Source organism: Rhipicephalus sanguineus, chromosome 6 (assembly GCF_013339695.2).
Source record: "Rhipicephalus sanguineus isolate Rsan-2018 chromosome 6, BIME_Rsan_1.4, whole genome shotgun sequence".
NCBI classification, from domain to species: domain Eukaryota; kingdom Metazoa; phylum Arthropoda; class Arachnida; order Ixodida; family Ixodidae; genus Rhipicephalus; species Rhipicephalus sanguineus.
In genome coordinates this window covers 69,487,317-69,559,405 of record NC_051181.1, presented here as the reverse complement: position 1 = coordinate 69,559,405, position 72,089 = coordinate 69,487,317, and the positions used below count along the sequence as shown (strand labels likewise).

Here is a 72,089-nt window from a genome sequence, read left to right as displayed (position 1 = left end):
CATTCCGTCACAACTGCATTTCCGAACGCCCCTGTTATTTTATTTGGTGATTTCAGCTTCCCTGGGACAACATGGTCTGATATAGCACTAACTGCATCAAAACACAACGCTGAAAGTGACTTCTTAAACTGTTGTCTAACATTTGGGCTATCACTACTTATCTCTAAGCCGACACGTCAAGCAGAACACTCATTCAACATATTAGACCTTTTGCTGACGTCTCACCCAGACAAATTTAGTACAGTGTCACATTTATCTGACATCAGTGATCATTGCGTTCTTCACACATCCTTTCAATGCTATCTACCTAATCCCCCAAAAATTAAGCGAACAATAGCATTATACGATAGGGGCAACTACGCGGCTATAAATGATGAACTAGCAGCTTTCTCTCAATCCTTTTTAATCGATTTTTTCTTGCGCCCTGTAGAAACAAACTGGCACCTATTTAAAACCAAACTGCAGCACCTGATAAAAACTTACATTCCCACTGTCACCATAACCATACGGTCAACATCCCCATGGTTCAACACCTCACTAAAACGCCTTAAAAATAAAAAGAAGCGCCAGTTCCGATCCGCTAAGATTTCAGACACTGAGAGCGCATGGGAGAAATACAAGACAACCGAAAAGCTTTTTGATTCACTCGCAGCTAAAGCCAAACGTTCATTCTACTCTTTTACCTTAACTGACATGCTTCGAAAAAATTCTAAACAATTCTGAAAAACGATTAACCCGTCATCCACTGCCCCCTGATCAAACATAACACTACGAGACGAACATAATGTTTTAATCCCTGAGCACTATGCCGCACATGTAATAAATGAAACCTTCTGTTCTGTATTCACCATAGAACCTGACGATGACCTTCCCAGTGCCCTTTCTGTACGCCTCCCGGTTATGTCCAAAATCACATTTCATGCCAGTGGTATTGCAAAAATAATCGATTCATTAAATACGTCTTCATCAATGGGTATAGATGGAATTAACACCAAGATACTGAAGAACACCAAAGTTGTAACAAGTGTGATTTTGTGCAACATTTTTCAGCAGTCACTCTCATCTGGAGTGGTGCCACAAGACTGGAAGGTAGGCAAGGTCATTCCCATCCCAAAGAAAGGTAGCTCGCATTCACCCAAAAACGATCGTCCCATTTCGCTCACAAGTATATGCTCTAAAATAATGGAACACGTAATCTATTCCCACATAATTAACTTCCTCGTACCTCTTCATTTTTAAATAAAAACCAACATGGTTTTCAGAAAGGTGTCTCTTGTGACACACAACTAGCTCTGTTTACTAACGATATTAGCACTAGCGTTGATGTAAATATACCAGTAGACGCACTTTTTTTGGATTTCGAGAAAGAATTTGACGAAGTTCCTCATAAACGCTTGTTTTTAAAACTTTCCAGTCCTAATCTTGACCAGTTAGTTTTTAATTGGATTTGTGACTTTTAACTAACCGCCAGCAGTTCGTTTGCGCCAATAATCTCTCTTCCTCTTTACGTCCTGTTATTTCAGGCGTGCCTCAGGGCACGGTTCTGGGTCCACTGCTTTTGCTAATATATATGAACGACTTGCCAAAAACCTTTCTTCTAACATCAGACTTTTCTCAGATGATTGTGTCGTTTATCGCCCGATTAACAACTCATCAGATGTCCATGAACTGCAATCCGACCTTCATAAAATCGAAATATGGTGTAAGAAATGGTTAATGTCCCTAAACACAAACAAACCATCACTAGTCTCTTTTCATCGCCGACAATACTACCCAGCTCCAAGATACCTTAGTAATAACACGGAAATTTCATCTCCAACTTCATACAAGTATTTAGGTGTTCATTTGTCTTCTGACATAACATGGTCTCTTCACATAACGCACGTCACCAACGAAGCTAAGCGCGCTCTTGGCTGTCTACGTCGAAACCTTCATCTGGCTCCTACCCCTGTGAAACTACTCGCATATCAGACACTAATCAGACCCAAACTTGAATATGCATGCGCTGTTTGGGACCCTCACCAAACTAACAACATTAAAACACTTGAAACTGTGCAAAACCGAGCAGCAAGATTCATCTGATCACATTATTCATACCAGTCAAGCGTAACCGAACTTAAACGTCGCGCTAACCTCGCTATCCTTTCATTACGCCGCCGTATCGCTCGTCTTTGCCTGTTTTTCAAGTTTTATCATGCATCACCTCGTACTCCCGCCATCAAGCCAACCCATCGTCATTCAGACCGCATCAACCACGGGAATGCTGTGTACCCGCCATCTCCTCACGCCACTGCGCACATTTCATCCTTTTTTGCCAAGACAGCACAAGATTGGAATGGCCTGCCTCCTGACGTTGTGCACCACTCCAGTGTCATCACCTTCAAAGCAGCAATTGAGCATCTACTCAATCTATTGTAAAAGCCCACCCCTCATGTAAAACCCCTTCACTGGGGCCTTTGAGGTATTATAAATAAATAAATAAATAAATTCATCGCAGGAAGAGCGTTTCCTTTGTCAATGCGCGCCGTTCACTCTCTCTCTCGCCACACGGCGATCGCTGAGGCGGTGGCGCCCTCTCTAGCACTCAAGCAAATGGACCGTCTCGACGACACGTCGAGCCCCTAAGGTGCTTCGCCCCTAACACAGCTTCACATTGTAAACGCGTATCTTCTAAGATAGAAGTGTAGTGCATTTCATCTGCTGTGAACATAACAGAGTTCATACGGCGATAGCGGCATGAAGTCATTTAATCACCACCAATTTGGCTGAAGCTCCTCAGAGATTTGGGAGATACGTCTAGGTGCTATTGCAGACGGGCTCCAACCTTCTTAATAGGCCCAACAGGAATAGCCTTGTCATTCATGCAGAGTGAAATAAAAAGAAACCGTGCTATGGTGGTCAGCAATTAAGGCCTATTTAAATGTTTAAATTAAAATTCTTCCACTCTGACAGCCCCACATACCATTTAGTACTCGCAGCGAATTCCTCGGGACGCGTTTTGCAGTATAATCATTGTCGAAAAGAAGAAACTTGATTGTTAACGTTACAGATCCGCTCACATAATGGAACAAGCACTGTGTCGCAATATTCTTCGCAGAAAATGTTTCATTGCCAGTCGCTAATGAATATGTCACGTTCATACAAGCTGTTCGGAGGGGTTACCTTATATGAAATCTAATATTATTCTTAATATAAGAGAAAGACAGCCAGCTGTTTTACTGATATTTGCAAGATCACTGCAGCCCTGTAGGGCTGCGGGCGTATTGCCGTTGTTTACTGCGCTAGCGAAATCTTTTGTAAACTGGAAATTCTTCAGGCTTGCATAGATGTTTTTGGTATTATTGACTTAGTATTAAATAGGCGACATAACGCAGAACCTATTTATAAAGTCTATATATTTTGTTTTTCATCTCAATGTTGAAAAGGCCATACTAGGATACTGAAGAGCTTCACATGAGTTACCAATTCTGTATGTGCCGAGGTAACAAGCATGAAGACAAGGGCGGACAAAGAGAGAGAGAGAGGCATATACAGACGGTGCCACTTCCAGCAATGTTTTCCTCCTCCTCCTCAATTTTTATTGCGGGAAAACAAAAACGGATGCTATTTACCCAGACAGCTCGGTCACATTTTATTGCAGCTCCTTTTTGTGATAATGATATTGACACCACACTCACGCAGCAATCACGTGCTTGAACAATATTGTTTGCCTAGATTAATATTCTAGTCCGCTTATCGCGACTCCTGGTGATTGATCACAGTGGACGCGCTAAAATCCGGTAAGACTTGCAATATCGGTGATGAACTGGTAGGCAACCTTCTCTGTCATTCCAAGCAATGTTTATTACGAATATTATTTACACACAACATTATAAATGGGTTACAATACAACACGCAACAGAACAAGAAAAAAGTGCGTACAGTGAAACTGCGAACAAAACGGCTAAAAAGGGTTCATATAGTTAGTATTTAAACGGTAAGACTGTGAAGGTGTATAAGTCTTAAAAGCATGCAGTTGCTTCTCAGGTTAGAAATGTTTCCGCAACTATTTACTATAGCTCCGCAGAGGCGGCTTATGCAAAGCCGTTCTATTGTCCGCACTTAGGTCCTTGAACACAACCTGCTGCAGAAACTCTATTAATTTCTCATCACATCATTTAAGCATTGCTCAGTTTGGCCCAGTTGTTTCTTGCGGCATAACAGGGGGATATAGCAAATTACTCCCTCCTGGCATTCGAGGTACTTGCCCTCACGTTTAATGGTGCAGGCTGGTGCTTTCAGGAGTGAGTGGTTTGTCATTCTGCAGTCTATACCGCTTCAAAGAGGCAGAGCGGACCACATTTACATCAGCTATGGACATTCAGTATTGCATATACCTTCTCCTTTGCTCAAGATCACTGTTGATCCACTAGGCGGGTTCGCAATTTTTTTAATATTGTTTCAGCCACAGAAACCGCTACAGCTTGCGGATAGCCTGCGTGCTCCAGACGCTAGACTCTTTTTCTAAAACTCTCCACTACACAATGGTGAGAGGACTTTCGAAAAACGTTAGTCAATCAGTGGTTGGCAACGCTACGTTTTGCAAGCTTCGAATGACGAGAGCTAAAGTAGCGGTGTGCTTGCGCTAGGCTCGTACTGCCAGCAGACATAGCTGATTGAAAAGAATTCTCGTATATCTAAAAACCTTATGGAGGTCGCGGTGGTGGTGCAGCGGTTACGGTGATCGGCTGCTCAACGGAAGGTTGTGGGTTCGATCCCGACCGCGTGGTCACATTTCAATGGAGGCGAAATTGCTAGAGGCCCGTGCACTGTACGATGCCAGTACACGTGAAAGAACCCCCGGTGGTCTAAATTTCCGGAGCCCTCCACTACGGCGTCCCTCATAATCGTATTGTGGTTTTGGGCCGTAAAAACTGAGATATTAATATTAAACCCTTATGGACGGTCCGCGCAAAAGTCATTGAGTCACTTCAGTGGCTGATAAAATATGTGTAAAAGTTTTCAAAACTTTGCTGAATACAAGGTTGGCGTCACTGGGCTTCTTGTCGGCCAGAGTTCATGGCGCACGGGGTGGCGTCTTTGGGCAAATTCAGAAGCCAGCGCAAAGGATACCGAAGCCATGCGCAAGCGGAGGGATTGGGATATGCTTCCCAAAATATGTCGGGGAAAAATGTGCTGTAGTGGTCGGAAGAGAGAAAGAGCTTGCATGTATAGATAACCAATCAGGCAGTCTTATCTTGGGCAAATTGATCTGCTGGCTTTGAGAAGTTCTATGGAGCCTAGCATTGTGATTAAGGAACGCCAGCCAACCTCGCTGTTAAGATCATCGTTTTCGACGGTAGGTCAGTGACCATGGACTATGCATAAAAGTCCTAATTCACTTACTAGGACTTTTAAAAGCCCTAGTTATCTGCATTTATCGCAACCACGCTCCTTCAACGTAGTAATCTCTGCTATCACGCTTGCCATTATTTACCGCAAATTATTACAAATGCGAAGAATTAGTGTGTAAGCATTAGCATTGCCGACAACTACACATTATATAGGTTGAAAATATTCAGTTTGAGCCAGCAAAGTTTTTAGACCGAATAAAAAATCGGCTGCAAAAGAAGTTCGGTTATAATACTTATTTGAGTCAGCTAAACCGCACGTGCTTGAGGCAGATGTGAAACGGCAGCATCTGTGTTCAATACTCTTCAATTTGCAACCAGGTATATTGAATATTTTTCCAAACACCGACTGTGCCTGTTTCGAAAAAAACGCAAAAGCTCTTGTCGCGTCGCAAAATGAGACCTGCTTTTAAACTCAGATTTGCTGCGCTAGGCTGACTGAAGTAACCATCTTGAACACATACTCCTCTAACGAAAAATCACGTTCCTTCGTTTTGACAACATGCCGCCTAATTCTCATCCCTTCCTAGTTGAATAAAAATCTCTAGCTTTGATGACGGTCTACTTACGGTATTTCTGTAATGCTGAATTCCTACTCTGACTTTCATTGGAAAATGAAGGTGTGTGGGATTGTACGCGCGACGCGTATAATTGAGTGCATTCTAAAACGTGCCCGAGTGCGAGCAATATGTTTAAATGAAGGATTAAGATATGTATTAAAGTCGACGTGTTTCACCGAAGGTGACGTTGCTGTGAACTAATAATTGCGCTCGCCGTTATCGTTCTACTGTGAGTGTTACTTTCATGCATGCGCACAAGTTCACCCAATAGAGATTTCCTTGTCGACCGGCCTGAGTGTTACTTTCTTTAACGTGAAAATTATGTGACAATATCAAATAATCTAGCAGCTAGGCAAGAGCCTTCAAGAAGCATTTATACGCTTTGGCGTTTTATTGTACACGAGCTGTGGCTAATCAGCCAGGCTTTATGGCCGTGACCTCATGAGCAGCGAGCCGTCATTCACCTCCCACCGATGCCTCCAATTCCGAGAATATCACTGGAGCTATTGCCGCGAGCGCGGACACCATCAGCTTCATTAGCGACCATCATAACAGCTGACAATAAGAAGTATGCAGTTTCATTACGAACCAGTTCCTAATTGCAATGTCCAAAATTACCTGCTTGCCAGGAGCAACTGATAATGTGTGTTCATAGATTCGATACTGAATAAATATTTCAGTATTGCAATGAAAATTTATTAGAATGAAAAAAAAAGTCAAAGTTTGTACTAAGCCGCGCCAGGCGTGCAACAGCGAAATTGGGCAACTGTGGCGACTAATCTGGTTGCTTTGAAGCCACTAGGTCGTTGTTAGGCTATAGCTTGGGGATGATAGATTGTTTCTACGTTGATTCTCTGCGCAGAGAGGTTCTAGTTAACCCACAGACAGTAACAGACCCGACACGGGTGCCAAAACTCCATAGAGGGAAACAACCTCGGAAACCAAGCGTTCGACCTCTCATAGATCTACGGGCACGTCGTCGTCGGCGTAAGCCTTCCAACGCTTCTGAGTCTTCTGGCAGCCTTTGTTGACTTTCTCGTTACCTGGATTTCTCTGTTTGTACGTACTCGGGGTCTTCGGCTCAACGCTGTCGCTTTTCAGCCATTTGTTGCTGCCGTGTTGTTTCCTTCTCCAATTTTAGCGGGCCAGTGATGAGTTGCAGGATTTGTCCAATTTCTGTGGCACATACACGTCTATTTATTTATTTATTTAAAGGTGCCTTACATGCCTTATTTGGAGCTTTGAGTAAGGGGGCGCCACAGAACAAACGAAAACAAAAGAAAACCGATACATGAGTGCGACAAAAGTCTTCAATAATAATGTGCTGGCAAGGCGGTGAAGCAAATAGAATTAAATGGCGAAGCAGTACTAAGAATACCCAGAAAAGAATGAAAAAATAATACTCATGGTTTCGAAACAAACGGCGCATTGGTCGCGTAAACAAAAAAAAAGAGCAGTATAAAATGCACGTTCCTTGAGCAGACATACAAACAACAAATCATAAAGTACAAAAGGCTGCTCGCGGAGCAGTGCTAAAATTAGGAGAAATACAACAGAGATACTGAGAAACATTCAGTAAAAAAAAGAAAGAAGGGAAATACAGTTTCATGGTAGCACACAACTTAGCATATTCCTCTCAAGAGGTAAAGAAAGGGGAGTAAAAAAATTCGGCAGATCCCACGCGACGTGTTTCTGTGTGTGCAGTAGCTGTGTGCGGATCGTGGGCTTTTCAAGCACGTCCACAACACTGGGGTTTAAAGGGGGACTTATGGTGCGACGTAACGTCAGTCCTCGTGTTACGGCAAATACGTTAGAGCACATACGTCAGTATTACCGAAACAAAATGCACATTACGGTGCAATGATGTGAGGCCATACGTAACATTCGTTTATGCATTCCTCCGGAGTCGAGCGATGCTTGAATATAGCCTGCTTAATCATAGGAATACAAATGAAATGTTTACTGGACTGCTATAAAGCAGAGCCAACACGGGGACCACAGACGTCAAACCGACATGACGCCTGCGTGGTAGGAGTAGATATGTAGTGTTTATTGTCTTCTTATAAAATTAGATAGCCAGCACCATCACAACGGACGTTGCATCAACATTACGCCTGCACAGGGTATTTATCCAAAGCACTTTGTAGACCTGCCGTGGCTCTGTAGTAGTATACCTGGCTGCCACGCAGAATGCTTGGGTTCGATTCATGCTGGTATCTGATTTTAGGGGCGAAGCTCTCTAAAGCGGCACCCGTTCTTCCCCGTCGTACTGCGTAATCAGTCTTAACGCTAGTACCAGATCTTGACCTCCAAGGTGGTGCCGGTGGTAGATTTCTGCTGTGCGTTGTTGAACAATAAAAAATTCGCAGCGTGCGCGTTAACTAAAAGCCGACTTCTTCTGTCTCTCGTTCCCCATTAGCAGCCATTGGCATGTTCCAGTTGGAAACCTTAGTAGAAGTGTAAGTGTTAGCTAAAAGCCGACTTCTTCTGTCTCTCATTCCCCATTAGCAGCCATTGTTTACCTCCAAGGTAGTGCCTGCTGAGATTTCTCCTGTGCGTGATTAAACAATAAAAATTCACAGCGTACATGTAAAATTAAAGTGAGCTGCAAGTCGCCATGACTCTCATCGACCCTTTAGTATAAACCGGCCCGATCTCACGTCGTTGATGATGTACTGGTCGTGAAGCTGCGCGACGCAGCCGCCAAGATCATGCCGTACGAGAGCTTCGCCCCACTCATCATCATTCACCCCGTGGATAAGTTTCCTCTTTGCATTCGTCGGGTGAACGCTGCCGATGTCGGTTTTCCTTAACGCTCTCGCATTTAAGTTGCCAATGTCTGTGCTCGCCGTTCCTGGGTAGATATAAACTGTCAATCACCTGTGGCGCAGACCCGCACACCAAGGCCCGTGGTAAACGGGTATGTGCCACACGTGTCTGGAGGAAAGGGTTTGCCGACGCACGCCATAGCATTTTCACGTTATTCATGTGATCACCAGACAGTCATATTCGACAAATCCTCTTACCCTCCCATGCAGATTTTGGTCTACACTAACTTTAGAAGGCGATCATGAGAGCGCCCAGACGTAGGCGACTAGATATATTGATAGATACATACTTAGGTAGAAATGTTCAAACTGCCTAGGGATCGCTAAGAAATGCTTCGCATTTAAAAAGAAAATAAAGAAAGATATTTTCATGGTAGCACTCAACTTGGCACATTCCTCACAAGAGGGAAAGAAAGGGGGGGAAATAAGAAAAGTTTGCATTACACGTTACAACGGAATGTATACCTTGATGAATGTGAACATTTCTTACGATCAGACCTGTAAGATTGATCAGGAGTTCCCTAAATTTATCATTATGGGCTTCCGCAACAGAACTGTTAGGCAGCGGATTCCATAAGCGAATAGCTCGTGGAAAAGCCGACAAGTTAAATACGTCAATGTTCCCATAGATTCGTTTATAACTGAAGTCGTTGTGAAGATGTCGTGATGTGCACGACGCGCGTACCAATGTCAAGTTTGATGGCTTCATTTGGTAAACATATCTATGGAACACAGACAAGGACATCTCAAATACTCTAGGGATGCTTCGCATCGATGATTCATAAATATAAAGACACGTTTGCAACTACGTTATATTAGCTAATTTTCCTAGGCAGACAAAATAGCAACATAAATGCGACCATCCCTCATAAAAACTTTTTTTCCTTGCCTTAGAGTAGCTGATGCCCTGCTATGGAAGTTAAAAAAAAAATGCTTGACACGTCTTTTGATGGTATGCAGCTCAGTAATTACCTCTGTCACCGTGCCTAATGTCCGTCTCTTTTAGAGGACTCGTACATTTCAGTGCATATATGTAATTAACTTGTCTAAGCTAGCCTCAACCGCCAAGGAAAGTACTTCCCTCAATCAGATAGACTTTATTACGAAAGGAGACACTGAGTGTCTAAGAAGGTGGTATCTCAGGCAGAACCAATCATTGTGGACATTGTTTATGGGAGCAGACAAATATTCGGAGCCATAGCATTCCCGGTCGAGCTAGGATAATGCAATTCCGAAAAAGAGAATAAAATACGTTATCCTTTAAACGTTCTATTTAGAAGATGTTACCGTTGCCGAATCAAATCTATGTGAGGTATCATTTAATTGATTGTTCTGACACTGGTACAGTGTCCGTATAATGTACTTTTATTCCGTATTTCGTTTGCCCTGTTACGTCACGCTTGAGGCACCACCCATGCCCGAAGCCGGGACGTTTTTCGAATTTGGCCAATGAAATGCGCTCGTAGCCGCTCATAGCTTGTTGAGCAAGACAAGTGCGCCAGTTGGCGTTTTTTACCTAGGAATTCTGCGGAAACCCCTGGTATTGTTTAGGTATTTTCAGGGGGGAAATTTAGCGGCTTTAGTGGCTTTCTGGCTGAGGGCCGCAAAGGGGCCGTATAACTTATTTATTTCGTCCGCGAGCGTGCTACAAAGCAACAACCGTACGTAAATGAAAATAAATTTGTTTTGTGAGCTTCTAGTGCTAAGGTTAATGAAGCGTATTGCGAAGTAAAAGCAAAACAAACGTGTTTTGAGAGTCGTAGCCACATGTGAGTCGCTTTTGCATCCAATCCAAGCCGCTTAAGGTAGCCGCTGTGATAAAAAGAGCAGATCGTCTCGGCGAGCCGTGTTTTCGGTTCAATCACCAATAATGCTGCGAAAAGAAAGTGATCGCAACTACCAGGGAGTATGTTCGTCGCAGAGGAATATCGGAAGCTGAGAGGAACAAGGAAAACATGGAATTCTAGCCGCAAGGTGAGTAAACAATTCCGAGCATGCCGTTATTGCGTTATGTTTACTTTGCTTTGGTTCTTAAAGGTAGCGAAAAAGAAAAAAAAGTGTTGTGAACTGGGGAAGCCCGTACTTCTATCGTCTAATATCTGGTAAGCAACACCTTTTGATTTCGTGAACAATAGTGCGTGAGCGAGCGTAATTACAGCGTACATGAAAGTGCACATTCAATTCTTTATCCTATGCATTTTACGTGCATTTCAGATGAATGGAACTTGCACGGAATACAATTGTTGCGTAAAACATTTTTGTTATCATGCACGCCACGGTGTTTCATTTGTAATGATATAACGAATAGATTTGATTGTAGCCGGCAAAGAACTGTATGATGTATACTGCATTGGTTTACCGCGTTGCGGCGAGAACTCTGAAGAAAAAAAGGGGGAAAATTTACGGGGCCACCTATCAGGCTGTTCCAGCATCTGCGGGCCTGTTTTTGGTGCGTGTTGCGAGAAGTGCTACGAATGTTTCGCCATGTTCCAAGATTGTTTTGTCACGTAAAGGAGGCTTAATTGTGGGATCTTAACGATGCTACTTGAAGTGCTTGTGGTTGTGATGGGAGAAGTGCGCGAATATCGTGTGTGGTGTGACGGAGCCGACATGGACAGATCGACACGGGAAGAAGCGCAGCGGCAAGACTTGGGCGAAGACGAAGATGACGATGGATTGTGCCACGAGGCCCCGAGTGGAAAAGAGTTGGCGGGTGGAATGACGTAGCTGAAGGTGGGCGCGAGAAGCGTGCGCGTGGAGTTGCGACGGCAGTGTTCGATCGAGCGGAAGGAACGTGGACGCTGGTCGTCAGCGTCACGGTCGGGTGTAGTCCCGAGTGCCTGGCAGAGCTCAAGGGTCGGAGTGGCCTGCTTCGCTTGGCCTCAACTTCGACGGCGAGTCCATGGAGCCAGCCGGGAGCTACCGCAGCCACCAGTAACACCGTCGGGTGTAGGCCCGAGTGTTTGGTTGTGGTCCCTTGCCCACACGTTCGAGTAGAAGACTGCGTGACTTGAGCGTCCACGGTCTTTGTTCCACGCCATCTCCGTCGAGGCATCCACGTCAGCGGTGCCCTGCTCTTCACCGAAATCCAGCGACAACGGCAGCACCGTGCTGACATATCTTCCACGTCTACGTGTCCCGCGTCGGCGCATAGAACTCACCGGTGAGACTGTCTCATTCATGCTAGGACTATACTTGTTCTTGTGTCTTCTTTGGTTTCGTGGGTTGTAAAGTGTCGTCTTATTATTAGTGTTCGATGTTGTGTGTGTTATGTTCGTGAGTTTCTCCATAAAGAAAAAGAAAACGAAAAACAGCCTCGCCTTTTTTCTGGAGAACGTTACTGTCTTCGACGCAACGTACTCTTTTCTCTTGCTCATTTTCAAGAATCCATCACAATGGCGCCCAACGTGGGCGAGGCTGATTTTTGTTTTTTTCTCAAGAGTAACGGTTGACATAACGACCGCGACATGGATTTGAGAGAACAAGTTAGTCTCGGTGAGAAGCTTGGTTTGTCGGGAGACGCGCTGCGATCGTGGATAGAAGAGCAAAATGCACGCGAACGGAATATCCGCGCTGAGGAACGCGATGCCCGGCGTGAGCAGGCCGAGCGCGAGGAACGTGCCAGTGAGGCAGAGTTGACTTTAGTGCGGGAAAAAGCAACTTTCGAGGAAAAAAAAGCAGCTCTCGAGGAGAGAAACTTGCAGCTTCGCATACGTCTGTTAGAGGCACAGAATGCTGCCGATGCTCGCGCACCCGTGGACGTTGAAAGTATCGGTGATATGAACCGAGTGACTCAGCAGCTAATATGTCCCCGTAGCTTTCTACCGCTCTTCGACGAGAAGAGAGACGACTTAGATGCGTATATTCGTCGATTTGAGGTGATCGCAAGAGGACAAGATTGGCCTAAGGACAAGTGGGCCACTGCTCTCAGCATGCTATTGGTGGGTGAAGCGTTGAAAGTATTTGGTCGACTGTCCCCGGAAGGCTCCTTAGATTATGAGAAGGCAAAGGCGGCCCTATTGCAGAGATTTCGATTTACTGCCGATGGATACCGGGAGAAATTCCGCTCCAGCAAGCCGGAGGACCTCGAAACTGGCCAACAATTTGCCGTTCGTCTGCAGGGTTATTTTGACCGGTGGGTCGAAATGTCGGAGACGCCAAAAACCTACGAGGGTATGCGAGACCTCTTAGTCTCAGAGCAGTTTCTGAAAAACTGTCACTTCAAGCTAGCAGTATTTCTAAAGGAGAGAAACTGCAAAACTCTGAAAGAGATGTCCGAGTCATGTGACCACTTCATGGAGGCGCAACAACAGCGTAATCTTGGACAGTTTCGGGAAGTGTTTGGAATCTCGTCTACAGCAGGGGAGAGTAGGCAGGGAAAGGAATCGTCCAAATCTTCTAAGATATCTTTCCTGTGTGACCGCGCCGGACATGACGCTTCTTCATGCCGAGCGAGGACCAAGCAGCCCTTTTGTCACGTTTGTCAGAAAGTCGGCCATCAAGTGAACAGTGACTGTAAGAAGAAGAGCGGGAAAGGCCAAGTTACGTGCGCAGTGGTTCCAGGCAAACGGGAACAAAGGCAAGAGAGGGAAGAGCTTACGACTGACCCGGTGGAGGAGTTCCTCGGCGTTTTTATGGGCGACGAGCAAGAGAAGGGACTCTGCACAACGAAGAAGAGGTCTATGCCAACATCCGCTGGGTGGGTTTTCGGAAAGAAGGTAACCGTACTACGTGACACAGGTAGCAATACTGCGATAGTGCAGCGGAGCTTGGTTCCTGACGGAGCTTTGACAGGAAGATGTGGTACCATCATCCTTGCGGACGGAACGTCCTACGAGCTTCCAGAAGCGTGGATACACCTGTCTTCGCCGTATTTTACAGGGCGTCTACTTGTCAAATGCATGGTACGTCCCCTGTATGAAGTGATTATAGGAAATATACCAGGGGCACGAGCACCTTACGATCCTGACCCGGAATGGACCTATAGGGAGGATCAGGAGCGCAACGCTAAGAAAGGACCCGAAGACTGCGGGGTACTGAGTCCCGTGAGTGTGGCAACAGCGAAAGGCAGAAAATCAAATTGCCAGTATGGGGAAGGAACAAGGTACTCTGCCATCACAAAAGAAGATCTTCGTGCTGCCCAAAGGGACGATCCATCGCTAAAGTCGTGTTTTGAACGAATCGATATGATTGGCCTTACTAAGTGGGGCACTCGAGAAGTGTTCTTTATGAAAGATGGATTACTTTATAGAGAGTGCATGCTTCGCAACGGGAAGAAGATCAAACAGGTTGTCTTACCAGTGTGTTTGCGTGCGTATGTTCTGAAGGAAGCCCATGACAGTCCTCTGGCCGGACATCAAGGAATGAAACGCACGAGCGACCGCTTGCAGGAGGCGTTTTATTGGCCCGGAATGCAGGCAGAAACAAAGCGGTTTGTTCTGTCATGCGACGTCTGCCAAAGGACGGTGCCTAAAGGACGACTAGCTAGGCTTCGCTAGGCCAGATGCCTATTATCGATACGCCCTTTGAGAGGGTGGGGATAGACATAGTAGGACCAATGCGACCATCCTCGTTGAAAGGCAACCGGTACATTTTGGTGCTAACAGATTTTTCGACGAGATATTCCGACGCTGTCGCGATACCATCTATTGATGCACCTACTGATGCAGATGGACTTCTTGAGATGTTTTCAAGGATTGGAATTCCCAAAGAAATACTTACAGACAGAGTCTCCTACTTCACGTCTAGTTTAATGCAGGAAGCCATGAAGGTTTTGTCTGACAAGATGATGACCACAACACCCTATCACCCCATGTGCAATGGTCTAGTGGAGCGCTTCAACGGAAGCCTGAAACAAATACTCCGAAAACTGTGTCATGAAAAACCTAGATCATGGGATCGGTATCTAGCACCCCTGCTTTTTGCATACCGGGAGGTTCCCCAAGCAAGTATGGGTTTCTCACCGCTCGAGCTTATCTATGGCCGATACGTACGAGGACCAATGTCAATAATGAAAGAGCTGTGGACGCAAGACGAAGTGAACCACGAGTTAAGGACAGCTTATCAGTACGTTCTGGATCTACGCGAACGTATTGAAGACACCCTGCACCTGGCCAATAAAAATTTGTTAACATCAAGGGAGTACCAGCGTCGATGCTACAACAAGAAAACAAAGAAGCGTGATCTAAAGGTTGGGGATCAGGCTCTTCTCCTTTTACCGACTACTCAAAACAAGCTTCTGCTCGAATGGAGAGGACCGTTTCCCGTTGTCGGCAAGAAAAACGACGTAGACTTCTTGCTTAACCTGGGAAACAAAGTCAAACGCTTTCACATTAACAGGCTAAAGAAATACTATGAACGTACTATGGTATCGAAGGACATGAACCTTGCTTTTATCGCCATTGAAGACGAAGCTTGTGACGTACAAGTACCATGCTTCAGTAACAAGCAAAATGATAGTTTGGCAAACTCAAACTCGCTGACACCGCCGTTACCGTCGTTGACACCGTACCTCGCTGACACCGACATCAGCCTTTAGCGTATCTACAGAAAGCGAGGTATTTGAACAGCAGAGTACTCCGTTGGAGCCTGTTGTTACAGGAATACACGTTCATTGTTAACTACATCAAAGGAACAGAGAACGTTTGGAGCAGACTACATGAGTCGCATCTAGATACGAGCGATAGTTTCGTTTTGTTGCACATTATGAGGTGTACTTAAAAACTGCAAGTGAAAAAAAATACTGACATGTGAATGTAGTTCTCGGTTGTGTTGTCACCTTGAACTGTACATTGGACGGTGAGATTTATCGTGCACTTAGCTGAAGTTTTGTTATAGGGCACAAAACTTTTAAAAGGGGGACTTGTGTGATGGGAGAAGTGCGCGAATATCGTGTGTGGTGTGACGGAGCCGACATGGACAGATCGACACGGGAAGAAGCGCAGCGGCAAGACTTGGGCGAAGGCGAAGATGACGATGGATTGTGCCACGAGGCCTCGAGTGGAAAAGAGTTGGCGGGTGGAATGACGTAGCTGAAGGTGGGCGCGAGAAGCGTGCGCGTGGAGTTGCGACGGCAGTGTTCGATCGAGCGGAAGGAACGTGGACGCTGGTCGTCAGCGTCACGGTCGGGTGTAGTCCCGAGTGCCTGGCAGAGCTCAAGGGTCGGAGTGGCCTGCTTCGCTTGGCCTCAACTTCGACGGCGAGTCCATGGAGCCAGCCGGGAGCTACCGCAGCCACCAGTAACACCGTCGGGTGTAGGCCCGAGTGTTTGGTTGTGGTCCCTTGCCCACACGTTCGAGTAGAAGACTGCGTGACTTGGGCGTCCACGGTCTTTGTTCCACGCCATCTCCGTCGAGGCATCCACGTCAGCGGTGCCCTGCTCTTCACCGAAATCCAGCGACAACGGCAGCACCGTGCTGACATATCTTCCACGTCTACGTGTCCCGCGTCGGCGCATAGAACTCACCGGTGAGACTGTCTCATTCATGCTAGGACTACACTTGTTCATGTGTCTTCTTTGGTTTCGTGGGTTGTAAAGTGTCGTCTTATTATTAGTGTTCGATGTTGTGTGTGTTATGTTCGTGAGTTTCTCCATAAAGAAAAAGAAAACGGAAAACAGCCTCGCCTTTTTTCTGGAGAACGTTACTGTCTTCGACGCAACGTACTCTTGTCTCTTGCTCATTTTCAAGAATCCATCACAGTGGTGAAGTTAGGAACAAGCGGAGTCAAATCAGGGTCGCATTTTCATGGAACAAAAATAAGTGAAACCAACACTTCAAATCTGTTTGAATTCTTGTGGTTGCGCACTGCTTTAAACGTATAAATAAAAAAAAACATGGTTGGATTTTTTTCTCCAGCTCAATGACAAATTTCGCTGCTTATCCGAATCAAACCGATGGAGCATCTATTTGGTTGCCTGTGCGTTCTTGCATTAGGTGGCCTGTAATACATTATGTCAATTTGTCTAGCTGCAGCATCCGGAGCTTGTCGATGGAGTGAGGGCCATGCATTCGGCTACCTAATGCATAACAGGCACCGTCTAACATCTCCTGACTGCCATTGGGACTGGAGTTCCCCTATCTTCACTGCTGCTGCAGCCACCCCGTCGGCTATGAGCATTACGACTTCTTGTCCTTTTTAACTTGTCTCCATTTTTGTTCCTTGTTTTGCGTTTCTTTACTTGCATATCATCTTTTCGGTGCGACAAGTGTAGTGCATAAGTCTTTTTAAATCGATACTCCACTTTTCTTGCGGCAGTGCGAGCACGTCTTCACAAGTTGATTTGACATGTGATCGTCAGCCTTCTAAAATGATGCACACAACACATATCACTTGGCGTCATTTCATGCGGCAAGCCTGTGCGCATAGCCTTTCTCTCCAGTGAAACTGGCACTGCAAGATTTCGTGGCAGTGCTTGCTCTTCATAAGTTGTTTGGCATGTGCTAGTCAGCTATCTGAAATGATATGCAGACCATGATTGACTGTACACCAAAAGACTGTTGTAGGAATGTGTATGACACAAGTGTTTTTACAAGTTGCACTAAAGGATGATATGCCTGTTTGCCACTCACAGGAGGTACTTGTACACTGAGCGAAATACTCACAAACTCTACTATCTGCGTCCTTTTTGAAACTGCCGTTGACTTTTGTGTGGGTAGCAGCTGTCAATCCTTTTGCAAATTTATGTCCTCGAAAACCAAACATATACCTTTGTTTCAGACATATAAGCCAGTTACATTGCAACACGCATTTTACGTTTATGTAATGTTGACGCTACATCTGTAAGAAGAAACTTCGCTGTTGCTATTCAGGAAAGCATCCCGTCAATTGCACAGGTGTGTTTTGCACACTGTATACATCGCTTTGCCTTGCTGCTTCATGTAATACTATTGCTGTGCAACTGTCCTTTCTTATAAACATTGACAAACTGCCATCTTGTTAGGGATACTATACTGCTCTGTAATATATCTGAAATGCGTAGCTGTGCACATAATTGCCCACGTACCTTGCGATTCGCATACTGTGCACATTTCATGTGTCCCTCTTTTTTTCATGCGGTAGGATCAGACGCAGCAATAAACAGAGACAACATGCGCCGAACTTAAACCAAAATTTGAGGTGTGCAGACATTGTTTACAGTACTCGTCCCTGCCACACGAGACCACAAAGGTGCTCCTTGAAACGCATATAACGCTTTTAGCAACGTAACATGTCCATAGTAGAAAAGCATGCTGATGTTATCTATATTTGCAATGTAGTAGTCAATAATTACCCATGCAGTACGATGTCACATTGTGCTTCCTTCAGCATGATGATTCTTGTAACTTGTGCATGTAATAAATGTCAGTAATGCTTTAAAAACATGACACTGGAGTTTCACAATGTACATTTATTTACAGAAAGTATATGTCGTCTTTGCATTGGGGTGAACACAAATAAATTCATTTTTTACAATGCTCTGTCTTGAAAAGAGTGCGTACCTTTTTTTTCACAAATGACCAGACTTCTGAATAAGCAAAATGTACTTGAAATGCCAGACGATCTGTTTCAGAATCTGTTGGCCCGTTCAAAACAAAAGGAACAGTGTTTTGGATGCGCAACAAAAGAGCACAGTGCCCACAAGGTGTGCATGGAGCAAAATGCAAGCCATGTGTCGCAATACAGAGGCTAGGAGATGAATACTTGGTGTGCACTCCCAGTCATAGAACCGATAAAGGTTGGAGTGTTCTTGATTAGAGGATGATCAGGTAGAAAAACAATACCAAACTCTTGCTTTCCAGTGAACTGGCTATAGCACTCATCTGCCGAGTACAGTGTGCGTTATACTGACAGTTACTAAATGAAAAGTTGCTATGAGCCGCCATATCAAAATGACCCAGCCATGTGTAGTCAAGTTCTGAGAAAGACCTCGTCTACAGCATGGAATGAAACCCTGCAGCAATTTATTATTGCAAGAATATTGAACTTCTAAACGGTTTATTCTACTTGTTAGGCAACTCACCATGATAGCTTAGCAGGTAAGAAGTCGCGCTGCTAAGCTTCATTCAGCACATGGGTTCCATTCCTGCTGACAGCGAACACGTTTCTGTGAGGGTCACATGCAGAGTCACTGCTATACTTATATTGAGATACACGTTAAAGAGCCACAGGTGGTCAAGATAATTTCAGAGTCGTCCACTGCAGCGTGGCTCCCAATCCTATCATGATTTTGGCATGAAAAACCCCGTATATTATCGTTACTTCTTAGGCGCATGCTTCTGAATAAAGTGGCACTTGCCTAGTGCTGTTGTCAGCGGTGCAGTTAGAAAAATAGCGGACTACCATTGCGGACAGCTTGTCCATGAATATATCTGCCCCGAATATGTCTTCCTTGTCTAAGCAGTGGTTGGGGGTCGACAATGTCATGCTCACTGTTGTCATCATCACTAAAATCATAAACATTTCTGTCACCTTCTGCAATGCAAAGGCAAGTGCAACACTGCACATGCTGCAGCGATGTGAGATGCACATTCTAATTCTTAATGGAGGGTACAGCACTGCTGAACGCAGCGAAACAGCTCCTCAATTGCCCAATACAACGCTTCATTACAGACTGCATTGCAGCAAGTGCGGTGTAGCACTTACATTCTTAACACTGTTTCTGAGAGGACAGCATTGGAGAGGTGTCAGGAGCCATGGTCCTGGTTTGTAGCCTCTGTCACCTGCACAAATACAAGTGGTGTGTTGTAAATACTACTTCAATGTAAGGGATTCACAAGGCTGGGCCACGCAAAGATAGCAGTGATAGAATGATCTACATGAGCTAATGCAACACTTCATTGGTCTGACTTACCCGTACTACGCGAAGCATGACTACTGCAAATAGGCTGTCATGACAATGTGAGTCATTTGACGATATTATAGAGTGGATAACCAATAGCTACAAGATGATACACATGCAACGAGCGACATCCTGTCAGTCAATTATCACAGTCACCATGTACCTGCGGTTAATCAAACAGGGCATTAACCATAGCGCGAGCAAATATTCCGTTAGCTCAAACTGTGAATATCCCAACTTTTAAAGACGATAGTCTTTCTTGGGGAACTTAAACGCAGAAATTTTGGTCTGTCTTTCTGTCTGTCCTTCTGTCTGTCCTTCTGTCTGTCTTTCTGTTTGTCGGCACGTCCCTCGATTCAGCCACTCGGCCAAAGTTGAACCACTTGCCCAAGGGCCAGCCATCGTGAACGGCTGACTAGGTTCATACTTGTGTAAATTGTTGATCAAAAAGCAAACATTACGCATATCTGAGGCGCAACATCACTAGGTAAATATTAGGCGGTGTGTTCCTTTAACAGAAAATACATAGATACACAATTTTAAAGACCTTGATGGTATATGCGTTTAACGTTGAGACAGTAACGCGTTTATTAAAAGATTGCCACAGCTGAAGCGATCAGCGGTCCAAGCCGAGCAAGCGCGAGCGCCAACAACAACCGTCTTCGTCTTCTTCTTTCGCAGGCGTTCTTGTCTGCGCCCTACCATGTTACAAATCACTCCCCCGCGGAAAAGGAGCCATCCTGGCGACCTAAGGAACAGGTACAACTGGTGGGTCATAATGCGGCTTCAGTCGATCGACGTGAACAGTCTCGCGGCCGCGACGACGGCGGTCCGTAGATGATTGAACAGGCTCAATCATATAGTTAACTGGGGATGCTTGACGTAGGACGCGGTAGGGGCCTTCGTACTTAGGCAGTAGCTTTGTGGAAAGGCCAGGAGCGGAGGAGGGAACGCGAAGCCACACCAACGTTCCAGGCGAATACGACTGAGGAGGCAGGTTTTCGTCGTGATGGTCCTTCTGGCCCTACTCGCCCTACAATGTTACAACCCTAGTTTCTTAAGGTGCGCTGAAAATGCGACTGCGCTGAAACTTGTCTTCCTCCGTGCCCTCTACACAAGCTCATGTTGTGTTTCGGTTTCGGTTCAGTATTGCATTGTACGAATGACAGGGGGCGCCGCTCTGGCATTCCTGTTTTACCCAGGCGACGTGTAAGTAAGAGAGTTGGTGGAGAGTACTCGTTGAGTGCGAACGTTTCTTCTCCTTCGGCGCATCGCGCCAAACAGCGTGTTCGGGCTGGCCGGCGTCCCCACCGGTCGCGTTTGTCACCGCCGGTCTTCGCCTGCCGCTGCGCCGGGACTACCAGCCCGCAACACAGCACTCGTGTTTCCCGACGTATTGCTAGATGGCGCCCATATCTCACGCAGCGCCTCTTCTATCGTCTTTAGACGACATTTGCAGCGAAGCACGCAGATACGCGGCCATTTTTTGTTCTGCTCACCGAGAGGCCAGAAGGTACGGCCGCGGCAATCCGTGCCCCTTCGAAGCGCTCTAGCAGCCGTGTTGTCCGCCAGACGTGGGCGTCGTAGTCTGACCCCAGACGCAGTGGTTCACGGCAGGATTCCCATATCTGCGTCGCAGATTTGACGAAAGCGTGAACACCTGTGAGCCACATTTCGCTACGCGGACATGCGCTCGACAGGATGGGAAAACCGATACTTACTAGCATGACAATGTGGACATAATGTCCCTTGCGGGGATAGAATGCCGCCTTGTGATGGTCACCCTTCGGTGCGATGATGGAAACATAGCCGTAGGAAACATTCAAGGCCCCCTTTTCATCCGGCGTCCGCGGGAAATGAACCCGCTTGTTACGGATCCCGGCGTGCCGATTACCTGCGCCACCACATCACACACAATCTGCTCACCGCATTTTGCATGATGACAATAGTAACCACGCTTCCAAACGAGGATTGAAAGCTGCCATTCGCGAAAAACAGGCTGAAGGCCACACAACACCCACAGGCTCCACAGACAGCGCAGCAGTCGCGCCCTCGCGCGCCTTCCTCGGCCACTTCATCGCACAACCACCGCACCTTCCTTTCTTCGGGCGAAAGTGAAGCCGAACTATTCCATCGAGTGGCATGTCGAGCGCGTCGTCGGGCCCCCACGATGCTGCCGAGCCACCGAGCGACCACCGCCAACAACACGAAAAAGCCTGTGACAAACACGCTGGCACCGCCATGTTTGCTATTCCGTCGAACGACGGGGCCACTCGCTGGCTGTTCCGCGCTTCGACGGAACCGATTCCATATATTTTAGCGTAATGAGCGCGTACTCGTAAATTGACGTCACCAAAACTTGGGCTTCCGACACGTCACTTGAGTGACAACTGAAACGACGAATCACGGGGAGCTAATGACGGCCGAAACGGAATACGGAACACGGAATAGCAGTTCATTATACGGCCGCAGTAGTACGACTGATAGTTCCTTTGCGTCCTTGTTTTCAAAGAACTGCAAACTTCAAAGAATATTTGCAGGAAAAGCCGGCAAAGTACGTATTCGGAAAGTGGAGTATATTATACAATTCAATCGCTACTTTATTTTAAAAGAACGTGTATAAACTGTAACTGCTGGCACAGCTTACGAGCACGTGAAGCAACCAAGACTACTTCACTTGTCGAGCTGCTCGCTTGTAAACTGTAAGTCTCAGGAAGCGATTACAGCTAAAGTATAGAAAATTCATCTTGCCATCTGGAACAACAGTAATTCATTCTAGTGCGAAACCACTTCAAACTGGGAAGCAGGCCTAATAAGAGCGCTCAAACACAGCAGTTTTAGCATTGTACTCCCGACAAGATACGTTCTTGCTGGCACTGATTGTGTTATGAGCAAGATATTGCATGACAAGTCAATGAGGAAATACCCGTACTAGGAGCCGAGGGTCGCACGTAAATGCACAATTCTAAGCTTGTTCTCAATTTCTAGATGTGAAGCATCTTATAGCGGAGTTCAATCCGGTGGTGGTGGTGGTGGTGGTGTGCGGCGTGACCACCCTTACTCTCCTCTCCACTTCCCCTCACCACATCACATCTCCCCTTCCCTTTCCCTTTCTCTCTCCCCTCCCATTTCCTTTCCCCTCCCCCTCTCCTATCCCCCTCTCATTAACCCCTCTCCACTCCTCCTCTCACCCATCCTCCCTCCCCCTCTCCTCAACTCCCCCTCTCCACATCACCTCTTCCCTTTCCTATCCCCTCCCATTTTCCCACCATTCCCATTTCCCTCTACTTCCCCTCTTCATTTCCCCTCTCCCCTTTCCCCCTCACCACTCCACCTCTGAAACGCGAGCTCTACATGCCGAAACACTGCTTCGCATCGCCTCATGGTCCCCTTTAGCGGGAGATGGTGTGATTTTTCCCTGAATAATCAGGTAACTTACGTTCCCCTTCGAGGCATCTGTGCAAGGCGACCGCGGTTAGGGGCAGAATATACGCGTTTTATATTACAACTACGCGAAAACTATTGTTTAGCGTTCTACGTTACCAAGAACACGGTTATGACCTAATCGAGTACCCTACGTGCACTTTTTTTAACCCAGTGCTAATCTTCGGAGGTACCTCATTTTTGTCTTTACTGGGAGACACGCTAGATTTACGTGGAGCCTGACAGCCCCAATAATTCTAAAAGGAAAAATAGGTTCTCTGTGCGGAAAACGTTTGAGAAAAGAAGACAGATAGGACAGAATGACAGTAATCCCCGTGCTATCTGACTTCCTTTCTTGACCGTTTTGAACGTATTTTGACCAAAGAACGTATTTTTCCTTTCAGAATGCAGTACCAACCACTCCAAGTAGCCACTAGCCACACGTTCACAGAAATTGCTTCGTAAATTTCAAACTTCCACCAGAGGTCACTTGACTAGTGTAAGCAGTGTTCCTTTTTACTGCTATTTGTTATGACGCTAACATTTTTCACTCGAATCGCACTACCCAAAAAATCTTAATTTCCCATTCAAAACAAGTAATATTTGGAAACGCATTTTAGTGTTGATTGCCAACGTGTTTTCTCGCCTCCTTTTCTCCACTTCAGATGTATTTATTAAGGCGAAAACATTAGACGCCTCATCAAAGGAGAAAATTGGCCGTCGGCGGCGTCAACACGAGTGATGTAAAAAAATCGGATCACGTGATCATAGGTGCAGTGCCGTGACGCCAAATGTTTAGCTTATAACTCGCTCATGGGGCCTTCGTTAGAATGCGGATCGATTATTTGGCATCCCCATCATGCCACCTGGACTAACCACATCGAGTTCTTAGGGTATCTAAATAAATAAATACATAAATTGCATGTCATAATAACTTCACATAACCCAGATTTCGTGAATTCATCGCTTGATCAAAGGGAGGCCGATCACCGAGGCAGGGCAAAACCAGGTGAGGAGCAGAAGGCTTGTGGTGCCTCGGATCCTGGAGCCAGTGTGAAACAACTTGATGTGCAGAAAGCTTTCGGAGGGGGGCGGCAAATTGTCCATACCTGGACTGAGAAGAAAAAGTAGATGGCTTTCGCCTTCAAGTCGTCATAGGTGAATACATAAAGGATATTGTGAGTTTTTCAAACTCGCTTTAGAAAGACACCATGGGCTCCTTAAAAAAAAACTCACAAACAAAAACAAACGCTTACAAACAGCATACGCAACCAATTTTCGAATCGACGCTAAAGATGGCAACGTGTGCATACACGGTTTTAGAAATGAATGCGCGATTTAATCCTGACACCCCATCCGCGCATGCCTAGGACGCATGAGTTTTGCTCTCTTTATCAAAAAAATGATTATTGTATTTGAATATCGTGCTATGTTGCAATAAGAAATTGCGTCACACAGCACCGGCAGTTTCGGAATCGCGTGGCATTGAGGTTCTCCGCGCAATCTCTATACGGCCAAACGAGCCTTGCTCTGTGCCCGATTTCGACACTTGCATCCCGTTGGCATGGAAGTGCCGCGTTCTATAAATGGCCTGGCTTGTTCCTACCTTGTTTGAACAAGAGTCATTTACATCTACGTATGAGCAACGCGTATTTGTTAAAGATATATGTTGTAAGACGTCTTTATGGTTTCGTAGAGAGAAAGGGAATCATAATTACCAAAACTCGCAGGGTCCTTGATGTATTCGCCTAACACGAATCGAAAGCGAAAGCCATTCGTTAAGACTTTTACTGCCATAGCAATTATATGGATACTCTCGGTGGGTTCTTGGCGTCACCGTCATGCTCCGTATAAAGTCCAAACAGAGGCGTAGCCAGAAATTTTTTTCGGGGGGGATTCAACCATACTTTATGTATGTTCGTGCGTGCGTTTGTATGTGTGCGTGTATATATACGCAAGCAAAACTGAAAAATTTCGGGGGGGGGGGGGTTTGAACCCCCCCAACCCCCCCCCCCTTGGCTACGCCCCTGAGTCCAAATCCATAACATTGCCGCGCTCATTGTATGTTCTACGCGCTAGTAATATTATGTAAGCGTTGTGGACGCACGCGGCTGCAGCAGAATACCTCGCCACTTCGGTATCTGCAGAAATGGCTGTGCATCTGAGGCCGCCCAATATGCTCATGATGTCCTCCCGATCTCGTCATGATATTATCCGGCGGATCTGCTCATTATGTTCTCCATGATGTTCCCGTAGTGAACTGATAATGCACAGTGGAGCGTTACGAAACTGACGAACGCTCGTCTTCATAACTTCGGCCCGAATTTTATAGCTTCCGTCACGAATATCTAGAGCTGAGAAGACACTGCTTTGCCGCCTGTGGTTTGGAGTGGCCTTCACTAATACCTATTCATTTCGGATCGAAACGGCCAGCCGCCCAACATATAATAACTGTCGCTGCGAGGAAACCATTTCCAATTTCTCTTTGAATGTCCTTGCTTCAAGGCGCCCAAAAAACTTTCAGGATTGTTAGATAAACTTGGTGATCGCCCATTGTCGGAGGATATAGTCTTGGGGCACTTGTCGAAACTGTCCTCAGCACAAAAAGCTTTCACAGTGTTGCTGCGTTTCTTGCGGAAAACTCATCGTAGAGACAGGTTTTAAGCAGTGTTGTGTATTGTATTATTCTCTACTTTTCTTTCTGCTTTTCACCTTTGCTCTTCTTTTTTTCTGTAACGTATTCTCTCTACCGTGTTTAAACCACTTAACCCCTTCCTCAGCACAGGGTAGCCAACCGGTTGAGCACGGGCTAACTGCCTTGTCCATGGGTCTATCACTTTCTCCTTTTACTCCTCCTCTCTGTGCCGCTGCACCAATATCAACACCACCGCTTACTTACAAAACAGCACTCCTGCAGATGGGCTCAGTGAACTTCTCACTAAACGTTATGACGCGAGCAGGCCGTGTGGCGGATGTAGAATAAACAACATCACTATTGCAATGCCACAGGCAGGTACTATTGCAAGGACGATTAATGTCTGTGCTTGTTGTGCAATGATTACGACAAAGCGAAATTATTGAAAGACGTACGTGTTCATATGCCAATGGTGCATTCACCCGTATTATCTAGGACCCGCGCTGATATGGCATTTTTATATAAGGTTTATCTAATAAAAAAGCTATTAGCGACTGCTTAGGTGCAACGAACCGGGTACATGAACTTTTTTCACAGCTGTCCACACGGGTCAAAGAAGACGCAACCTCATGAGTGATATGGCCTGCCGCATCGCTTCCGCTATTTGCTGCAAATTTAACGCTATAGCGTTAGATTGCTCGTGTCGCAGAAATTCCGGTGTCGGCGTCGGCGACGGTGTCGGCGTCGCAACCGACGCTTGTGAGCGAGAAATCGAGAAAGATGCAAATAAAATAAACAATAAAAACCTTCGGTCCCATTCAGGATCGAACCCGGGCCGTTCGCGCGGCAAGCAGATGTCCTACCACAAAGCGACGACGTTACTTGCAGCTGCTTCGGAAAAAAACACTACAGAAATGCCACGTAGTGGAAGGAGTCTCAACGCGTTTTGTGCGGCTGGTGTGACGACGAAAATAAGCCCATTCGGCGATTTGTAGGCGCATTGGCGAGGCCATCAAACTACGTTTTTGGCGCGACGTCATGCTTCGAAAAAGGCGACATAGTGCATCGCCGCTAAAAACACACACGAACTTTCAAACAGCTCTAAAATAGGACAACTATGCCCATCTAGCGTAAAACATATCAAGCCAACGCCTGCTTTCTAGAGGAGGCGTTGATCAAGCAAACAGCAAACGCTAGGTAATGCGCTGCCACCTGTGAGGCATTGTGAGAAATATGTATCGACCCTTGCACAGGAAAATGCTTTAGATCGCGCGCGCGCGCTTGTTTGTCTGTGCGTAATAATACACAATAATAAGTATGCACTTAGTGGTTGAAGTGCGCACTAGGGGCCGGATTTCGCTATCGCGTTCAACTCTTAAAGGCGAAGCTTAAGGGTCCCCCAGTTTTTCCGTCGAAGCGTTTAACCTCGCAAACTGATTAAAGGAGAATGTATTCGAGCAATAGTTTGGTATAGCGCTGTCACTGTAGCCTAGTTAAGCGTTGCGCCTGGTAAATTTGCAGTATTTTTGAATATTTCCCCAGTCATGTTTCATGAGAAAAAGTATGCTCGATATCAAAAAAAAAATTTTGCGAAGATTGGCATTTGCTTTCCTGACATACTACTTCCCATATTTATTTCTATCACATTGGACTATGCTCCCTCCTAACTTTATGCTACCTCCATGCCGGTAATTGGACCTTCATCAACGTGCTCAGCCGCGCAACACTTCAGTTGCTACAGGCAACAACGGCGGTGATGCATTCATGTTCATGCATGAATGAAATGGGCATGAATGGGCACCTGATTGTCATATCAGGCGTGGATGATCACCGATAAGCCCACGATGGCGAGAGCATTAATTATTTAAAAACGGCGCATACGTATACGCATGTGACCGGTGCGCCCGCTTTTCGCATACGACGCGGCCACCGAAACTGTAACAATCTTTTAATGAAAAAAAAAAAATCACCGACGATTACGATACTGCCTAATGCGAATTCTGAGCGCAGCTTCGTGTTGGGGCTAGGCTAACTGCTCTTGAAGTTTTGGCTTTCCACGAGGTATCGACTACGCCATAAATCATTTTTTTTTGTGCATTAGGACAGCACCCACTACGCCATTATTCGTGTTTTGCGGATAAGCGAGGCATCCGCTACACGTCTGTAAGGTATTATGTGCACTCTGTTGATGGTCCATGTGGCTGATGGCGATGCAGAATTATGGCTGAGCACTTTGCAGTGGGTGGGAAGCATTAAACCACACACTCGTTGCGCAATGGGCATTGTGTATGACTGGTTGTTATTTTACCACTCTGCCACGCTATATTACGTAGGCTACCGCCATGAAGAGTGAGTAAGCGCAACTAGACAGGGACGAAGAAAGAAAAAAACAGGCAACGACACAGAGCTATGCTCCCTCCTAACGCTGTGCCCTTGTCTGTTTTCTTTCTTGGTCCTTGTCTAGTCGCGCCTACTCACTCTTCATGGGTGGAAACCAACTGGCCCGCCAACGTGTTTTAGCCAGGTTACCGCCATTCCTCGCCAGACATGATGCGTGCATAGGGTCTTTTTGTGAATGCGTTCGAAGCTCGATCGTGGCTCTCTGGTAGAATACTCGACTGCTACAGAGTAGGATCGGGTTCAAATTCCAGTCGATCCTGGGTACCTTTTTCTCATTTTGCTTTTTCAGGTCTTTCGCTTACTTCATCCATGGCAGGAACGGGTACCTATGAGCTGGGCTCTAAAAGGTGCTGATAGACATGCTACTGTTAGAATCCGCGTTATTCGAGGCACCTTCACTTTAAATAAAGCGTTCTGACGAGCACCCAACTACACCGCGACCACTGAACGCTAATCAAATCATGTTCTTTGGCTAGTTGGTTCATTCGTGAGTAAAATGGTTACGTCGCAGCCCAATTCGGTGAGTTAAGAAAGGAAGGCAGCGTCCGTAATTACATACGATATTCCTTGAACTCTCCGCATTGTGTTGCGTCGCAGCCATTTTGCATAAACACTAATTTCTAATCCGCCTTAATGACGACACTCGCTTTCCAGTGCAGACGTCAATTACCTCAGGCAAAGAATAACGCCACAATGCGAACAGTTCTGGTGTGAGTCTGGCGCATCAACGGCTAATGCGGGAGATCAGCTCAACGGCAGAAAGCGTTGTGAATGCTCAGTGGCTTCAGCAGCTCAGATGCACAGAACTGGCTTCCAAGATAAAAAAAATTGATTTCATAAGCGTTGTCGAAACCTACAAAGTGTCTTATCTGAAATAATTTATAGCATGTGGTGTATATTTGCAAGCGTGTTCTATTCTGCCTCATGAGCGATGCGCCTGTGCCTCACTGATCTGTTTAGTGCCTTCGGTTCTGGATGCAAGAGTTACAAGCTGTGGCAACATTCGCATTTTTCTTCAAGGATTCCTCCGATACTTACTTGCGGGTTTCTTACGCGGATAAATATGCCTTGCGCAAATCTCAAGGAACAGATGCATAAATATGGATATATATTCATCGGAAAAGAACCACTATATCATTGCCGACCACAACAGCGATAGTAACGCTCGTCATAAGAAGACTGCAGGTGGTCAGACGAAAAATCCAGAATTCTTGATAGACAACGGGACCCACAAATGAGCGGAAGAATATGTGCACCGATGTCAAATGTTAACAGAGGAGCCCACTTATGTATATGAATTCAAGCGAAGAATCGGGATGGCTTGGTGCGCATACTGCCAGCATTCTCAACTCCAGACCGGTGACTTACCACTCTCATTTAAAGGCATCACGGACCACTTTTCTAGCGAAAGCTGTTATGAGATCATTTCACCGGCCGTTTTTGGCGCCGTAGTTGTCCGCCGCCGCCGGTGTCCGTAACCAGTCTCGCTCGAAATAAGAAAAAAAAATTAAATAAGAAAAAAATTCCAGGATGGAACGAGGTTCGAACCTGGGCCCTCTGCGTGGGAGCACAGTATTCAACCTCTGTGCCATTCCGGTGCTTGAAACTACCTTGCAGAAAGGTCCTATACAGGCTTCATGTCGGGAAGGAACGACATTAGCATATGCAATATAGCATGGTAGAAGAGTAAAATAAGCACCAATCGTCGCACAATGCGAATTCTGTAACCAGGCATCACACAAAGCGATTTGCGCAACGAGTAGTTTGTTGAATGCTTCCAACCAAGGAGGTTTAAAACTCCTTGCTTCCAACCCATTACAGGGCTCCTCCATAATTCTTCGTCGTCATCAGGCACAGCATTAACAAAGTGCGCATAATGTCTTACCTGCGTTTGGCAGGTACTACGGCACTCTGTAGAATGACGAAAAATGGCACAGTGCCTGCTGCCCTACTGCTAAAAAATTACAATCATTTATAGCGTAGTGGGTTCCTCGCAAGTGCACTTGTATTGGTTGCCAAGGAAGCCCATAAGCGCATGATCCATTTCCTCGGGGTCTCAGTAAAATTACAATGATTTACAGCGTAGTGGGTTCCTCGCAAGTGCACTTGTATTGGTTGCCAAGGAAACCCATAAGCGCATGATCCATTTCCTCGGGGTCTCAGTAAAATTACAATCATTTATAGTGTAGTGGGTTCCTCGCAAGTGCACTTGTATTGGTTGCCAAGGAAGCCCATAAGCGCATGATCCATTTCCTCGGGGTCTCAGTAAAGTTCTTCGCCCCCCCCCCCGTCTCTCTCCCACGTCAACGTATGGTATACAGCATGACGGGAGAGGGAAATAGCGACCGGGCGTCACCCAATGCAAATTACATAACTGGTGGGCCGTTTAAAGCTTCCAACCCATTACAAATGGCTGAGCCATAATTCTTCATCGTCATCAGTCGTCGCATCAACAAAGTGCACATAATGCCTTACAGACGTCTACCTGGTGTCTCGCTTCTCCGCAGAATGACAAATAATGGCTTAGTAGGTTCTTCTCAACTTCACAAAAATTGTGATTTATGGCGTAGTGGGTACCTTTCTAGTGTACTTGTATTGTAGCCCCAAGAGAGCTTACAACGGGCTCTAGAAACGCCGCTCTTCCAGCTTTCGCTGTGACTGTGCTGCGGTTTCAGCGCAGGCCTGGCGTCTTTTTTTCAAGTAATCGTCAGATGACCTTGGTACTGGAATTTGTTGCCTCACGAATCGATTACTGAGAAGATTTCTCGAATCCCTCAAGAACGAGAGAGACTATGGGGGGTTTCTCGCGGGCTTAAGCGCTTGCTCTCTTCTCTTGCAAATGCGTGGTGGAACCTACAAAGGCAACGATAGCACGGGGTAGTAGTAGTAGTATCTTTATTTCTTGTTATACAAGAAAAAGGAACAGAGGCAAAAGGCATTTTATACGCCTGACAAGGGCCTCTGTACCCGAAGTTCGCAACACATGCACAATAGAAAAAAAAGAAGTTTTGACACATCATAAAAAACCACATGAGCGCTAACAAGGAAGTACTGCAATCAACACAACCAACACATGACACGCTTAAGACACTGCAGATACGCAAGTCTTACACAGATAAATAAATAAATGAATAAATAAATAAATTAATAAATAAATTAATAAAACAAGAACAGAAAATTCGATGCATCGTGTAACCACATGAACAATAATAATAATAGAAAAAGACATTATCTGTTAGAAAAGGAACCGTGACTCACTTTCCGTACACAAGCAAAAAAAATTCATACCACAATGACACTACAAGTTTTGAGCAATATTGTCTAGTGGTGATAAATTATTTCATTTTTCAATATAATTTCTTTAACTTGTTTTTTAAATGCCTGTAGAGAAACATGAAACTGTATGCTATTATTCAATTCATTCACTATTTTCATTGATTGGTATTCTATAGTTTGCTTTCCATAATTTGTCCTAGTTCTGGGTAAACGCTGTAAATTTCTTCTAGCAGGATGACGTTGTTGATTTTCTTTTGGTTTATACCACTTATTTTTGTGTACCTCTTGTAGTAGCTTGAAATAGTATATTTGGTTTGCCCTTAACATTTTGTGCTTATAAAAGAGCACTGAAGTGCGAAAACAGTCTATTCTACCATTGTAATTTTCAAAAATACGAAGTATTTTCTTTTGTAGCATTATAAGTCTGTTGTAATTTTTTTTTGTTGTCGTACCCATACTAGTATACCGTAAGAAAGTCTCGAATAGAAGAGGGCATTGTACAAATTTTTCTTTAGCCACAGAGGAATAAGTGATCCAATTCTGTATAGGCATCCTACCGTTCGCGCAAGTTGCTTAACTAAACCATTAATGTGAACATTCCACGTCAAGTCTTCACTGAACCATACCCCGAGAAATTTTTGGTGTTTTTCCTGTTTTATAGTGTTCCCGTCAAAGCTTATCTTTATGTCATATTTTACATGTTTATTTAATGGGCGGAATATAATATATGTCGTCTTCATGGCATTTAATTGTAGCTTGTTTTGTTTAAGCCAGTTTGAGAGTGATGTCATATACTCGTTTACGTTTTTTTCTAGCGTTTCTAAGTGTCCTGATGTAAAAAATACGTTTGTGTCGTCTGCATACATAATAAGCTGTGGGGACTTTGGTATGCATACAATATCATATACATAAAGCAAAAAAAGTAAAGGGCCCAATATAGAACCTTGCGGAACTCCTTGGGCCAACTGTAAGTGACCTGACGTAGCTGTTTTCATTTGTACTAGTTGGTACCGGTTATGTAAATAGTTTTGCAAAAGCTTAAGGGCAATCCCGCGTATGCCGTACCGTGACAGTTTCCGTAATAATATGTCATAATGTATCGAATGAAAAGCCTCTTTTAAGTCCAAGAATAAACCAAGCGTAAATTTCTTATTTTCCATGTTTGCAATTATCTGATCTTTTATAATTGTTAATGCTTGCTCAGTAGATTTATTTTTCTGAAAGCCATATTGATGTGTTGTGAGAGTGTGATACTTGTTAAAAAAGGATAACAACCTGTCGTGAATAACGCCCTCAAAAACCTTAGATAATGTAGTAAGTACAGATACTGGTCTATAATTTGACATGTTGTTTATGCCACCGCCTTTATAAATTGGGGTTACCTTTGCAACCTTTAACTGTGCTGGAAACACGCCTGTTGTCAGTACAAGATTTACTATGTAAGCAAGCACCTCAGATATTAGTGGACCTATCAGCTTTAGTTAGGCGGCGGTGATGTCATCTATACCTGGGGCAACATTGATTTAAAGTTTATTTATTAGGTTAGATATCTCAGCACTGTCAGTGGGAAGCATAAATATAGAATTCTGCATCGCTGCCGTTTCTTCGAAACAAGACTCGTGTTCGCTTTCAGAGCAACTACTGTACGCGCCCGCATTGACGAAATGACGATTCATAGCATTGGCAAGAGCCTCGCCGCGCAGCACCACATTTCCTTCCTGTATTTCTGTGATATCATATCTTGCTTTCTTTCTTCCAGTAAGCGCATCAACCATTTCTCAGACCTTTCTTGGGTTATCATATATGTTCTCGAACTTTTTCTGACAATATTCTCGTTTAGCTTTCTTTAAGTCTGATGTAAGTGCATTGCGGTATTTTTTGTACACTTTGAATGCTTCGGGATCTCGTAAGCGCAAATTTTTTTTAAAAAGGTCATTTTTCATTTGAATACGTTTATAAAGTGTGCTGTTTATCCAAGGTTTCCGGCAATTTTTTCTCTTTCGGAAAGATGCTTGTTCTCTAGGAAATGCCGTGTCGTAACAGTGACGTAATAAATTCAGAAACCCATTGTAGGCCTCGTCAGCGTCTTTTATCTTGTATATTTCACTCCAATCTAGTGATTTAACCAGCTGAAAAAGTAAGTTATTACTATCGTTATTTATTTTGCGTCGGACGAAGGTTTCCTTCTCTTGCTTTTGGCGTTTCGATGGTATGGGTATAAAAGAAAACACTGGCAAATGGTCGCTAAGATCACTTGATACGATACCACATAAGGTCTCCGATGGGTTCGAATTAGTGACACATATGTCGAGTAATGTTGCACTGTGTATAGTCAATCTAGTAGGAGAACATATATGATTTGTACAACCGAATGAAAAAAGCAATGTCTCAAAATGTGCAGCGGAAGTATCTTTTGCAGCAAGATCAATATTTATGTCCCCCATAATAATATAAGAAGTGTTATGAAGTAATGGGGAAGATAGCAATGAGCCTAGAAATTCTAAAAAAAACGTGTTTTATGCCCTTGAGGCGGCCTATAAACGACAATTGCTACAAGTTTATCCAGTTTTACAGCCAGGTATTCAAAATCTGCTGTGATTACCGACAGTTCTAATTTTTCATAAGCATATTTTTCTTTTAAATAAATTGCGACACCACCTCCTTTTCTATCAACGCGGCACAAATGCTCAGACCGATATCCAGGAAAACAAGGGACATCACTATCATCGGTTAACCACGTTTTGGAGAACATAAGCATATCAAAGTTCACTGCCGCAGTTTCTATAAAAATGCTTATGTCATCGATTTTACTTCTAATACTTCTGGCGTTGACATGTAATGCAGAAAGCAAGTTCATATTTCGTGGACAACACGATTTTATATCAGAAACATTGTAGTATTTAGGAATTTCACTGAAAACACTCATAATGAAAAACGAAGAACAAAGCAGGTACACACAAGATAACGAAATCAGCACATTTTTTGTATGTCATCATGACAGGTGACATGAATTACAGCAGAAGATTCATCCCTACGTGCAAGCACTCTACCAGCAGAAGTCCAGACGAACTTCCAATTTTTTTCTTTTTTCCTTTGGATGGCGGCTGAAAGCAGCGCCTTGTTCGCCTGAGTTAGATGTTCATTTACAAAAATGGCAGCCCCTGGGCAAAGACCAAGAGTTGAACTGTCTAATCTCCTCTTTCTGCATTTTGCCAGGAAATCGTTCCTTTTACTACGCCTTACGAACCGAACAACAATGTTCTGGACTGTAGGTTTCTGTGTGCGAACCCAGTGACAAATATCAATGTCCGACGTGTCGACGGTCTCGCCCACACTTTCCCCAATCTTTTGGAGAACAGTGAGCGCATCACGACCAGGCGGTACTCCCTTTATTTCTAGGTTATTTGAACGCTGATGCTGTTCTAGCTCGTCACACTTCTTTGACAGGCGCCCATTTTCTGCCTTTAGTTTCCTGTTTTCAGTAAGCAGTTCCTTCATTTCTTGCCTTAATGTCTTAATATCTTCTGCCACATCTTTAACATCATTTCACACATCAGAGCAAAATGACACTCCTTCCTTCAGTTCTTTAATTTCTACCCGGAAATCGCGTTTGAAGTTTTCAAACGCCTTGAGCAGGTCACGTAGCTCTTTAGAATCTGTAGTATCTTTTCCAGCGCCCTCACTTCCCATTTCCAAAATCTCAGGTACAATAGCAATGACGCTATGTTCGGCAGCAGTGCACTCCTATGCCAGAGAAACAAATGAACCAAGCCTCACCTGCAAAAGCAGTAGGTTGAGCGTCAAACGTACGCCTTCCTTGTGCACTGCTGCCGAACTAAGCGAGCCGCAGGATTCCACCGTCTTTTCTAGTTAGGTAAGAAATGTAGGCCACCGCGCGTCATGAGAGGCGATCGCTATCTCCCGCTGTGACTTCAGTGCGCGAGTGTGGCTCACTGTGCAATGATATCAGGTTATGGCAAGCACCCCGTGGCAAGCACAACTAATCCAGACGCCACTCTTGATTTATGTCGGATATTGACCCGTACCATGCCATGTGCTCTTTCATGTCAAACAGCAGGCGCTGGCAGTAGCAAAAAGAGTGAGCACAGGCCTTTGTATGGAAAAAGAGCGGCTGACAAAATGGCAACTTCGCACTCCGTGATAATAGTCTCCTTGCAGCACCCGAGTGCAAGATTTCTCTGAGATGTACATAGCAGCGTCTGTTATCTGCAGGATGCATTATTTTTCTAAGTCCAAGAAGTGGTTTATGAGACTTTTAAGTGGAAAGTACACACCATTGCCTATCAGTAGTCTTAACGTATGGGGTAGAAACCTGGAAAATAGAAAAAAAAAACACTCAAAAAGAAGCAAAGGACCACCTGGTGCGCAATGGAACCAAAAATTTTAGGCCTAACGCTAAGTGATAGGAAGGCAGAAGAGTAGATCTGGGAATGAAAGGGGTGGGCAGCATTCAACTAGACATCAAAAGAAAAGTCTTAACTTTGGCAATTACGTAAGAAGAACAAGTAAAAATGGTCACTTATCAAATCGGAATGGGTACCATGAGGTTGAAGGTGCTGCTGAGGAGAGCAAACGGTAAGGTGGAGAGTGGAAATTTAAAAATTTGGAGCCATAAAATGCAATCACCTCATGCAGGACAGAGTTGGTTGGATATGATTGTGAATTCTCTTTCTCCTGTAGTTCACATAAGACAGGCTGATGAAGATAATTATTTGAAAGCTGCCAGAGGGAACGCTCAATTGCTGGTACACTGAGAAACATGTGTGCTGGGAATATCATCCACACGCATGTAAACCACTGTTATCGTATCATTCGTCCCATTCGAAAATTGTCAAAGGCCAATCACTGGACAGTGCTTAGACAGCGCCCTAAAGAAATCATGTGTTCATTCTCTGGTAGCCAGTTTCGGAAAGCAAGTTCAATGACTGAAGTCAGCAGGGTGACTGAAGTCACCAGGATCTGTAGCTGAGTGGAAGCTGACGAAACAATCAAGGAACGGAAACCAGTCTCAAGAAGGAAATGGAGTTCGCATCGTTGTCATTCCGTACACGCATAACACATCTCACAGCCTAAAAAAGATTGGCAACCGGAACACAATCGAAGTTGTGCTTTCTGCTCCCGAGAACGTAGAACGGCTTTGCCAAATGACGAACCCATTTAAGAAAATGTAAGAGCCATGCAATATCAAGCATCGGGACCCATATGTACCGTGTGTATCTGAAGTAGTATACGAGGTCCTACTATCATGCGGCTTCGTCTACATCGGCCAGACTTGCAGGTGCCTGAACCAAAGACTCATGGAACACAAGAGGGAGGTGGGGAACTATCGTGACGGCTATCTTTCAGTGGCAATCATGAGTGTGGTTTCGGCAATCATGAGTGTGGGTTGATGAATGGCAGTTCTTGTAAACCATTATATCCTTCGTGTAGGTGGTAGCTACAAATACAAGTCAGGATGTGAGGGAGATAATTAGAGGCGCATTTGATTGCAGAGGCGTGTCAGTCATTCGTAAGCGCACTTTCCATTATCCTGTCGTCTAAAGAAACAGTTTCTCACCACGTTCACGGAATATCAGCATTGCGATTATGTGACGTTATGAAAAAAAGAGTTCATATGCATTTTCGAAAATAAATATCAGTTGGACGAAGCGCTTGTGTTGTCGTCACCTTCCTTTGTTCTTGTTTGCACGCGCTTAAGTGATCGGTGCTGATAGATATACACATGGTCAGGGTCCTTACTGTAATGTACAAATTACCATATATTCGCTTGCATCTGCACAATTGAACTTTATGCCTGATTTTCATTTTGTCTGTGTGTGCTGTATGTGCCACGGAAATTCGGTAAATCCCAGTGCTCGCCACCACTCCACTAAAAATGAAGAAGAAAACTATCGTCATCGAATGACTATGTGTCACAGAAATTGGATAAATCCCACTACTCACCAGTGATCCACCTAGAAGCAACCTCGAAGCAACCAAATTAGACTTGAGGATCATCCAGGTTCGCTGTATCAAGACTTGACCGGCTTAGTGCAAGCTTCGCAGCCACATTAATGTTAGCGTCGTTATAGCCAAATTCAACCTACCTACTAGCTTGGTCAACGTCGATATAGCTTACCAAGCTTAACCTTAATATAGCCAAATTTTACCGAGTTCAACCTAGCTACAACCAAGATCTGCCCAGCTACAACTAGAATAAGCAACCCACCGATCTATGAGAGGCGCGAACACATGATTTCAGCACGAGGTTCTGTCACTGAGTTTGAACGTTCTTGTTCTGTCTGTGGTTTAACTCGAAACTTTATGCGCTGAGAATCAAAGTAGGAAAACCTAGTGTCACCTAGCTAAAGCCACGAACGACGTATAAGCGACCTACAAGCAACCTGCATCAGCTAGCAGGGGCCTAGAGGGAACCATATTAGTCTTCAGATTTCGTCTAGGTTTGCTGTTTTAAGTCTTGTTGTTATACCGTGCATAATAATTATGACAGCGTTAGCGAAGACATCACTGTTTATTCTATCTTCTTCCTTTTCCCTTAGGCGGCCGCCGAGCGCGTGCCCTCTCAGAGCGCCGTTGTCGGTAGCGGCGCCTTATATAAATCTTGTGCAGCTTAGTGCAAGCTTCGCAAATTTGTATACAGACTATTGATAACATAAGTAGGCTTACATTCATGTGCTAAATGGTACTGTATTTTGCAGCACAGTGGAGAGTTTCGTTCCTCTATACCATGCACATTTGTGCGTGGGCGAGTACGTGCGTAACGCGTGTTTGAGCTTGTAGGCGGCTAGGGAGCGGGGGGGGGGGGGTTGGATGTGCTCTTTTCTTTTACGTCGCTTGTAAGTTAACGCTTGTATAGAATATAAACTTGAAACGTCATGTATATTTGAATTCGCTTTTCAAGTACAATACAAATTGATCGACGTCCTGCGGCAAGGTTTGTCGAAGCTGTGATTTGAATCTTGCAAATGGGCTGATCTGCTGTGATGCAAACGAGATATTGTTGTCGATTCGTGCATTTTTATTCCGACAGCCTGTAGCTTTAAATTGGCAGCTTGTTGCGATAGTGGCATGTTCGCAAAATGTCATTGACAGAGTTCTTGAACAAATTTGAGTGCTTCCTGGCTACGTTGATTTTCGTCATCCGGCAAGTATTTTTCCTAACAGGTTCCTCTTTGCGATGCTTGTCCAAGCTAATGTTACTTAGATGCTATTAATCCGTATACTTAAAACATTGCGCTTCCGCCACAGTTCATAGTGTGCTAATAAAACTGATGTTTACCGGATGTTGCGTTTACTACTCAAAGCAAGGTCATTATTCTTCCATGCTTCGTGTCCATTACACATCTGCAACGTTGACAGGACACGGATGTTCTCTATCACCATGCTCTAGTATATAAGGTAACAGGAATAGGGGAATTCTATCTGCTGTTTCTCTGCCTTTATTGAAGACTCACCTTAAACCTTCAGGTCAGTAAAAGTTTACTTGTATGTAATGTCTACAACGCACCTTTCTTCCGTTGTAGGGTGAATAATTTCAAGACGCACTTATCGTTTCAGTATTTTTAGTACATTTGCAGTGAAATATGGCATGTAAAGTGCCATTACATTTTAAATCTACGAATCTACACTTGTTGCCTGTTTTCGCAGGACGAACTAAGAGACATTTCTGAATGAAAAAAAAAATTAGGGTGTCTCTGCCCTTCCAGTGAAATATGCTGGTGACTTCAGTTGCCTGAAACACCGCGTTTAAGCTGGAACTAATTGAGGAGCCTTGCGAATGTAGCTATGGTTGCCGTTTCCCTTGTCGCCACACGTATACTATTTCTAAAAATAACGAGTGCTAATCTGCGTGCTATACTTTTCCAATGTAGCTTATCTAGATATTCCTTGAATTCTAATTCTTGCGTTTTGGTCTTCATCGAAACGCAAGAAACCATGAAAACCGGAGGAAAAGGATCAGTATGTAGTACAATATTTGCTGAATTATATGTTCAAACCAGTCTTAAGCAAACGGTGAATATCTGAATGATGTGGAAAATACTAATTCGAAATCTTTAAAGGACACACAATATATTTATTATATTACATAGCAACTTTCATACTATTCGTTACCGATTATGTACAAAAGCACTTACATTGCGATCAGCAAACCATGTGAACCGATTTTCTTTGCCTTACGCAGAAGAATTTCAGGAAAACATATTATTTTACGGCACAAGGAATGTAAGAATTTTATTGTGAAGTGATACTAGTCATACTTTATTGCTGTGCATGTTAGACGATGTTTCACAAAGGAACGTATATTTTCTTACCATGTACAGTGTTCAGAATTATTTACCCCTATTTGCATCATCTAACTGTGCTCCCTTTTTTGCGTAGCCCACTTAAGGATGGAGCGCTGGCCGTCTTTCAACCTCGTTGCAGTTGTTGCAGTCGCCATAGGTATACCAAATAAATAACTTTTCGAGTGCTCCGTCCAAGGCCAATAGTCAAACAATTAGAACTAAAAGATAATAATTTGTTATGATGCACTCCGGCGTTTGTTTTTGTTGGTGTTTTGCTTGTAAGACTATCAATTGTTTAAACGTAAAGCCTAGAGAAACGTTTGTTAACTATGTAAAGCATATGACAAGTGGGCCAACGCGAGTAGGATGACGCATCAGAGTCATTGTGGGGCAATAAAAATCTCAGCGGTCTTCCAATCCGGCTATATAACGGAGAGGTGGGCAAGTTGGCTAGACCTTATCGTGGAAAATGTTAGCGTGCAGAACTTGAGGACGACGTAAACCGGGACACGTCGACCAGTGCGGCCTAACGAATAATTTTTATTCCTCTTCACTTATATGCCATAAAGAAACATCACATGGGCAACACGCAAGAGCCATAGTGTACACGTTTTTTTTTCTTAAAAGAGAAAGCCGGGAACAGCAAAAATAACTTTACTGCATAATGTTGAGGAAGTGAAATTTCATGCAGTTCAAAGCAGTAAATGGAACGATCATGCATGCTGTTTGCTATCTAGAAGTGCGCCAAGCGTTCACAGCATTCTTGGTTGTCCGATTAGGATTGTTTGTAGTACAGTATTTTTGATTAAATGTAGATTCACATGGCTTCATCGCACACAGTGCACACTGCTTTGCCATATGTGCGTACGGTCTTCCATTCAAGGTGACCAGGTGTTCCCGTAGCCTGATATTTACACATCAAATAGTATTACCAGCACAGTATCACATACACGCAAGCGAACGGCTGCCAGCAACGATCAAAAACGGTGCATACGTTTATTTCGTTTTCTTTCGGCAAGGAATAAAGCGGGAAGTGTTTGCCCTGCACCGAACAGTATGCATGATAAGCGGGTGAAAATTTTACCAGTACGTGCTTGGTGCATCTGAAGCATTGGTTTGTGCATTGTAAACAGAGACCAGTATAAAATACGCTGTTCAAGTGCGAGTGAGGAATACTATGTCGATCAGGGTTCAATATGCTTTATCATCCTCCAAAATATGGCACACCGCAAAACTTAAACAACAAAATCGAAACGAATGTGCTCCTTGTGTTTGAGGGGAACTGGTAAATTGGCGATAATGATTTGGGAATGCCTGCAGTGAGCGCTGTGTCTCATGCGCTTCCTTCGGCCAGTTTGTTTTGCAGGACAAGGCTATTGTGTTGGCAACTGATATAAACATACACATTCTTGCAGAGTCTATGCTCTGGCAGCCATTTGTGAACTTTCGTTGTTTCGCCGGGCAACTCAACATTTCCTTTGTCTATTGCATATTTATTTTCACTCCTACGTTCTCACTTTGGGTTTGGGACATCAGCAATTTATTTGCAATACGTAACGTCATTTCTGCAGCGACTTATGTCATATCCAAGCCGCATGTCGATGATATATTCCCCATTTATTTGGACAGCAATGTGTTGTTAATCTTTTCGTTTTCGTTTTTTGTGGAGGAGCAGCGTAGCCGTAAATTATGGCAAGGTGTTGGTCGACGCATCTGGTCAGTTTCAAGTACACCTTGGCAACTCACCTTCAAACACTTCTGGCCTATACAATGGGCGAGTGCATATCCCTAATCTATGAATTATATACAAAGGTTTGTTTTGTCTTTTAGGTATCTAAATTACCAGATTTATTTAGGTTCCTTTGTTGAATAGATCCTGCTGAGTGCAGCTTTCGTCCTGATTTGTTAAAGACCTCTTTCTCTTGTTATATCCGAAACTGGCTTTTTAAAACCTGACTGGTATAAAACTTGACGGGTTTATAATTATTCAGGGGTTCTACTGCTGCTTCTTTTGTCTTTAGCATAACGTTGACATTTTGTCAGCTCTCAGAGCGTACGAATATTCGAAAAACGTTGCGTACATTAGCTCTAGTTTTCCAAATATACTATACGTTGAATAATATACGATGAATATAAAATCTCAGTATCGTTATTGTGATGTGTGTAGCTATTACATACCAATAATATTTATTTTTTGTGTTCAGATTGATATTGTGTTTTTTCTTAGTACTATAATTGCCGTGATATTTTTATCACCTCGCAGAAGATGGGTGGATAAATGACTTTGTCGTCGCTTTACTCTACTTGCAGCTGTCATCATTATGGCCGCCAACGAAGCTGCTGCTTTTGGGGGTGCCACGGAAGGAATAAATAGGTTCGCAGAAGCTATGGGTGCGAAGCGGAAGTCGTAATCGTTGCGCAAATATGTCAATGTCCACGTCGCATGAAATAAATTGTTTGAAGATTAAACCTTGTACCAGGCTGCATTTTCTACGTCAACAGGCAGAAAAAGAGTGTTCCACACTCGCCGTCATGACTACTGGTGGCGCTGACTGATGAAATGTACATAGTGTCACAGGGTCGTGACGTCGACGAAGACAACAGCTGGGGAGGCAGCCCACAACGTAGGTCCGATATTGGTTTTACGACAGCTATGCGAGGCTACACTCGGCCCAATGTTGCCCGCATTGAGCCATTATTTCTGAGCCGTTCAATTTGACCGGCAATGCAGGGCCGGTTTTGCCGCCCTTCATTAAGTATTGGGATTTCACCGGCAGTATTGGGCCTGGTTTGCCGCCGTCCCGCCGAGATCAGCTTAGCCGTTGGCTTTCACCGGCTAATATTGGGCAACTTTTGCTGTTATTCAGCCGACGTTCGCTGCACGTTCGCTTTCAACGGCTAATATGGCGCCCATTTTGCCGCCTTTCAACACAGTGTAGCGCGCATTGACAGTCTTTTGCCGGGAATAGTCGACTCTTTTTAGCCGCCCGTTTGTGCTCGGGCTGATAATTAAGATCCGATCGAGATAACCATTACCGAAATTACATTCATTTATTATATGTATCAATCAAACGTCTAGAGTGCTACGTACACGTTTCATTGCCGGAACATCACGCGTGCGCGCTTCTGAGTAGTTCTGTTCATGTGCCTTTTTTTCCCAAACACAGGACAGAATTGTGATGCAACAGAGCACCAGGCGCTTGAATGTTTGTCACCTAAGCAGCAGCAAGCCGCTACATGGAACGGTGTACTACCACAAATAAGAGAGGACATGTATCGTATCGTGCTATACTCACAGCGGCAAGAGAGTGCTAGCAACTCTCTTTGCGAGAGTAAACGCTTGTCCCATATTTCACTCCCTTTTTAGGAGTGCCGGGAACTCTCTGCTGCACAGAGTAGGCACACTCTCTCGAGAGAGTTTTGGTACTCTGGCTGAACCAGTGTGAACAAGCTCCCTCGCCAGAGTAAAGTCACGCTTCTGAAATGGAGTACATAGATTCTCGGCTGGAATTACGCTACTCCCTCGCAGAGTTTCACAATGCTGGTTGGGCTAGAGAGCATGAACTCCCTCCAAGAGTAGAATCACTCTTGCTGCTAGGACTAACGTCTCAAAAAACGGGAAAAAAAGAAACCGTAATGTGTTTTGTACAATATAACAGTGAACCTGGCTAGAATGCTTGAAGTTTACCGCACACATACACAGAACTCACTTCCGCACATTCATTCAAACACAACACAGCAACACTGAACATCACTGCTGGCGCTGCACACAACCATACACCCGGTGACCAGTATATATATCCATGATGTTTTACCGCCCTTCTAGTGCCAGTGAGAACAGCTCTGCTGTGCGTGTTTAAACCGCAAATATAGACGAAACACGTGTAAGTATCTAATGGTGTATTGGACTACTGTTGGCACATCGACCTTTTACTATAAAACAGCATATTATTCAACACTCTTTTCATTAGTAAATTCCAAATATCAGCTGGGACTCTATCATATCGGCTCAATGCAGCACAGCAGCTCAAGCCGACGTCTGAGAGTTGAAACCACGCGCTTACAAATACACTTGCGACGATCTTTTACCTTGGCTGGCTGATGAATACTTTACGACGTTACGATCTGGCGTCCTATCGGACAAGTGGCGCCGCGGCAGGCGCGGCATGTACGCCAGAAAAGCAACGCTGGTCAACGTAACCGCAATGAAAACGCATCTCTGGCAATTCTCGCACTTCGCTTACGTCGTTTCCACTTTAATGTAACAGCGAAAAGCTTTCGTCGCTAAAATGCCAATTCTTCAACCTTCGCCAGCCACATGTGCCGTGATCGGTCGCCCTCAATATGACCCGTACGACTCCCAGCGAAGGCAGGCCTAGTGCATCAGCCGAGTCCGTGCATACATGCCGTCGGCGCTTCTGGGTTTAAGGATAAGCAATTCCGACGTGTAAGAATGAGTGTACAGTAGAGCTTTAGTATCGTTAACCTGAATGAACCATTTTTCCTTGCGTACGGTGTCCGTACAAGAAGCGATGGGCATCGTTACGAGGCGCTTTCAGCAAACGCATCCCGGCAGCCACCGAAAGCTGCCGGGCGCACTCGCCGGCACTTCGCTGATACACACTTGTCAATTACTACGCAATAACATGATGGCATTGACATGATGGCAACTAACATGATGGCATTGAAAGTCAAACTACAGCAATACACTGATAGCGGCGACCAGAGCGTCGACCGTCGATCAACTCACAAGCGGTGAAGCGCGTCGGCATTTATACATGCGCCGCCTAATATTCAAGCGTTATCGCTGATTGTCGCGCATGTTCTAGAATAAGGTCGAGTGTTCGCGTCTTGCGCGCAATCTTTACAATAATCGCGAAGCATCTTGAACAATGAGGCGCGGTTTGCGCTGAGCGTTGTTGACAGTCTTTGTGGGCGAAAACCGAATACAGCAAAAGTGATAATAAGAAACGCACGCGACAATATCCTTGTTCCCTTCGGATCCGTCTTGAATCCTACTGTATTGCTCCTTTCCTTTGCATTTCACGATTTTTTTTGGCGACTCGTCAGCGTCATCGCTGAAAAGCGCGATATTGTCCGCAAAATGCAAGTAGCTAAAATATTTTTCGTTAATCCTTATTCCTATTTAAATGCGAAGCATTTCTTAGCGAACCTTTGGCACTTTGAGCGTTTCAATCTATATATCTATCTAGCCGCCTACGTCTGGGTGCTCTCATGATCGCCTCCTTAGCTCGGTGTAGACCAAAATTATCGCGGGAGGGTATGAGGATTTGACGGATATGATTGCCAGGTTATGACATGAGTAACGTTAAAACTATGTCGCGTTCGTCGTCAAACCCTTTCCTCCAGACACGTGTGGCCCATACCCGTTTACCACGGGTTGCGCTGTACGAGTATGCGCCACAGGTGATTGACGGTTTATATCTACCCAGGAACAGAGGGAACAGACACTGGTAACTTAAATGCGAGATCGTTAAGAAAAACCGACATCGGCAGCGTTGACCCCAGGAATTTAAAGAATGAAAATTAGGATCCCAGCAGGAATCGAACCAAAGCATTCTGCGTGGAAATCAGGCATTCTACCACAGAGCCATTCCAATTCTATAAATTGGTTTCGAAAAACAGCTTACGCAGGCGTAATGTCGGTGCGACGTCAATTCTGGTTGTGTTACTGGCTATCTAATTTTGCAAGAAAGGAATAACACTACATATATACTGCTACGAAACAGGCGTCATATCAGATTAACGTCTGTTACTCCAGTGTTGGCTCCGCTTTTATATCAGTCTAATAAACATCACATTAGTATTGCTCTGATTCAGCAAGGTATATTGAAGATTGATCGACCCCGGAGGTATACATAAACAACAGTTACGTATGATATTCGCACCATGAAGTGCACTTAGTTTGCCAGAACGACGCGTTGCCGTCTTCATTTCTTACGAGGCTGGGCGATGGCCTCGTGTTGACCGAGGATGACGCCCGAGTGACTGACAGCCGCTTTGTAGACTAGGCTACGTAGGCCACATACGCCCAGATAGCCTACGAATACGGCAAGCGCCATCCCCTGATGTTGGTCTACCAGCACTATCGAGGCCTACCAGCCTCGACGGCCTATACCTCAACAACGCGAACGGTGACTTCAAGTTCCGACATGTCGCCGGCTTTATCTTCAGACAATTTGTCGACGAAATGACCGAAAAATCAACGATTTTCAACAACTGTACTATACCTCGTACTTCACTACACATGGACCCCTCGTTACCACGATCACGACTGAATCCAACAACAAGTCATGCCTAGCTGCTCTTGCTCACTGATCACGGTGATGATGACCTTGCTCAACAACTGTCAAGAACTTCTTCCAATGCACACGAGTTCTTGAAACGTACGTGCGTGTTCCATCATAAGGGACAAGTGTGAGCACTAAATATCAGCTTACCGCTTCTGGTGTTGGTAATACCCACGTTGCCGTTGCCAGCGCTACCCAACTGTAAACAACTGGTCATATAACACATATGCGGCTCTTCAACATATATATGTGCGTATCAAATTTATACAAATCTTTTTCGTCATTTTGTAACGTCTCGTTCAGTAAAAAATTACCCCAAAATCACCATCCCACCGCATGCTTCGCAAAACATCGACTACCACGACAGGTGGGATCTGCCGAATGCTTTTCCCGTTATAGTTTTTCAAATACTTATAGTGAATGTTCAGTGAACAACATTGAAGAGATTGTAACTCTTCGCCTGACCCCATTCTCAATCAGGATTTTCCTGCTTTTCTTGAGGATTACCTTGGCTGTTGTATTGTTTTAGATCTTGGCTATGGTATGTACAGATGTTTAGGTGTTCCTTCATGGCATAATTATTCCGTAACTGCTGGCGCGTGTTCATATCTGTCAATAAATTTGTGCTTTTCAATTTCCAAATGTGTTGCCCCTTCATTACCTAGACGCATGCGTAGTTGGTGGAGCAGGCCTTCCATCAGATGTGTTGGACACGATATTGACTTTCCTGCTCGTCCTTCCGCGGTTCGACAAAATTCTGGATCTATATGGCACACTAAGACCCCAATGGAGCAGTCGTTGTGATCAAGACGTATTTTTTATTACGGTGCGATTGGTAGTCGATGAATGCCGTTGGGCCGCGAATGCGCTGTTTTAGCACTGCTGACTTACAGTACAGTAACTACAGCAATACTAAACTACCGTGGTCGGCACACAGCCGCCTTACTTTTTAACACATGTATCAGCCTTTCTGATCAAGTTACTGTACGCATCGAGCAACTGACGCCGGTGTCCCCATATAAACTAGCTAGGTGCCGACCACGACGGTAAAGTACTACAGTACTTAACGCATGGTAAACCACCACTGCTAAAACACCATAATAATGGGTGTAAACGGTCAAGCCGGCAGCTACCCGACGTCGGCGGAGCGAGACGACGCCAGCATCGGCTAGCTTACATAGGTCCACTGACGGCTTGCCGTCATCGGCCGAATAACGGCAGGCCCGTCTCACACCGACGCTGGCTAGCCCACGTCGGCCCAAAGCTGGCAAGCCGGCATCGGGCTGATGTGGCGGAAAGTAGCCCGAGCGTGATTTGCCGACGTGGGGCCAATATTGCTGCCGTCATTTTTCGACGCTGGGCCGAGATCGGTCCAACACCGGCGTGCTGCGTAGGTTACATTAGAACGCCATACACTGTTATTTAAGTCCTTGCTAGGGTGTAAGCATACAGGCAGGAAATCCGGTCAAATTATGGCCGTTGCTAGAGAGCTCACTGTGTGGCGATGTACGCGGCCCAATTCTAAGTGGCCTTCAGAATGCCTGTGACGTTACTTGCGCAGCACTTTAGGTCAAATTTTGCCTGGCTAGGCACGGCCTATGCTTACGCGTGAGCTCCTTGATGTGAATAGTCAGACCAGCTGTTTCGGCGACTTTTCTAGGCGGCTTTACACCGGTTGCGATATAAAGCATGCATTTTGGAACCATATCAGCGTTTCACGGGGAGCTTTCAGAATGACCCATCGCAGGGATCTATTAGTAACTGGGCATCAATATATTTACATATCAACACGACATCAGCATGGAAATACACTCCACAGAGGAATTGAACACGCAACCACAACCACCGAATGCGTACATCATTACCGCTGCACTACAAGGCTACCCCATTCTCACTTGCTTTTTCACAGGCTTATACATACGTTGAGCTATTTACAAACTATAGGAGGAGCTGCGGAATGCTGCTCTTGTACCACCAGCGTAGGTTTCGCTTCAGTTATGTGAATACATAACTTGTCGAGCGTCGTAAATGCAACAGGAAACATCGTCGGCTCCGACTTTTTTAGTTTGTCGTGTCCTGCCGCAAGAAAAAATAAATATGTGCCCTCGTGAGTGCTTCTCCATATAACGCCGATGTTTCGCTCGCGGAAGATTCGCAGATATCAGGGTGGCAGAGGTATTTTGAAGGTGGCCGAACCGACGTGTGTGCACTACATGGCCGTGTCCTGTTGAGCATTTTTGGTTATTTTAGAACGCGCAAAGCAATACCCCCCTCTGAAGAAATATTCCCGGATGCTTAATAGAACAGATCATGAAAGTGAAAGATATGCCTGCAGTACTAAAATACATTAATAACGTCAGCAAAAATTACAGTCGTCAGGATTTTTGACCAGCAGAGAACGGTTTAAGGCGCGCACTATGCACGACCTCGGGGCGTCCACGGCGCCGCTCAGCGTTCTTGATGCCGTCGGGGAGAACCTCGTAGTCGTGTGCGCCGCGACCTCGTGGAAGAAGCTTCTCGCTAAGTCCTCGTCAGCGAATTCTCGTCCAGCCCCACACATGGTCGTCGGGTTGGTATTCCATGTGGTGTCGTCGAAGATTTAAAACATGGCTGTCGTTTTTTGTATACTCTTAATGCGCAGACGAACCATTTATTTGGTTCCTTGAGCGCGCTGATCGATTTATTTACGCAAGTCGACGTTGGGAACAGCCCCGGTAGACCCATCGCGATTTTCTTCAGTGGTGGCCGAGGTAGCTCGGTCGGCTGTAGAAAGCCTGCTGTTCTTGTCGGCGGTGTCTTGCGTAGCTGACAGTCTCGGCATGTCCTTACGTTGCGAGCGACGTCGGGAAACACCCAGGTGTCCTGCCGTCGGGTCATCGTGCAGGGCCTGCAGGACTTCTGGTTGCAATGCTGAAGGCACCACGAGAACGCAGTTGGCTCGAAGTGGCGAATTCTTTTTTTGGAGAACCGTTCCTCAAGAAAAACAGCGCCAGTATTCGCTGGAATACCTCCGGAAAGACGGCGGTCCTGCACTTTAGGTATTCCACAAGGCTTCTGAATTTCGGGTCAGCTCGCTGTAGTTCAGCGAAGTCGTCGGACCTTATGGTTCGCAGTTGTATTCATCCTGGTCGTCCTGCGACGGTGGGTCGACGATGCCACGAGATAGACGTCAGGCGTCGGAGTGTTTTCTTCCGCACTATTAAACGAAGGTAACGTCGAATTCTTGAAGTCTCAGGCTCCACCGTGCGACACGACATGAAAGGTCCTTCAAGTTAGCTAGCTAACGCAAAACGTGGCGGTCGCTCACAAGGGCCTGCTGTAGAGGTAGGGGCAAAACATTTGTGTAGCCCAGATGATGACAATGCCCTCGTTTTCTTTTTTGGAATAGTTGGTTTCCGCCTTGAATAGCGTCCGGCTAGCATAACTGATGACCCTTTCCGGTCCGTCATTACTCTAGACAAGGACGGCGCCAAGTCTTACGCACCTTGCATTGGTGTGGATTTCCGTATTAGTGTATTCGTCGTAATGCGCAAGTATCGGAGCCGTCTGCAGGGGTCGTTTAACTTCTTGAAATGCCTCGACATGCGCCGTTTCCCGGTTGAATTGCAGGTCAGTTTTTGTGAGGTGAGTTAGCGGCTCGGGGATCTGTGAAAATTCTATGGCGAAGCGTCTGCAATAGGCACACAAGTCGAGAAAACAGCGTACGGCCTTCTTTTCGGTGGTTGGCGGGAAAGCAGCGATGGGAAATGTTTTCTGCGGGAAGGGGCGAACTACAGGCTTGCTAAAGACGTGGCCCAAGAACAAAAGCTCCCTCGTACGCGAAGGGGTACTTCTCTGTGTTCATGGCGAGACGGGGCTAATGATTGGTTGAAGTGCAGCTTCAAGGTGCCGAATGTGTTTGTCCAAGTATGAGGCAAACACAAAGACGTCTTTCAAGTACACGAGGCACGTCGGCCACATTACGCCTGTGAGTGCTCTATCCCTAACGGGTTGGAAAGTTGCGAGCACCGAGCAAGGACCAAAGGGCATGTACTTGAACTCCAACAGGGCATCTGGTGTTAAAGACAGCCTTTTCTCTGTCACTCTCGGCGACTTCGATTTGCCAGTGCCCGGTTTTCAGGTATATGGACGAAAGGTACTACGCGTCGTAAAGTCGATCCAGGGCGTCGTCTATCCGCGGGAGGAGGTACACGTCCTTCTCCGCGATTATTCTTGAGGCGCCGATAATTGACGCGCAAACGTAGGTTCCCATCCTTCTTCACTAACACCACGGGAGGCGCCTACGAACTCTGGGAGGACTTGATGATGTCATCGCAAAGCATTTCGTCGACATTTTTTTTCACGTCCTCACGTTCTCGCGTCGAACACTCGGTGTGTGCTCTGACGGAGCGGATGGACATAGTCTTCGGTTTTAGTGCGGCGTTTGGCAACCGCACTTTCGCAATTCGCGGACAACCGGAATTCGCGAATATGACGAGAAGCAGTCCTTGTTTTGTCGGCGCAAGACTGTGCTGGGAAAGACTCAGGTTGACGTCAAAACGCGCTCTGGCCGTTGCGCCGTCGCAGAAGGTTCGGTAAAATATGTGAGGGCAAAAACGCTGCTGGTTTCCACAATTTATTCGATAAAGGAGACTGCAGTTGCCTTTGCTGACATGCTTGTATTCGTTGCTGAGATTCGGGAGCATCGCTTAACTTTCCCTCCACGATGCTTGGCTATCCGTCTTACGACGCAAATGTTGCGACTAACACACAGGTGCAGGTCGCCTTCGATGACGCCTTTGCAGCCTGCGTTTTCTTTGTGCGGACGGAAATGATGACGCTGGAGAAAGGTGGAACAGTGACCATCTAGCCAAGCACATTCAAGGCGTGGTTCCCTGGTGTCGTGGCCGGGCTAGAAGTTAGACACGACGCGCGTTGCGTTTCCCTGTAGTCTCGCAGTGGTGTTCAATAGTTCTTAGCAGCGGTGGGATGGCGACCACAGCTCAAGTTCTGCGTTCAATCAGCGACGCTCTTCTGGCTGTCACACCGCTTTCTCTGATTACACTCCCACCGTTGACTACTACAGCTATCACAAAGGTTTGCTAAATCATTTATCATGGACGTTAGTCGTCAGGATGGTGATAGCGACCAAGCGTCAACGTGGGTATATCCACGTTTAATGGTGCTATAGGTGCTCAACACCAATGTAGTACATTGGTGTTGCACAGTAAACACACAACAGCGCCGTTGAATGAGTACTGTGCATAATGCACAATAAACATTCAACAACTGCTGTAAAGACAAGGTTTACTTTGATATTATACCGATTCCTACGACGGAAGGACCAACCATATTTCTAGAGCTACGGGCTCTTTCACTTCCTTTTCAGGCGTTTAATGTACTCACTAAGTGTCCTTTAGAATATTCAGCACCGTGGCCTAGAGTAGCTCATGCCGAGCGCACTACGATAGCGCGGCCGCAGCTAATCGCCGAGGTCACGTGTGTAAATATCATGGGCGGCCTGTACATTCCAGCGCGTTGCTCGGCCGGCGCGCGCCATCTTCGTTCTCTCATTCATTCTCTGCTCGCTCCCCGAGCACGTGCACCCGACTGACTAGCTAATGGCTGGGTGGTAAACTTATCTAATTATGTCAGGATATGCTATGACCAAGCTAATTAAGCCATGTCATGCTAAGACTCATCTATTTATACCACAACCTGCTAAGACTGTGCTAATGAAGCCGTAAAAAGCTATTTTTTTTCTGGGTTTAACGTCCCAAAACCACGGTATGATTATGAGAGACGCCGTAGTGGAGGGCTCCCGAAATTTCAACCACCTGGGGTTCTTTAACGTGCACCTAAATCTAAGTACACCGCCCTCAAACATTTTCGCCTCCATCGAAATTGCAGCCGCCGCGGCCGGGATTCGATCCCGCGACCTTCGGGTCAGCAGTCGAGCGCCATAACCACTAGACCACCGTGGCGGGGCGCCGTGTGAAGCTAAGATCGAGCTAATTAAGACAACTTTAGTTAACACGACACTAACCAGGGGCTCGCTTATTAAAACCAAGGCAATTCGGACCCTCTTACTAAGGTCATGTTGATTAGAAATATGCTAATTCGATCTGCACTATTAGGTCATTGCTATTAAACCTGAATAATTAATGTTTTGTTAATTAAAACGATAACAAATAGGGCATGACTATTTAAGATCATGGTAATGAAGACCTTGCTAATTAATATCATCAAAATTGAGACCGCACTGACGTGGCCTTCACTCCGAAGCATACTGGTAGATGAGCCACGTAGAAACCTGAAGGAATCTAGGTTATCACAACCTCATCCGATGGCTCCAGCCTTGCTCAAGTAGTGCAATTTGACCAATTTAGTTTATATGCAAAGAAGCTGCTGCTTAGTGTCCACTGCATGAAACGCTTGACATGCACACCGACACTATGACAGTCACAAGTTGAACTGCGGTCTTCTCAGAATCAACGAGTTCGTATCCGAGTTCGGGCGTCAATCAGTTTGATTGACAGACGCACGCGGCAAAGATCGGGTTCGTCCACCGCGTTTGCTCTTGCCGAGGAGCAGTGCTCACTCCGCAACGCCAACGCGTGGCACGATTCATCTATAAGCTTAATCGCACAAACTATGCACACACGCACGAAGTACAAAAGAGTATAAGATCACGTGGGTTCTGTGTCTCGCATTCAAATTTACCGCGCTCACGACGTACCACTCATAGTCTGTCACATCCATGAAATATGCGCCCTTCGTAGCATTTGCAGCTCGAAATGTTACTATTTACTTGCTTGTGGAGGCAGTGTTTTTACCAATTCGTTACTGTAGAAAAATCTTCAGACGTGTAATGTAAAGAGGAGTAACCTGCACATTTATTCATCTGTAATATTCGAGAGAAGCGAAACAAGCTGCACGAGAGTGCTGCATGTGCGCCCTTAATTGTTGCCTTCGAAAGTAGAAATTTCCACGCGGCAGGTGAAATGAAACAACTTGCCGGAACGAGCATAGAGTTTCCCACAATACTTACTAGAGCGAACTCTGGCGCTAGTGCCCATGGGAGCTGCAACGCATGGCGCTACAGCCAGCATGGGAATGATTAGTACACGAATTTGTCTAAACTTCGTTATCTCGGCTCTCTTTGGCTCCGCGTCGCCCGTATCCGCTTTGTTGCAAAACGAAGTTAAGCAAGAGTCAGCAGTTACACTTCACCAGTTTAACCTTTTTAGGCTCACCAATTGAAATCTGGTCATAAAGTTCACAACGGCCAATTATTTTATCAAAAATAAAACCAAAACACAAGAATAAACAAAGCCACAAGTGCGTTCGGAGCCCGCAAGCACGAAGACTAGGTAAATTCGTGTACTACCCATCATTCCCTTGGTGGCTGAACGATCGCAGCGCCAGAGTCCCCTCTAGTTAATTTTAGGCAACTCTATGGGAACAAGGACAAACGCCCACGAATACGCCTGTGGGAGGCACGATGTTCGGTTGGCAAAAATATTGGCCGCGAGATCGAGCAGAGACGGCACCTAGCGTCGAGCGGGCGAAACCCCGTGGTGTGGATGGCTCCTTGCGTCGTCTGCTAGCCACACCGTGTTTGTATGTGTGCGTACGTCGTGCATGTCCGCAGATTACAGCTTATTCTGCGGCCGTATAATGTACTTTTATTCCGTGTTCCGTATTCCGTTTTCCCTGTTACGTCACGCTTGAAGCACCGCCCACGCCGGAAGCCGCGACGTTTTTTGAATTTGGCCAATAAAAAGCGCTCGTAGGCACCCATAGCTTGTTGAGAAAGACAAGTGCGGCAGTTGGCGTTTTTTAGGTAGAAATTCTGGGGAAATCCCTAGCATTTTTTATGTATTTTCGGAAGGAAAATCTTGGGGCTTTAGTGACTTTTCGGCTGAGGGCCGCAAAGGGGCCGTATAACTCTTTTATTTCGTCCGCGAGCGTGTGACAAAAAAACAATTGTAGGTAAATGAAAATAAATTTGTTTTATGAGCTTCTGGTGCTAAGGTTAATGAAGCGTATTGCGAAGAAAACGCAAAACAAACGTATTTTGAGAGTCGTAGCCACATGGGTGTCGCTTTTGCATCCAATCCAAGTCGCTTAAGGCGGCCGTTGCGAGAAAAACAGCTGATCGTCTTTGCGAGCCGTGTTTTAGCTCTGTCACCTATAATGCTGCGAAAAGAATGTGATCGCGACTACCGGGGAGTATTTTCGTCGCAGAGGAATATCGTAAGCTGCGAAGAGCAAGGAAAACATGGAATTCTAGCCGCAAGGTGAGTAAACTATGCCGAGCATGCCGTTACCGCGTTATGTTTAATTTGCTTTGGTTCTTGAAGGTAGCGAAGAAACATCGTTATGAACTGGGGAAGCCTGTAGTTCTATCGTCTGATATCTATTAAGCTTCACCTTTTGATTTCGTGAACGATAGTGCGTGAGCGAGCGTAGTTACAGCGTACATGGCGGGGCGCAGCACATTCAGTTGTTTCCCCTGTGCATTTTACGTACATTTCTGCTGAATCGAACTTGCACAGAAGAAACTCGTTGCGTAAAACACTTGCGTTAACATGCACACCACAGTGTTTCATTTGTGATGATATAACGAATAGATTTGATAAGCATAACTGTTGTAGACTGCAAAGAACTGTATCATATATGCTGCATTGGTTTACCGCGTTGCGGCGAGAGCTCTGAAAAAAAAAAAGAGGGGAAAATTCACGGAGCCACCTATCAGGCTGTTCCAGCAGCGGCGGGCCTGTTTTTGGTGTGTGTGGCTAGAAGTGCTACGAGTTTTTCGCCAAGTTTCGAGTTTTTTTTTTTTTTTTTTGCCACGTAAAGGCGGCTCAAGTGTGAAGACTTAACGATGCTACTTTGAAGTGCTTGTACCGAGGTTAGGAAGAAGCGGAGTCAATTCAGGGTCACATTTTCATGGAACAAAAATAAGTGAAACCAACACTTCAAATCTATTAGACTTCTTGTGGTTGGGCCCTGGTTTAAACGTATAAATAACAAAAAACGGTTGGATTTTTTCTCCAGCTCAATGACAAATTCCTCGTCATCGCTGCCTATCAGAATCAAACCGATGGAGCATTAGTTTGGTTTCCTGTGTGTTCTTGCATTAGGTGGCCTGTAATACATTGTGAATTTCTCTACCTGCAGCATCCGGAGCTTGTCGATGAAGTGAGGGGCATGCGTTCGGCTACCTAATGCATCGCAGGCACCCTCTAACATCTCCTGGCTGCGAATGGGCCTGGAGTTCCCCAGTCTTCACTGCTGCTGTAGCCACCTCGTCGGCCAAGACTTTATTGCCGTTTTAACTTGTCTTCATTTTTCTGTTCTTTTTTTCGCGTTTCTTTACTTGCGTGTCATCTTTTTGGTGTGAAAAGTGTAGTGCGTAAGTGTTTTTAAATCGATACTTCTCTTTCTTGGAGTAGTGTGAGCACGTCTGCCCAAGTTGCTTTGACATGTGATTGTCAGCCTTCTGAAATGATGCACACAACACATATCATGTGGCGTCATTTCGTGCGGCAAGCCTGTAAGCATAGCCTTTCTCTCCAGTAAAACTGACACTGCAAGATTTCGTGGCAGTGCTTGCTCTTCATAAGTTTTTTGGCATATGCTAGTCAGCTATCTGAAATGATATGCAGACCATGCTTGACTGTACACCAAAAGACTGTAGTTTCATGATGTCACTTGAAGCAGGAATGTATATGACACAAGTGTGTTTACAAGTTGCACTAAAGGATGATATGCCTGTTTGCCACTCACAGGAGGTGCTTTTACACTGAACAAAATAATCACACAGTCCTTTTTGAAACTGCAGTTGACTTCTCCGTGGGTCACAGCTATGAATCCTTTTGCAAAGTTATGTCCTCAAAAACCAAGCACATACTCTTTTTTTGCAAATTAGGCCAGTTACATTACAACATGCATTTTACATTTACGTAATGCTGGCGCTATATCTGTAAGAAAAAACTTTGCTATTGCTATTCAGGAAAGCATCCTGTCAGTTGCACAGGCGTGTTTTGAACACTGTATACATTGGTTTGTCTTGCTGCTTCATGTAATATCATTGTTATGCAACTGTCCTTTCTTATAAACATTGACAAACCACCATCTTGTTAGGGGTACTATACTACTCTGTAATATATCTGAACTGCATAGCTGTGCACACAATTGCCCGCGTACCTTGTGGTTCGTATACTGTGCACATTTCGTGTGTCCCTCTTTTTTTTTTCATGCGGTAGGATGGGACGCAGCAATAAACAGAGACAACGTGTGCCGAACAAACCAAAATTTGAGGTGCGCAGACATTGGTTACAGTATTGGTCCCTGCCACACGCGACCACAAAGGCGCTCCTTGAAACGCATATAACGCTTTTAGCAACGTAATATGTCCATAGTAGAAAGGCATGCTGATGTTATCTATATTTGCATTATAGTAGTCATTAATTACCCATGCAGTACGATGTCACACTGTGCTTCCTTCAGCATGATGTTTCTTGTAACTTGTGCATGTAATAAATGTCAGTAATGCTTTAAAAACATGACACTACAGTTTCACAATATACGTTTATTTACAGAAAGTATGTGCCGTCTTTGCATTGGTGTGAACACGAATAAATTCTTCTTTTACAAGGTTCTGTCTTGAAGAGACTGCTTATATATTCTTTCACATTACTTCTTCATTCACAAATGAGCACACTTCTGAATGAGAAAAAGGTACTTGAAATGCCAGACGATCTGTTTCAGCATCAGTTGGCCCTTTCAAAAGGAACAGTGTGGTGAATGTGCAACAAAAGAGCACAGTGCCCACAAGTTGTGCGTGAAGCAAAAGGGAAGCCCTGTGCTGTTATACAGGAAGTGAGGAGACAAAGACTCGGTGTGCACTCCCAGTCATAGAACAGATAGCGGTCACAGTGTTCGTGATTAGAGGACGGTCAGCAGTAACAAAAACAATAACAAACCCTTGCTTTCCAGAGAATTGGCTATAGCACTCAGCTGCCGAGTACAGTGCATTATATTGACAGTTGCTAAATGAAAATTTCCTACCTACCGCCATATAAAAATGACCCAGTCACGTGTAGTCAAGTTCTGCGAAAGACCTGGTCATACAGCATATGATGAAACCCAGCAGCGATTTATTATTACCAAGAAATTTAACTTCAAAACGTTTTCTTCTACTTGTTAGGTAACATCTTAGCAGGTAAGAAGTTGCGCTGCTAAGCTTCATTCAGCTTAGCATGGGTCGGTTCCTGCTGACAGCGAACACATCTCCATAAGGGTAACGTGCAGGATCACTGCTGTACTTACATTGAGATTCACGTTAAAGAGCCACAGGTGGTCAAGATAAATTCAGTCCTCCACTGCAGTGTGGCTCAGAATTGTATCATGGTTTTGGCACGGAAAACCGCATATATTATTGTTACTTCTTAGGCACATGTTTCTCACTGAAATGACACTTGCCTAGTGCTGTTGTCAGTGGAGCAGTTAGCCAAATAGCGGATTACCACTGCGGACAGCTTGTCCAGGAATACATGAAGAGCGTGATGACCTTCCTTGTCTAAGCAGTGGTTGGGGGTCATCTCTGACAACACTGCCGTGCTCACTATTGTAATCATCGCTGAAATCATGATTATTTCTGTCATATTCTACAATGCAAAGGCAAGTGCAACACTGCACATGCTGCAGCAATGTGAGATGCACATTCTGATTCTTAATGGAGGGTACAACTGCACGGCTGAACGCAGCGGAAGCAGCTCTTCAATAGCCCAGCACAACGCTTCATTACAGACTGCATTGCAGCATGTGCAGTGTAGCACTTGCCTTTTTAACACCGTTTCTGAGAGGACAGCCTCGGAGAGGTGTCAGGAGCCATGGTCCTGGTTTGCAGCCTCTGTCACCTGCACAAATACAAGTGGTGTGTTGTAAATACTACTTCAATGTAAGAGATCCACAAGGCTGAGCCACACAAAGAGAGCAATGATAGAATCACCTACATGATGTAATGCTACACTTCACCAGTCTGACTTACCCGTACTACGCGAAGCATGACTACTACAAATGGGCTGTCATGACAATGTGAGTCATTTGTCGATATTTTGGAGCGGACAACCGATAGCTGCAAGATGACACACATGCAGCGAGCGACATCCTGTCAGTTGTCACAGTTACCAACAGTACCTGTAGCTAATCAAACAGGGCATTAACCATAGCGCGAGCAAATATTCCGCTAGCTCAAACTGTGAATATCCGAACTTTTTGTTCTGCTCACCTAGAGGCCAGAAGGTACGGCCGCGGCAATCCGGGCCCCTTCGATGCGCTCACGCAGCCGCGTTGTACACCAGACGTGGGCGTCGTAGTCTGACCCCAGACGCAGTGGTTCACGGCAGGATTCCGATGTCTTCGTCGCAGATATGACGAAAGCGTGAACCACTGTGAGCCACATTTCGCTACGCGGACATGCGCTCCAAAGGATGGGAAGACCAATACTTACTAGCATGACGATGTGGGCGTAATGTCCCCTGCGGGGATAAAATGCCGCCTTGTGATGGTCGCCCTTCGCTGCAATGATGACGGCAAAGCTGCCGTCCACGCATCCGATGACGCCGGCAGCCGTAGGAAACATTCAATGCCCCCTTTTCATCCGGCGTCCACGGCAAGTGAACCCACTTGTTACGGATCCCGGCGTGCACGATTACCTCCGCCACAACATCGCACACAGTCTGCTCACCGCAGCTTACATGATGACAATAGTATCCTCGCTTCCAAACGAAGCTTGAAGGCTGCCACTCACGAAAAACCGAAGGCCGCACAACACCCACAGGCTGCACCGACAGCGCAGTCGGTCGCCTTCCTCGGCCACTTCGTCGCACAACCAGCACAACCGCCGCACCTTCCTTTCTTCGGGCGAAAGTGACGGCGAACTCTTTCATCGACTGCCATGTCAAACGCGTCGTCGGGCGCCCACGGCGCTGCCGAGCCGCCGAGCGACCGCCGCGAACAACACGAAAAAGCCTCTGAGAAATACGCTGGCACCGCCATGTTTGCTGTTCCGTCGAAACGGGGCCACTCGCTGGTTGTTCCGCGCTTCGACGGAACCGATTCCGTATATTTTAGCATAATGAGCGCGTACTCGTCATTTTGACGTCACCAAAATTTGAGCTTCCGACACGTCACTTGAGTGACAGGTGAAACGACCAATCACGGAGCGCTAATGGCGGCCAAAACGGAATACGGAACACGGAACAGCGGTTCGTTATACGGCCGCTGTTTTGCTAGCACGCTATCAAATGCTTGTACGTATGCCTACACGATATACATAACCACTTTGCTTAACGGTAATTGTATGCACTGTAATAAGCGAGTGCATGCACGTGTCGGTATGGCGCTAGGTCTAACCATCGTACCGTCCATTGAACAAAATCAGCGGCCGTATAATGTACTTTTATTCCGTGTTCCGTATTCCGTTTTCCCTGTTACGTCACGCTTAAGGCGCCGCCCATGCCGGAAGCCGCGACGTTTTTCGAATTTGGCCAATAAAAAGCGCTCGTAGCCGCCCATAGCTTGTAGAGCAAGACAAGTGCGGCAGTTGGCGTTTTTTAGGTAGGAATTCTGGGGAAATCCCTAGTATTTTTTAGGTATTTTCGGGAGGAAATTTTAGGGGCTTTAGTGACTTTTTGGCTGAGGGCCGCAAAGGGGCCGTATAACTCTTTTATTTCGTCCGCGAGCGTGTGACAAAAGAACAATTGTGCGTAAATGAAAATAAATTTGTTTTATGAGCTTCTGGTGCTAAGGTCAATGAAGCGTATTACGAAGTAAACGCAAAACAAACATATTTTGAGAGCCGTAGCCACATGGGTGTCGCTTTTGCATCCAATCCAAGTCGCTTAAGGCGGCCGTTGTAGGGTGGCCGTTGCGAGAAAAACAGCTGATCGTCTCTGCGAGCCGTGTTTTCTGTTCTGTCACCTATAATGCTGCGAAAAGGATGTGATCGCGACTACCGGGGAGTATTTTCGTCGCAGAGGAATATCGGAAGCTGCGAAGAGGAAGGAAAACATGGAATTCTAGCCGCAAGGTGAGTAAACAATGCCGAGCATGCCGTTACCGCGTTATGTTTACTTTGGTTCTTACAGGTAGCGAGCGAAAAAAAAAAGTCGTTATGAACTGGGGAAGCCTGTACTTCTATTGTCTGATATCTAGTAAGCTTCACCTTTTGATTTCGTGAACGATAGTGCGTGAGCGAGCGTAGTTACAGCGTACATGGACGTGCACATTCAGTTATTTCCCCTGTGCATTTTACGTACATTTCTGATCAATCGAACTTGCAAGAAGAAACTTGTTGCGTAAAACATTTGTGTTAACATGCACACCACGGTGTTTCATTTGTGATGATATATCGAATATATGCAGCATTGGTTTACCGCGTTGCGGCGAGAACTCTCAAAAAAAAAGAAAAAAAAAGAGGAGAAAATTTACGGAGCCACCTATGAGGCTGTTACAGCAGCGGCGGGCCTGTTTTTGGTGTGTGTGGCTAGAAGTGCTACGAGTTTTTCGCCAAGTTCCGAGTTTTTTTTTTGCCACGTAAAGGAGGCTCAAGTGTGAAGACTTAACGATGCTACTTTGAAGTGCTTGTACCGAGGTTAGGAAAAGCGGAGTCAATTCAGGGTCACATTTTCATGGAACAAAAATAAGTGAAAGCAACACTTCAAATCTATTTGACTTCTTGTGGTTGGGCCCTGGTTTAAACGTATAAATAACAAAAAACGGTTGGATTTTTTCTCCAGCTCAATGACAAATTCCTTGTCATCGCTGCCTATCCGAATCAATCCGATGGAGCATTAGTTTGGTTTCCTGTGTGTTCTTGCATTAAGTGGCCTGTAATACATTGTGAATTTCCCTACCTGCAGCATCAAGAGCTTGTCGATGAAGTGAGGGGCATGCGTTCGGCTACCTAATCGCAGGCACCCTCTAACATCTCCTGGCTGCCAATGGGCCTGGAGTTCCCTAGTCTTCACTGCTGCTGTAGCCACCTCGTCGGCCATGAACATTAAGACTTTATTGCCTCTTTCTTGGGGTAGTGTGAGCACGTCTGCCCAAGTTGCTTTGACATGTGATTGTCAGCCTTCTGAAATGATGCCCACAACACATATCATGTGGCGTCATTTCGTGCGGCAAGCCTGTAAGCATAGCCTTTCTCTCCAGTAAAACGGACACTGCAAGATTTCGTGGCAGTGCTTGCTCTTCATAAGTTTTTTGGCATATGCTAGTCAGCTATCTGAAATGATATGAAGACCAGGCTTGACTGTACACCAAAAGACTGTAGTTTCATGATGTCACTTGAAGCAGGAATGTATATGACACAAGTGTGTTTACAAGTTGCACTAAAGGATGATGTGCCTGTTTGCCATTCACAGGAGGTGCTTTTACACTGAACAAAATAATCACACAGTCCTTTTTGAAACTGCAGTTGACTTCTGTGTGGGTCACAGCTATCAATTCTTTTGCAAAGTTATGTCCTCGAAAACCAAGCATATACTCTTCTTTGCAAATTAGGCCAGTTACATTGCAATATGCATTTTACATTTACGTAATGTTGGCGCTATATCTGTAAGAAAAAACTTTGCTATTGCTATTCAGGAAAGCATCCTGTCAGTTGCACAGGCGTGTTTTGAACACTGCATACATTGGTTTGTCTTGCTGCTTCATGTAATATCATTGTTATGCAACTGTCCTTTCTTATAAACATTGACAAACCGCCATCTTGTTAGGGGTACTATACTACTCTGTAATATATCTGAAATGCATAGCTGTGCACACAATTGCCCACGTACCTTGTGGTTCGTATACTGTGCACATTTCGTGTGTCCCTCTTTTTTTTTTTCATGCGGTAGGATGGGACGCAGCAATAAACAGAGACAACATGTGCCGAACTTCAACCAAAATTTGAGGTGCGCTGACATTGATTACAGTATTGGTCCCTGCCACACGCGACCACAAAGGTGCTCCTTGAAACGCATATAACGCTTTTAGCTACGTAATATGTCCATAGTACAAAGGCATGCTGATGTTATCTATATTTGCATTATAGTAGTCATTAATTACCCATGCAGTACGATGTCACACTGCGCTTCCTTCAGCATGATGTTTCTTGTAACTTGTGCATGTAAAGATGTCAGTAATGCTTTAGAAACATGACACTACAGTTTCCCAATGTACGTTTATTTACAGAAAGTATGTGCCGTCTTTGCATTGGTGTGAACACGAATAAATTCTTTTTTTTACAAGGTTCTGTCTTGAAGAGACTGCTTACATATTCTTTCACATTACTTCTTCATTCACAAATGAGCACACTTCTGAATGAGAAAAAGGTACTTGAAATGCCAGACGATCTGTTTCAGCATCAGTTGGCCCTTTCAAAAGGAACAGTGTAGTGGATGTGCAACAAAAGAGCACAGTGCCCACAAGTTGTGCGTGAAGCAAAAGGCAAGCCCTGTGTTGTTATACAGGAAGTGAGGAGACAAAGACTTGGTGTGCACTCCCAGTCATAGAACAGATAACGGTCACAGTGTTCGTGATTAGAGGACGGTCAGCAGTAACAAAAACAATAACAAACCCTTGCTTTCCAGAGAATTGGCTATAGCACTCAGCTGCCGAGTACAGTGCGTTATATTGACAGTTGCTAAAAGTTCCTATCTACCGCCATATAAAAATGACCCAGTCACGTGTAGTCAAGTTCTGCGAAAGACCTGGTCATTCAGCATATGATGAAACCCAGTAGCGATTTATTATTACCAAGAAATTAACTTCGAAACGTTTTCTTTTACTTGTTAGGTAACATCTTAGCAGGTAGGAAGTTGCGCTGCTAAGCTTCATTCAGCGCATGGGTCGGTTCCTGCTGACAGCGAACACATCTCCATGAGGGTAACGTGCAGGATCACTGCTGTACTTACATTGAGATTCACGTTAAAGAGCCACAGGTGGTCAAGATAAATTCAGTCCTCCACTGCAGTGTGGCTCAGAATTGTATCATGGTTTTGGCACGGAAAACCCGATATATTATTGTTACTTCTTAGGCACATGTTTCTCACTGAAATGACACTTGCCTAGTGCTGTTGTCAGTGGTGCAGTTAGCCAAATAGCGGATTACCACTGCGGACAGCTTGTCCAGGAATACATGAGGAGCGTGATGACCTTCCTTGTCTAAGCAGTGGTTGGGGGTCATCTCTGACAACACTGCCATGCTCACTATTGTAATCATCGCTGAAATCATGAACATTTCTGTCACCTTCTGCAATGCAAAGGCAAGTGCAACACTGCACATGCTGCAGCAATGTGAGATGCACATTCTGATTCTTAATGGAGGGTACAACTGCACTGCTGAACGCAGCTTTTCAATAGCCCAGCACAACGCTTCATTACAGACTGCATTGCAGCATGTGCAGTGTAGCACTTGCCTTTTTAACACCGTTTCTGAGAGGACAGCCTCGGAGAGGTGTCAGGAGCCATGGTCCTGGTTTGTAGCCTCTGTCACCTGCACAAATAGAAGTGGTGTGTTATAAATACTACTTCAATGTAAGAGATCCACAAGGCTGAGCCACACAAAAAGAGCAATGATAGAATCATCTACATGATCTAATGCTACACTTCACCAGTCTGACTTACCCGTACTACGCGAAGCATGACTACTACAAATGGGCTGTCATGACAATGTGAGTCATTTGTCGATATTTTGGAGCGGATAACCGATAGCTGCAAGATGACACACATGCAGCGAGCGACATCCTGTCAGTTGTCACAGTTACCAACAGTACCTGTAGCTAATCAAACAGGGCATTAACCATAGCGCGAGCAAATATTCCGCTAACTCAAACTGTGAATATCCCAACTTTTTGTTCTGCTCACCTAGAGGCCAGAAGGTACGGCCGCGGCAATCCGGGCCCCTTCGATGCGCTCACGCAGCCGCGTTGTCCACCAGACGTGGGCGTCGTAGTCTGACCCCAGACGCAGTGGTTCAAGGCAGGATTCCGATGTCTTCGTCGCAGATCTGACGAAAGCGTGAACCACTGTGAGCCACATTCGCTACGCGGACATGCGCTCGAAAGGATGGGAAGACCGATACTTACTAGCATGACGATGTGGGCATAATGTCCCTTGCGGGGATAAAATGCCGCCTTGTGATGGTCGCCCTTCGGGGCAATGATGACGGCAACGCTGCCGTCCATGCATCCGATGACGCCGGCAGCCGTAGGAAACATTCAAGGCCCCCGTTTCATCTGGCGTCCACGGCAAGTGAACCCACTTGTTACGGATCCCGGCGTGCACGATTACCTCCGCCACAACATCGCACACAGTCTGCTCACCGCAGCTTGCATGATGACAATAGTATCCTCGCTTCCAAACGAGGCTTGAAGGCTCAGGCTGCCACTCGCGAAAAACCGAAGGCCGCACAACACCCACAGGCTGCACCGACAGCGCAGTCGGTCGCCTTCCTCGGCCACTTCGTCGCACGGGTGAAGGTGACGGCGAACTCTTTCATCGACTGGCATGTCGAGCGCGTCGTCGGGCGCACACGGCGCTGCCGAGCCGGCGAGCGACCGCCGCCAACAACACGAAAAAGCCGCCATGTTTGCTATTCCGTCGAAACGGGGCCACTCGCTGGCTGTTCCGCGCTTCGACGGAACCGATTCCGTATATTTTAGCATAATGAGCGCGTACTCGTCATTTTGACGTCACCAAAATTTGGGCTTCCGACACGTCACTTGAGTGACAGGTGAAACGACCAATCACGGGGCGCTAATGGCGGCTAAAACGGAATACGGAACACGGAACAGCGGTTCGTTATACGGCCGCAGTTCAGTGTGGGTATCACTTTGCCAATCAAGCACATCACATAGTAAATTTGGCGTCGTCCTAAACGCAAAGAAATGTACTAAATGTCGAGGTGTGAATGCAGAACTTTAGCGACACCAACTCATGAAGTGTTGGTGACCTGGAAATTCTTGCGATACCGCAAAGCATACACTAGCGTCTGCAGAGGCCGGTTAGCTATAAAAAATACCTGAAGCCACGCATTTCTCTAGCAGTACGCGTATTCATGTAAACAGAAAAGCGGAGTGCACAAAGTTCTAATTCAACTAATTACGCAGAAATACAGGCTCTAATTTTTTGTAGCCGCTAGAACAAGAAGTAAATATTTAATTGGCTCATTCGCATTACACTATTTATATTTTCGTATAGGCAAACCACAATTTAAACACGTGGAAATAAAGCAAGAAAAACATCGAGCACAGTGCAATACACGAATGTGACCGAGGGCCAGTACCCCATTGGTTGGCAGATTGCGCTTCTCTCACACGTAATATGAACGTTAGGCCGGTTTTTAATTTGGCAATGGAGGGCGCATGCATCAGCATTAGGCTGCAGTCAACGCGCTTTGTTCGCCGGCAATCGACTCAAACCGCCTGTGGCGAAGCTCCGTTGCGTACATTTGTATACGCGCCGCCGACCGCCTATCCACACAGATGCGGCGACGGTGCTACCATCTATAGCCCGATCTCGCCGCGAATAGCGCGACAATAACGCTAACGTCACTGCACTGTTGAAATGATGACTGAGTGGAGGCGCTGACGCGTTTGCACGCGGTGTTCCTTTGAAAATGCCAAACATGCCGAACATGCGCTCGTGACTCCATGCTCGTTCTTAGAGCCGTTTTATCGACGCTGCTATCGCGTGCTCCTAACTGTCTTCCTATCGTCACCGCCGTAGTGCGAGCTCGGAGCAAACTCGCGCTCCCGAGAAGCTCGGGCCATCCTGCATAGCACCTCTGACTTGCGCATGCGTTTTGACGAAAGTCACTGCAAAAATGCATTCATAAAACCTGAGCCCTCCCGTGACATGGGTGTCATCACGATAATTAAGGCAATTGAACAATATAGCAGATGAAAAGTTCGATATGGTGCAGAGGAAACCTTCTTGTAGCGATAGGTTGACGTGGTACACTCTAAGCACGGTAACGTTTACTAAAGGTGCATATTTTCGCAGATTTTTGTACTTATAAAATAGTAGTTATCTAGCAACCTTTGCAAAATTAACCTGTATTAAATAAAAACGCACCAATTTACTTTTAAAATAAGAGTTACGGAAATAACCTTCAGTACCCGTTCACAGTATCGAGCATTCTCACGTAAAAATGGTGGTTACGTTGTACAGTACACGCTGTTCTGTTTACACAAAACGGCTTGCAGAAGATTTATACGGCCACCGCTCTGCGCCTCTTCTTTCCTTCCCTCTTCTTTCCTCGACGCATTCCAGGAGGTTGCGCTCATCGCATGCTTGGATCAGCGAGGTGTGCTACAGCAACGGAAGCATAGCCTTCCACTCTTTCGCACTTCGTGCTGCGCATGCCTCGTCTTTTTTTCGCGCTTCCTTGTGCGGTTTTAATACCCCGTCTATATACGTACGCTAAGAAATGCGAACCTTTGCGGAAGGTGTCACATGGAAAGTGCTTCTTGGAACATACGCGCTGGCGCATAGTAATAATTGAAGTGCATGACTGCTTATAGAACGTGACAATTGCGGTGGCCGAGGCCAAACGTGTCGCCTCTGCTCATTAGAAGAGGCAGCTAACAAAACATTCGCATATTCGAGGCGACTTGGAGTTAGCGTGCACTACAGTAATTATCATCAGCGATTATTATTAAAATGTGGTCGACCCGTCAATATCAGTGAAGACCAGAGATTTTATAACAGTATCATGTTATGCTTGTCAGGCCATCCTCTCTTGTTCCAACTTCTATGCAGTTCAAGCATAGGTTGGCGTGATTATAACACTTCAATTATTTTTCTGCTGCTCGTGCACTTTTATTGCCTGTGTGATTCGTGCTTATCAAACTATGTGTTATCTGATAATAAATACCAGTCGTCTACTTGATACAAGGCTATTTGCCATTTTGTTCATGTGGGATCAGCAGTGGAAACGTGGATACTGACAAACTGTGAAGTTGACAAAGCAGGGAAGCTGCTGAAGGCGGTAAAGAAGTGTGCGGACAATTAACACTGCTCCTCACGGCGTAGACTATATTGAAAAGTGATATACAAACCTCTCGCCATACGCCATGTTTGGTCAGTTTTACGTACTTCTCGCAAAACCCAAAGAAATGCCTGAAATCATCGCGTATAAGTAGCTGGCTGGTACGTATGTGCATGTTATATATACGAATGCTGAATGCTATTATCAGAAAAACACGCGGTAAATGTAAATACATGCATGGGGGGAAATACAAAAACACAAAGAGCGCATATCAAGTGACGGAACGCGGTTTTCTCAAGAGATGCAAATTGCAATGCTTTAACATCTACGTAATTGAATCAAGAGAGGATACTTGTCTGATACACATGGCACAACTCATGATTAAGAATATCTGTCAATCACCTGCTCTTCTTAATTATCGTTTTAGTGGCCGACCACACTTGAACGACGTGATGCCAGTGGGCGAAGGCGTGACGTTATGATGCATGCAAGCTCTAAGCTCACTCCAAAGGAAATTGTTTTGTGTTTTTTTCTTGGGATGGAGGGAAGCGTACATCTCTTGCCACGGACACCGCAACCGTCGTGCTCTAAGAAGACATGTACCAGAATTATTGCAAAGCTCCAGCGTGTGTATTCAGGAAAAGGCAGGCTATATGACACCTCAGTGAAAGTTCTCATCACTTTGTGTACATATTTGTACGCTGCATAATAAAGCCGCAGAAAGAAGTAAGAAAGATTAGCCGTGCACCGAAAGAAGCACTAAAGGAAGAGCCACGCTTCTCTTGCTAGACGACACTTGGCTGGGCCGATCATGAGCGTCGCGAGTGGTCCGAAATATATCGCAAAAAGCAGATCGAAAGAAAAAAGAGCCACATAACCCTTTGATAGGCGACACCTGGGACGGTGGACCATGGGTGGAGCGGTCATATTGAGTGGAGCCCCCTGCATATAATACGTGATCAGTATCGTGCATCTCCCTAAGTACACTAACGTGTGTGGCATGCCATAACTGCTGGAACTTTCCACATAAGCAGGACAGATGAAACCCAGAGGGCAGCCAAAAAGAGGGTGATTCTCAGTCCTTTACTTTTGTCGCTCGAGTTGTGCGTGCTTACAAGAAATTTTCCTGAAGAAAAAAAAAAACATATACCATTCGAAAAGAATTCATATTTCATTGCTTTATACCACCAAAGCAGAATACGTCAAAATTAGAGTGATAGTCATCAATACAGATAAGTTTATTGATTTACAGCTTCAGGGACTTGTCTAGCTGATAGAAGGCCGCCGGTATTCAAAGCATTTAGCATTTCTCCTTGTTTTCGCCTGTGGTTAGTACAAATTTACAGAAGCAGGTGGTCAGGACCTGCAGTCAGACCTTCTCTTGCTGCACGCACCATCATGTATCCTGAGTCAATATGTCAGTTGCTGATTCTGCAATCTCCTTGCTGGACAGTGGATCATAAAAGGAGAGGACCGTTATTTTACACTATTCCAATGGTTACTGCCACTTTGCACAGAACTGCCGATAACATGTAATGTGACACACATACTACACGCCCCCCCACCCCCACCCCCCAAATATGAAGGGTGTCACTTTACCAATATATAAGCGTTCCTCAAATCTAGTATCCTGTGCAATACGTTTATCGGAAAATAAAAATATTATTTGAAAACGCACGTTATTCCCAAAAGCAATTTACTTCAGTTTAGCACAAGAGTCAGCAATACAATAACTTATGTGACAGTTTAGTAGCAGAAACACGACACCAGGTGATTACAAACAGAAATATTACAATTTACATTTTTCAGCGACCATACTTGGCATTTCACGTGGAGCTTGAATAAGCTCGTACCTAATTGTTTTCCTCAAGGGGCATATTCCACTTGACAGTTCATAACCTCGGCTGCACCGAACATAAGGGATAACTGCGTCTGGAGGTTTCCAAGCTGCCTATTAGGAGATCTTCCCAGCATGCCTTGGGCGGGATGTATGCTGTAAGCAGCTCTAACGCAACATATTCAATATGGCGGGAAAAATAATTTGTGTTGTCTCCGTACCTTTAAACATTCCGGCTTTGACATTAATTGACATATATATTGATTCATTTTTTCTAACCACAGTGACGCGTTGCTTTCACCCTAGAAGAGAACGAGAACACAAAAAGTTATCTTAGTGCCAGAGAAAAAAACGCCAGGCCTGCGCGGAAAGCGCAGCACAGTCGCAGCGAAAGCTCGAAGAGCGGCATTTCTAGAGCTCGTTATAAACTCTCTTGTGGCTACTAATACAAGTACACTAGCAGCGTACCCACTACGCCACAAATCATAATTTTTCTGAAGTTTGGAAGCACTCACCACAACATTACTCGTCATTGTGCGGAGATGCGAGGTACCATCTCTAAGACATTATGTGCAGTTTCTTGATGCGGCGGCTGATGACGGTGAAGCATTATGACTGAGCTTTTGTAATGGGTTGGAAGCTTTAAAGGACCCACTAGTTACGTAATTCGCATTGTGTGACGCTCGGTCGTTATTTCACTCTCCTACCAAGCTTTATAACGTACGCTACCGTGAGAAAGAGATAGAATGAGGGAATCAACCTTATTGAGACCCTGAGGAAATAATTCATGGGAGCCTTATGGGCTCCTTTGGCAACCAATAGAAGTGCACTTGCGAGGAACCTACTACGCTTTAAATCGTCATATTTTTTGTGAAGTAGGGACGCAGCCAGTATGCAATTTTTCGTCATTCTGCAGAGAACCGTGGTATCTGCTAAACACCTGTAAGGCATTATGCGCTCTTTGTTGATGCTGCGGCTGATAACGATGAAGAATTATGACAGAGCGCTTTGTAATGGGTTGGAAGCATTCAACAACCCACTCGTTGCGCCATTCGCATTGTATGACGCCCGGTTACAGAATACGCGTTGTGTGGCACTTGGTTGTTATTTTACTCTTCTATCACGCTACATTGCATATGTTAATGTGGTTCCTTCCCGAATTGAAGCAGTCGCAAGCACCGGCATAGCCCTGAGGTAAAATACTTAGCTCCCAAGCAGATGGCCCAGGTTCGAACCTCGTTCCATCCTTGAATTTTTTTTTATTTCCTTTTTCTTCTTATTTCGAGCGATAGTGGTTACGGACACCGGCGACGGACAACTACGACGCCAAAAACAGCCCTTGTTGTGATCTCATAACAGCTTTTGCTGTAAAAATGCCAGAAAAATGTTAGAGTGCCAGATTAAAACCACACTGACCACGTCCCCCTTTGGACTCATAAGATGATTGTTGGCATTCGTGCTATCTGAAAAATGATTAAGCCACAGCGTATCGCTTGTTGCGTAACATATTCCCAGCTGTCCCGTTTCGACATCGACACTGTTAGACGTAATCAAGCGACGCAGACCAAATAATGCTGCCGGTAATAATGCGTAAAAGCATGACATAAATTATTTTTCTGACTCGACCTACTCCTACAGTAGCGTAAGCATGAGCATGAATTATCTTCATTTTGAATGCCGTACATTGTGATCTGTATGAGTGCAACTATGCAACGACGATTACTTCAGCATATATTTGTGGTGAGGTTTCACGTTACATCAAGACGCAGGCGTTTGAAGTCTGACGGAAGCCCGTCTGGATGATACATGGTGACGTTAGAAAACCCTAGGCACTGAGCCGACTAAATAAAAAATCACAAACACACACACATACACACACACACGCACACACACACACACACACACACACACACACATGCACACACGCACGCAGGCGCGAGCACACACGCGAGTACACACACACACGCGCGCGCACACACACACACGCGACCACGCACACACACGCGAGAAGCACTCACACACGTACGCGCGAGCACACACGCGAGCACACACACACACACGCGCGCGCGCCAGCGCACAAACGAGCACGCATACACACGAGCACGCACACACAAGGACGCGTCGGCTCCCACACGGGAGCCTTGTTCACAATTAAAATGAAAACATGTGTCCGAGCGGTTCGCTTTAAATACGCTTCGACTCGAAATAAAGACGTCGTGACAGTCATTTTCTCTAGCGCGAGCACGTGCCTTCCCCCTGTGTTTTCTTACCAAGAGGCGCATTTCATTTTATTAAATGCGAAGCATTTCTTAGCGAACCTCAGACACTTTGGCCGTTTCTATCTACGTATCTATCTATCTATCTAGCCGCCTACGTCTGGGCGCTCTCCTGGTCGTCTCCATAGGTTGTAATGCACCAATATTGCCATAGGAGGGGATCATTGTATGAACAACACGATTCACTGGTCATGACATGAATAACGCAAAATACCTGTCGCGTACGTCATGAAACCCTTTCTCTCAGTCACGTGTGGCACATACCCGAATACCAGGGTCCACGTGATGCGGGTATGTGCCACAGGTGATACAGTCTCAATCAACCAAGTAACCACGAACATACACCGTGACATCTTTGTGGGGAGGAGAGTAAATCCTCCCCAGTTGCCTGGAGACAGCTGCAGACTAATGCATACCCAAATATCAGTCTACTTAACAAAATCTATCCGACTACATACGACTACAAATGCCCGCTATGCGGGGAACATGCAACACTGTCAGGGATGACAAGAGATGTCGAAAAAGAAGAGGAAGACCAGGAAAGAAATGAATGGAAAACGAATGAAGACAAATCGAAAAGGAGAAAGAAGCGAGAGGTGCGCGCGAGGGACGCCATCTTGGAGGGCGCGCGCAGAGGAGAACGGCGGTCAAGGCGACGGTGAAGATAGCCGATGGTCCGCGCAGTCTGGGTCTTGCCCCAGTCCTGTGGAGCGTGGAGCTAGCCTCGGCGAGCAGCGGTCTTCACGATCCGGTCGTCCAGCTGGCCGGCTGTGCAGTGAGCTGCCGGGACAGGTCAGCGCTTACGCCGCCGACCTTGAACGAGCCCGGGCTTGCGGCCACCCGTCAGCCACGCCAACGGTGCCCGGGCCAGGGTAAGCTGGGACGTGCCAGGAGTGCCTGCCGGCACCATTCCCATTCTGCAGAAGACGAACAACGCACGAGTACGTCACAGTGCTTGCGGAGCGCACTTCTACATCAACGGAGACTTCGG

At 45.5% G+C, this 72,089-nt stretch overlaps 1 long non-coding RNA gene across 1 annotated transcript; it reads right to left on the bottom strand.

Moving 5' to 3' along the window:
- Positions 1-16,938: 16,938 nt before the first annotated feature.
- On the bottom strand, positions 16,939-55,547 carry LOC125758984 (uncharacterized). The gene is made up of 2 exons (XR_007416528.1): positions 55,419-55,547; positions 16,939-17,045 (listed from the first exon to the last, which is right to left on the bottom strand). It is a non-coding gene; the product is annotated as an uncharacterized LOC125758984 (long non-coding RNA).
- Positions 55,548-72,089: the final 16,542 nt, after the last annotated feature.